Genomic DNA, 72,089 nt, shown 5'->3' on the forward strand with positions numbered 1-72,089 from the left:
TTTAGGGTGTCGGATTATTTTGGAGGGTTGTTATATCCTCCCGACCTTGTTTTAGAGCTCGTCCTCGAGATCTACAGGAATAGGTGCGGGTATTTCCTTTGCATTTCTGATTCAAGCTCCCAAGTGTACTTTGGTCCTCTCTTAGAATCCTATTTCACTTTGACCAGAACTAATCTTTTGTGTTTGAGATTCTCGACTTTCCTGTCTTCATTCTGTAGAGGTCTTTCCACAAACTTGAGTTTTTCATTTACCTCTATATCCTTAAGAGGTATTACCAGTGATTCATCAGCTAAACACTTCTTGATATTAGATACATGAAACATATCATGTATTCCTGCCATATCCTTTGGCAGTTGTAGCTGGTAAACTACAGGTCCTATTCTTCTAATAATCTTATAAGGTCCAACATACCTGGGGCTTATCTTTCCCCTTATTATGAATCTTACCACTCCTTTCCAAGGAGAAACTTTCAATAATACCTTGTCTCCTACCTGAAATTCCAATGGCTTTCGTCTGTTATCGGCATAACTCTTTTGTCGGTCACGTGCTGCTTTCAGTCGTTCCTTAACTTGGATAATCTTGTCGGTTGTTTCTTGTACCATCTCTGGTCTAGATAGCTGCTTCTCTCCAATTTCTGCCCAACAGACTGGCGTTCGGCACTTTCGTCCATAAAGTGCTTCGAATGGTGTAGCATTGATACTGGTATGATAGTTGTTATTGTAAGAAAATTCTATTAATGGTAGATGATCGTCCCAATTACCTCCGAAATCAATTACACAAGCTCTAAGCATATCTTCCATTGTCTGAATTGTCCTTTCGCTTTTCCCGTCCGTTTGAGGATGATAAGCGGTGCTTAGATTCAGCTTGGTTCCCATTGCCTTTTGGAAACTTCCCAAAAATGAGAGGTAAAACGACTATCTCTATCAGAAACAATTGATAAAGGAATTCCATGTAATGAAACTATTTCATTTACATACAACTTAGCTAACTGTTCCATACTGAAAGTTTCCTTCATTGGTAGGAAATGAGCTGACTTAGTTAGCCTATCTACAATCATCCAGATTATATCATTACCTTTTCTTGTCTTGGGTAATTTACTAACAAAATCCATTGTTATCAATTCCCATTTCCATACGGGCATTTCTAACTGTTGCAACAAACCTGAGGGTTTCTGATGTTCAACTTTGACTTGTGAACAGGTTAAACACTTAGAAACATAAGCTGCTATATCCTTTTTCATTCCTATCCACCAAAAATTCTTTCTTAAATCCTGATACATCTTATCACTTCCAGGATGCATCGTGTATTTAGGCTTATGGGCTTCTTCTAATATACGGTGGTGTAGGTTTCCTAATTTAGGTATCCACATTCTTTTCTTATGGAATCTCCAAATTCCATCGGTTCCTTGCTCTAATTCCTTAATCATTCCTTTCAACTTCTTAGTATCATCCTTGATTACTGATTCTTGTGCTCCTTTAATTTGTTCATTTAAATCTACTTGCAGGTTTAACTTAAGAGAACGTACTCTTTTTGGCTTTTCATGATACTTTCGACTTAAAGCATCAGCTACCACATTTGCCTTTCCTGCATGATACTGGATATTACAGTCATAATCACTAAGAATTTCCATCCAGCGTCTCTGTCTCATGTTCAACTCTTTTTTCCCGAAGACATACCTTAAACTCTTATGACCGGTAAAAATGGTAAACTTACTACCGTAAAGGTAATATCTCCAAATCTTAAGGGCAAAAATTATGGCTCCTAGTTCCGAATCATGGGTTGAATAATTCTCTTCATGATTCTTAAGTTGTCTAGAGGCATAGGCTATAACCTTTTGACGTTGCATCAATACACATCCATAACCTAACTTAGAAGCGTCATAATAGACTACAAAGTCTTCAGTTCCTTCTGGTAACGCTAGTATTGGTGCATGAGTTAGTCTTTGCTTAAGAATTCTAAAGGCTTCTTCTTGTTTTGGTCCCCATTCAGACTTAACAGATTTGCAGGTTAGCTTAGTTAAGGGAATGGCTATTCTAGAAAAATCTCGAATAAATCTTCTATAGTAACCGGCCAATCCTAAGAAACTTCTAACCTCAGTTGGTGATTCAGGGGTTTTCCATTTGGTAATCGCCTCGATCTTGGTGGGATCCACATGAATTCCTTCATGATTGACTAAATGTCTAAGAAACTGCACTTCTTCTAACCAAAACTCGCACTTTGAAAACTTTGCATAAATCTTTTCCTTTCTCAATAAACTTAGAAGTGCATGTAAATGCTTTGCATGCTCCTCTTTACTCTTAGAGTAAATGAGAATATCATATATAAAGACAATTATAAATTTATCCAAATATGGCTTACATATTCGGTTCATCATGTCCATAAATGCGGCTGGGGCATTGGTTAGACCAAATGGCATGACAGTAAATTCATAATGACCATACCTTGTTTTGAAAGCGGTATTAAGAATGTCCTCTTCCTGTACCTTTAATTGATGATACCCTGATCGTAAATCAATTTTCGAGAAAAATCGAGCTCCTTGCAACTGATCAAACAAATCATTGATCCTCGGTAATGGGTACCGATTCTTAATCGTGACTTTGTTCAATTCATGGTAATCAATGCACATTCGCATTGACCCGTCTTTCTTTTTGACGAACAGTATCGGTGCTCCTCATGGTGATGAACTCGGCTGTATGAATCCTTTCTCCAATAATTCGTCTAACTGCTTCTTTAACTCTTGCATCTCTGCGGGTGCTAGACGGTAGGGTGCTTTGGCAATAGGTGTTGTTCCTGGTAGCAGATGGATTCTGAATTCAACTTCTCTGTCTAGCGGTAGTCTTGATAGTTCTTCTGGAAACACATCTGGAAACTGGGATACTACTGGAATATCTTTCAGTTCTTTTCCTTTAGTGTTAGTGATTATAGATATCAGATACACTAATGATCCTTTTTTTTATATAACTAGCTGTTTTCATCATAGAGATGAATTTCGTGGATCTAGATGGATTGTCTCCTTTAATTGTGATCTTTTCACCCTTGGGTGAATTTACTTGGATTGACTTTTGATCACATAAAATACTGGCTTTATTGGCTATTAACCAATCCATTCCTAATACAACATCAAATCCTACCAGATTCATTGGGTAAAGGTTTGCAACAAACTTTTGGTTTAAAAATTCTATTCTTGCTCCCTGCAAGATTTTGGAAATCTTAATGGTTTCCCCATTTGCTGTCTCTACTAGACATTCTTGTGGAAGTTTAGTTAATGGTTGGTTGAGAAGTTTGCAAAATGAAGTATTAATAAAACTTTGGTTTGCACCAGAGTCAAATAATACTTTAGCAAAAACATCATTAACTAAAAACGTACCGGCAATCACGTCCGGAATCATCTTGGCTTCTTCTGCAGTTAGAACAAATGCTCTAGCATTTTTAGTAGCCTTGTTGTTCATGGTTGGAGCTAGTTTCGGACAGTTCGGCTTGATATGACCCTTTTCTCCATAGTTGAAGCACATTCCATTATTAGGTTTCTTTCTACAGTCTTCTTCCTTATGTCCTGGTATCTTGCAGAAATTGCAGTAGGTGGAGCATCTTCCTGAATGCTTCTTCTTGCAGGCCTTGCAGTAAGGTGCAGAGGTAGAACCTACGTTTTTCCCACGGTTGGAATTACCGTAGCGGAATTCCTGGGGTAAGCCTTTGAGCTAGGTTTCTCCTCTGGTCTTCTTCTCGTGTACGCACTAATTCATCAGTCAAGGTATTTGCTAGTTCTACAGCTTCCTCTATGGTTTGGGGTCTAGCTGCCTTGACTACATGCCTAATCTCACCGATTAATCCCCAAATGTAACGGGAGATTAATACGGGTTCTGGTGATGCAAGGGTTGGCACTATTCTAGCATATTCAAAGCATGTAGTAGTGTACCTTTTACTATCCACTCTAGTCATACTAAGGTTTAGGAACTTATTTGCTATCTGTTCTTTTTCATTGGGAGGGCAGAATTTTCGTTCCACCATATTCTTAAATTCCTCCAATTCCATATTGTAAACCCTATCACTTCCCCTAGACTGGAGGATAGTGTTCCACCATTCTAAGGCTGAGTTCTTAAATAGACTGGAAGCAAACATTATCTTATCCTCTTCCGCGCAACTGCTTATTTTTAAGACTGCCTCAGTCTTTTCTATCCAGCGTAAAGTTGCAATGGGTCCTTCATTGCCCGAGAATTCTATTGGTTTGCAGGACCAGAATTCTTTATAAGAACAACCATAAGACATGGTTCTTCTTCTTTTTGGAATGGGCACTTGAAGTATTGGTCCATTGTTTACGCTGTGATCTGGTTCAATAGGTCGCTTACTACCATTATTACTTTTATTATCAGCTTCCTTAACCGTTTGGATAATATATGGCATTGCGTCTATAATCCCTTGTGCCACTATGTGTTGGATGACACTATTATCCACTTGATTTCCATTGTTATTGTTGTCCAGGTTATCATTATTCTGGTTTTCCTGGTTTACTTCGTTGTCCATCTGGATTTTAAACATTTGCCAATTATTAATATCACAAAATAATATTTAATGCAAACAATCACATAACACACATATTGATCAAAATCGTCGAACATTGCGACATACTCTTTCTTATATAGTATGCATCCATATCTATTGTCTAGATTATATTTTTTTCAAACATACACACATATTATATATATATATATATATATATATATTATTACTATTATTATTAGGGGTAGGGGTTCATCCAAAAGTCCATATTACGCTCGTCATATTTCCAAACGAATCGTTCTCATATTTGCCTCATCCTTTCACTACCTTCTAAAATCTCCTTACCGAAGGTTCGGAGTTCTTGCACATTTTCTGCACTCATTGGGGGTGCAGGTGCTGGTACTGGGTTTGGGAACTGGGGCATGGGTTCTTGGTAAGGGTAAAGGTTTTCTAGAATTTCCCTGATTAATTGATCATTATCATAATAAGGGTCTAGAGGGTCTAGATTTGGGTAAGCTGCTAGGTTGGGCATAGGTTCTTCGGGTATTGGGTAATGTTGCTGGTAATCCCTATGGTCGTCAAACCACGGGTCGTAGTTTGGGTATAAAGGATTGGGTGCTGGCACTCTAGGTATCTCTGCTGGGTCAAAATCATGCATTTGGATTTGGTTTTCTGGGTTGGCTTCAATCTCCATTGGTTGTGTGGGAAACAAAGGTAATGGTTGGGGTGCTATGAGTTGCTCCAGGTTAGGGTCTGCGGCTGTAGTTGCTAATATATGAAAGTTTGCTAGACTTCTATTAAGCATATCCTGGGCATGAGCATCTGTTTCTCTCTTAGCGGCTGCTAAAACACATTGTTGTTGTAACTTTCTCATTCTTTTCCTACGTTCATGCGCTCCTCTACTGAACCATCCTCTCTTCTTAGGAGGGAATGGCTCTTCAGACTGAGCCTTAAACACGAATATCCCATCTTCATTGTCAGCTGAATACCCTGAGAGGGTAGGCTGTGAAGAGGTGCCTTCGCTCCTAGGTGAGCTGGACAACTGACGGTAAGCGTCTGAAGGTCCTTGATCGCTCATACTGTAAACTAACAAATAGTCAAATAACACACAATAATAAAATACAGATACGTAGTTCCGTAAATAATTTCCTAACATTTTGAATAATATCTTGGTGTCAGCAGAACACTTCTGTGGCTGAATCAGTGTCTTAGCTCTGATACCACCTTCTGTCGCAACCCCCGTCCCCTAATTACCCGGGAACGGGCGGCCGCGGCCAGTTTCAGTGGTATCGGTGTTTATCATTTTGGCTGCGGAAATTACATCAGGACCGTAGTTAGGAAATATTTTATCAGAGTAAAATACCACACTTTTATAATATTAAACACATGGGAAAATCCCAAGTTTCTAGTACACATATTTTCATAGGGATAACCCTATTTTATTTAATAAAAACATCTCTTTATTTTAGGTAACTTTATAGCCACTTTTCCAAGCCTTCAGTGCTGTCCAGCTGGCTTCTATTTGGCTTTCACATTTTGTTACCTGAAACGCGTTTAAAAACATTTTGTCAGTGGGAAATACTGGTGAGTGAATCTCAGTTTAATCAAGTTAAGTAAAACCATTCTACAGTATTGAGGGCGGTCGCGCAATTACATTTGTTTCCATCTACTTTAATTACCACCCACGGTACTGTCAACCCGACTTGTGGTCATGTTACTACTCACAATGTAGTAACAAATTTTGTATACAAAACCTCAACATACCGACGATAATTGTAGAATACAAATACTCAATCACTGTTTAATATAATATTAATTAATTGAGGTTTTGTAAAAAAGTTTGCAAAAAGGAGATTACTCACATTGCTGTCTTAGGTTTTCCTTTAGGGTTTCCTGGTGATTATCTATTAAATACCCTCCCCGAGACGACATTCCAACGACTACGTCGGGCAGAACCTCGACAGCCATTACGGAACCATGGATCAATCGAGCAGCGTATCTAATACGTAACCGGGGTTATGATACTTACAACGAGACAGAACTTCGTTATTTAGGGGGGTATTATACCCGAGAATAGTGTCTACACTATAGAAGTTCGAGAGAGAAAGAAATTGTGAACGAATTCGAATGAACGGCAGATGCTATCTATTTATAGTGTCTACCTGACACTTCGTCGCGCCCCGCGAAGGTGGTAGCCAAGGGCTACGCGGCCCGCGAGGGTGGCTAGGGTAGGCCCTAGCTGATCCGACTCATACCCTAGCTTCGACACAACACCCGACACGTGGCGGCACCGGGTGAGCTCTGGTGGCTAGCTGTCGCGCCCCGCGTAAGACCCTTAAGGGTTCTTCGCGGCCCGCGAGCGACAATTAAAACTGATTTTTATTTATTATTTAATTATATAAGGTATTTTGGGTCCGGTTTTTGTATACAGAGTGTATTTTAAGACATATCGGGACACTTTAAATATTTTTAGGGTGTCGGATTATTTTGGATGGTTGTTATACAAATTAAGAAAACAAGTCAAGATTCCAATACTGAGTAACTGATAGGTCATAATGCAGTTGATAAATTAACATAACATAAAGTTAAAATATGCCATTGTTGGTTCAGTTCTGTTTGTGCATGAAGGAAAACAGTAAACATACCTGTTATGGCCGATAGTGCAGTGGAGAATCCAGTGAGAGAAGACGACATGGAGTTCGACATCTTTGTCAGGGTGATCTGGTTCCTCCTTAGGGTGCTAACTGATGATGGGGACTTAGGAAAACCGAAAAGGGATATCGGTTAGGAGAGGAGGTCGACGTGATGATGTTATGGCTAATGGGGTGTGTGAATTGTGTAACTGAGTAACCCCTAAACCTCCACATAATTCTCCTTATATAAGCACCCAGGAGGAAACCTAATTAGTTAATAAGGATAATATAGTCCATCAACAATTACCAACTAATTATTTAATAGGTTCTAATATATTTTGATCTCTATAATGTAAATGATTATGATGGCTATAGATTAAATATTAATACGTAATATATTTAATCTTACATTCTCCCACTTAGCCGAGTAATCATTTACTATGAGTATTAGATAAGCCTGATCAGGAGTTAACACTCATTTTAGCCTTAAACAAGTACTATAGCAGAAAAATACAGCCGTTGAATCATTATGCGACTCAGGACCCCCATTAATCATACTATGGCCTTAATTTAAAACCTAATCGTCATGATCAAAATACGCGTAAGCCCTTTGTTTGACTTGTAACTTTATTTGTCTATATGCCATTATACCGGTTGAACATATTCTAACAGACATACAAAATCAAACTTGAGGAAATTTCATTAATCATAAAACATAAGCTAGTACAATATGCTCAAATAAGGTCTTTACTAAATCCCATATTCCGAACATGTTCTTCGTAAACCTTAGGAGGGAGACCTTTAGTCATCGGATCCGCAAGCATATCCTTAGTACTAATATACTCGATACAAAGATTATTTTCCTCAACTCGTTCACGTACAAATAGATATTTCGTATCGAGATATAAACCAGCTCCAGTCGAACTGTTACTGTTCGAGAAACTAACGGCAGCTGAATTATCACAGTAAAGCTTCAATGGTTTAGAAATGGAATTAACGATTTTGAGTCCAGTGACCAGGTTTCTAAGCAACATTCCATGACAGGTTGCGTTATAAACAGCAATGTACTCTGCCATCATTGTGGAAGTTGTGGTCAACTGTTGTTTATGACTCTTCCAAGAGATAGGGCCGCCTGCTAACATAAAGATATAGCCCGAAGTGGATTTCTTGTCATCTTTGCATTTGGAAAAGTCAGAATCAGAATAGCCCACCACTTCTAAATGATCACTTCTTCTATAAGTCAGTTTATAGTCTTTCGTCCCTTGCAGATATCGAAGTACCTTCTTAGCTGCTTTCCAGTGATCTAAGCCAGGATTAGTCTGATAACGGCCTAGCATTCCAGCAATATAAGCGATATCTGGACGAGTACAGACCTGAGCATACATCAAGCTCCCGACTACTGACGCGTAAGGTATCTGGCTCATTTGCTCCTTCTCAACCTCTGTTGTCGGACACTGAAACGAACCGAAAACATCTCCCTTAACTACTGGAGCGACGGAGGGTTTGCACTGTTGCATGTTGTATCGTGTAAGGACACGATCTATGTAGGCCCTTTGGGACAATCCTAAGATCCCTTTGTTTCTATCTCGGTGAATTTCGATGCCAATGACGTAAGAAGCATCTCCGAGATCCTTCATGTCGAAGTTATGCAAAAGTAAACGCTTCGACTCATGCAACATGTCTAAACTATTACTTGCCAATAGAATATCATCTACATAAAGGAAAAGTATAGTAAAGTTACTCCCACTCATCTTAAGGTAGGTGCATTGATCCACTTGATTCTTCATAAAACCTTGCTTCTTCATGACTTCATCAAACTTGAGGTACCACTGACGTGATGCTTGTTTTAACCCGTAAATGGATTTCTTCAACTTACAGACTAGATGCTCCTGACCTTCAGGTTTAAAGCCTTCAGGTTGTTTCATGTAAACATCTTCGTCCAAATCTCCGTTAAGGAAAGCGGTTTTATCGTCCATCTGATGCAGCTCTAAATCAAAATGAGCTACTAGGGCCACGACGATCCTTAATGAATCTTTACGAGAGACAGGTGAAAACGTCTCTTGATAATCAATTCCCTCTTTCTGAGTGTAGCCCTTTGCAACCAATCTCGCTTTGTAGCGTTCAACGTTCCCATTCGGATCCAGTTTTGTTTTGAATACCCATTTGCATCCTACGAGTTTGACTCCGTTGGGTAATTCTACCAAATCCCAAACGTCATTTTTCTTTATTCCATTCAGAAGACTGATCACTGCTAATGGCTTCATTGTAAGAGATAGGATCATTGAGCTTTCCGGGATCCATTTCAGTCAGGTAGGTAACATAATCATCCCAATTAGGAGGCCTTCTTTGCCTGGATGACCTCCTGAGTGGATTATCGGGTTCAGCGTTGTCTTGGTTTTGAGCGTTTGATGTGCCTTCGTCATGAGGTATAATGGGTTCTGATTGTGGAGGTGAATTTGGAGTTGGTGCAGTAGCTACAGGTGTAATAATTGCATTGGGTACAAGAGGAGTAATCGGAGTAATAGTAAGCGACGAGTCTCTCCCCCCCCCCCCCCCGCGTCTTGTACTTCTTGCAATTCTTCGTAAGGGTTGGTACTGCTCCCACTGACCTTGAAATCCTCCAGGAACGCGGCACGCTTGGTTTCAACAATACGGGTGACATGGGAAGGACAATAGAAACGATAACCCTTAGAGTTCTCAGGATACCCGATAAAGAAACAGGTAACTGTTTTAGGGTCAAGTTTCCTTAGGAAAGGATTGTAAAGTTTTGCTTCAGCAATGCAGCCCCATACTTTCATATATTTAAGACTCGGTTTCCTTCCTGTCCAAAGTTCATAAGGAGTTTTAGGGACAGACTTAGAAGGATATTGAGTATATGAACAGCTGCTTTTAACGCTTCAGTCCAGAGGAATAATGGTAAATTAGTGTTGGCTAACATACTGCGCACCATGTTCATAAGGGTACGGTTTCTTCTTTCAGCGACTCCGTTCTGCTGAGGTGTACCAGGCATGGTGTATTGGTTCACAATCCCCTGGCCCTTACAAAACTCATAAAATGGACCAGGAGCTTGACCCACATCAGTATGTCTTCCATAATATTCACCACCTCTATCTGATCTCACAACTTTAATCTAACGATCTAATTGCTTTTCAACTTCAGCCTTATAATCTTTAAAAGTTGTAAGAGATTCAGATTTCTCCTTAATAAGATACAAGTACATGTAACGAGAATAATCGTCAATAAAAGTGATAAATGAAGTATGTCCTGTTATGCCAGCGATTTGGTAGGGACCACTAATGTTAGTGTGAATGAGTTCTAATAAATTAGAACTCCTAGTGGCACCTTTCTTATTCGCTAATGTCATTTTACCTTTAAGACATTTGACACATGTTCCAAAATCAGAGAAATCGAGAGGAGGTAAGACTTCATCCTTTACGAGATGATTTAATCGTTCTTTTGAAATGTGGCCTAAACGCTGATGCCACAACATGGATGAAGTCTCTAAGTCTCGTTTCTCTTCCATCTTTGTGAGTGATTCATTAATGTTATATGACAACAAAGATTTGGAAAAGTTATCTTCTAGTTCTAATCTATAGAGACCACCATCCAGAACACCAGTACCATAAAGAACAGAATCATAGAGGATAGAGAGTTTGCGATGACCATGGGAAACAATAAAACCGTCCATGTCTAACTTTGGTCCTGATACAAGGTTCCGAGTTACCTCAGGAACATATAAGGTATCATAAAGTTTAATACATAAACCAGTTTTCATAACTAATTGTAATGTTCCAATGGCCTTCACTTCTAATTCTCGATCATCCCCAACCTTAAGCGTTCTTTGGTTTCTTTCCAGCTTCCGGATTGAAAGGAATCCCTGAGTAGAATTGGTAACATGAACCATAGAACCAGAATCAAACCACCAAGAATTAGCAGGAACACTTAAATTATAGGACTCAAGTATCATAAAATAATCGTTACCTTTCTTAGCCAGCCACTCCTTAAAGTCAGGGCATTCCTTCTGCATGTGTCCTGTCTTTTTACAGAACTTGCAGCGGATACTGCCTAAGGAGTTCTTAGAGCTGGAAGGTGCACTTGTATTAGAATTAGGATTAGGCCTTTGGACTTTTGAAGCATCCTTTCTCTGATAATTGTTCTTCCTTTTCTTAGAATGGGAGGTAGTGAAGTTTGCAACATCAGTATGGCGATCCATCCTCATACGCTCTTCCTCCTGTACGCACATGGCGACTAGCTCACTCATCGTCCATTTTTCCTTCTAAGTGTTGTAGTTGATCTTAAATGCTTCAAAAGACGAAGGAAGCGAAGTGATGATAAAATGAACAAGGAAACCATCACTGATTTCCATTTCCAGCCCCTTCAGCTTATTGGCCATGTCATTCATCATCATGATGTGTTCGCGAATGCCGCTCCTCCCATCATACTTAGTTGTCACCAGCTTGAGAATAAGGGTACTAGCGTGTGCTTTAGACGTCCCCTTGAACTGCGCCTCCACAGAAGCCAAGTAGGTTTTAGCATCTTCAGAATCAGGAATAGCTCCTCTGATAGCATTGCTTATGGACTGCTTCATAAACATGAGACACATGCGGTTGCACCTAGTCCACTTTTCATGAAGTATCTGCTCAGCGGCAGTACTCTGAGTGGTAAGGTCCGCTGGCTTATTCTCCCTTAGAGCATAATCGAAATCCAGCAGCCCAAGTGTAAGCATGAGAGCATCCTTCCATGCAGCAAAGTTATCACCAGTCAAAGATGGAATTCCCTGATTGGGCGCTGATAGTGGAAATAAGATGAGCAAGTTATGATACTAAGGAAGAAGTCCTAATGTGATCTATGGGCACGTTAAACTAAGGCAGGCAAAATAATGACCATTTTACATAATGAAGCTGTGATAATGTCTATTACTAACATCAAAATAATAGACTTAGTTAAAATTCTACTTAAATGAAGACAAAACAGCTTTGGCCAGAAGTGTAATCATTTAAGCATATGTGCAAAGTGGTTGTAACAAATCAGCTTTGGCCAGAAATTGAAACAATCACTTTAGTTATGCACTTGTTAAGTATGCCATCTATGAAAGGATTAAATCAGCTTTGGCCAGATATTAAAACATTCATGCTTATGATGCACACTTAACATAGCTTTCGTAATACTTGAATGATAAATAGATGTATCAAGTCAGCTTTGGCCAGAAATGATACATTAAAAAAACTCATTCAAGTTAAGCTATTTTGGTTTTGTAAAACATTACATTATCTGATTCTGATTATTTAACTAAAATAATGAGGTTTCGAGTCGCAACCACTGTCTCGAGTTGTCACGTTATGGTCTCGAGTCGAGACCTTTGTCTCGAGTTGTCACGTTATGGTCTCGAGTCGAGACCTTTGTCTCGAGTTATCACGTTATGGTCTCGAGTCGAGACCTTTGTCTCGAGTTATCACGTTATGGTCTCGAGTCGAGACCTTTTTGAGCCCTTATGATTTCGAGTCGAGACCTTATGGTCTCGAGTCGAGACTGATGGTCTCTAGTCACAATCTAATGATCTCGAAACTTCCTGTTACAGCTGTTTATTGTGATAACATAATTGAAAATTCGAAATCTAAGGGATTATGAGATATTATTTCCTGTTTTAAGGTGATCTAATTTTATCAACATATCTTGAAAAATAGTAACTGTTTATCTAATAACAATTTTTCGAAAATCTATTGAGGACAAAACAGATCAAAACAGGAAAAACACTTCATAATCCGAATCATATTCCTAATCATAACAGAATTTTCGAATTTTCGAAGAACATGCGATGAACCCTAATCATAAAAATAAAATTCTGGAACCCGAAACCTGAAACTTAAGGTTTTTTTTTTAAACAGATTTCGGTCATAAAAACATAACCCATTAGATTTCGAGTAAACATATGATTAATATTTTCCGAAAACAATGATCTCGAGTCGATATTCATGACCCGAAAACGGCTGTGATAGTTTTAAAGGTACAAAAATCCGTTTTCCAAGTTTGAATCCCAGAATTATGGATACGAAAACAGAACTGACTAATCAACATATGCTCTGATACCACATGTTGGTTCAGTTCTGTTTGTGCATGAAGGAAAACAGTAAACATACCTGTTATGGCCGATAGTGCAGTGGAGAATCCAGTGAGAGAAGACGACATGGAGTTCGACATCTTTGTCAGGGTGATCTGGTTCCTCCTTAGGGTGCTAACAGATGATGGGGACTTAGGAAAACCGAAAAGGGATATCGGTTAGGAGAAGAGGTCGACGTGATGATGTTATGGCTAATGGGGTGTGTGAATTGTGTAACTGAGTAACCCCTAAACCTCCACATAATTCTCCTTATATAAGCACCCAGGAGGAAACCTAATTAGTTAATAAGGGTAATATAGTCCATCAACAATTACCAACTAATTATTTAATAGGTTCTAATATATTTTGATCTCTATAATGTAAATGATTATGATAGCTATAGATTAAATATTAATACGTAATATATTTAATCTTACAGCCATTTGAAATGAACATCATGAAACTAGTCACTATTCCATAAACAGGATGAGTAGTTGCTACAACACTGAATCCAACATTTCATGATGCATGAATACATCCAACTAAAGGTATAATAACCATGTCAAACCCAGAAGGTTTTTAATTTTAAGTTTTAACGAACGGTTATTAGATCATAACAAAACCAATTAGGCTTAACTTTTATCTAAATGCCACCGCGTTTTTTTTTTTTTTTTACTTTTCCACATTTTTCGAACGTTTTTTTACGATAAGCATATTTGATTTGATCTTTTGTCTACTTTTCTATGCTTTATCATGTTTGTTTTAATTATAAAGTAAAATTTGGCATTTTTAATATATAACTCGAATATGCTATTGCTATATTTGTTTAATTATTTTTAAAGTGTTTATCGACTAACGCGTACAGCGGTGCATCAAGGACCATTTACATGATGCGTCTAACAATGGTGCACGTGCAACCCTATACACGGTACGCATCCAACGTTTCGTCAACTTTGTGTAACTCGAAACACATTTTTTTTTCTACAAGACACGCATAAAGTCCGATGGCTTCTGAAGTAACCAACCATATATATGCGAAGGCCCACCAAATGTGTGTACCCTTTCTAAAGGCTGCCACTAGTATTAGTATAAGTTTCAATTACAAATAAAACACTAAAACGTATATCAGTTTCTATAAATTAATAAATTGAAGTGTAAACAATACATGGTACAAGGCTTCAAAATGACTACTAATCTTTGTTATTTTTTTTTATTTTGAGTTGTTCTTTTTGGACTACTAATCTTATTAATTTTATTTTATTTTATTTTATTTTGGTATGTTCTTTTTAGAAAAAAGCAACGCGTTTTATTTTGAGTATTTATATGATATTATTTAAATTTTAAACAGTTATAATTTGCTTTTCTGAGTTTTTATGATTGTTTTTTCTTATTTAAAACATTTTATTACACACACGCTTATCTAATACTATATTTTATTATTATAATATATATAAGAAAGACAAAAAATAGAATTTTAAGATTTTAAGTAATGTCTTTTAAAACTTATTTAATATAGTGTTGACTTTTAAATAACTATCCCCGTAACTTTCAAACCGTCATAGTTTTTTTCATACACAAATAGATTCTAAAAAAGTTTATATTATAGGAACTAATATTTTATTCTCTTTGTTTGAGTATAATATTTTGATATTTCTTTTTAGTTAATTTTTTTACATATTACATGATTAACAATGTCCATATTCACATCTGTATGATAAGGACACCCCTCTAGTTATTATTAAACACTCATCAATTTTTTCGTTAAAAACTCACTTCTCATACGATAAATCACATTTTATGGATTGTAAAACATTGTTTACTACACTTTTTTATAACATGAGATTTTTTTTTAAATAACAATTTACAAAAATTAAAGTGTTTGGGATTATAATATATTATTTCAAAATTTTCAGTTGTACCATTGAAAAACAACAAAAGATGCTTGATTGAAACTTTGGATGCACAAATAAAATTTTGGTTTTCTTGAGATCAAAGAAAATATAACCTTTTTTTCTTTCCTTTTTTTAAATGAAAACGTTACTCATTCTGTATTACACAAAATACTCGTCTTGCCCGCCTCAAAAGCTAAATGCCTCTACTAAATAGGCTAGTTCCATGTTGACAAGGGTTACAACACGAGGACTTCTCGGAGAGTCACCCATCCTAGTACTGCTCTCGCCCAAACACGCTTAACTGCGAAGTTCTAATGAGATCTGGTGCATTAGTGTTGATACAATTGCAACCTCCCTCAAAACTTTTTGTGTCTTTATTTAGCTTGATCTTCGCTACATATTAACTCTTTGTGAACACACGTTCATTGATTAATTTATAGATAAGATAACTCCCTCACACACACATGAAAGGGGTGCTTGCGTGATGCGCAAAGGAGAGAAAATAGAAATATTATTATTCGTATAATATGTTTTTAAATTTAAAAAAAATATATATATATATATACAATACCATACTCCGATAAAAGAAAATAAAACAATCGTTTTTATGGTGTATTTGTTTTTATGAAAAAAGTTATCGCTGATTAAAAATCGTAGAAGTAATTACTTTAAACGTCAACAAATGGTGTTTTTGTTTTTATAATACTAATGTATAAAAGTTATCATTGTTTAAAATCGCAGAGCTAAATAGTTTAAAAGTCAACAATATGTTTTAGGGGAATGTAGCATGTGTTTTAAAAGCTGCATTACTTAAAAGCTTAAAATCTTGTAGTTTAGTTTTTAATAAAGTTTTAACCCAGAATTTTTTAGTTTTTCCAATTTAACCTCACAACCTTTTTACTTTCAACTTTGATCCCCTATGTTTTTCATATTTTTGCAAAAATTTTCATTTTCATTTTACATTTACAATGTGTGTGTGTGGTTCAATGATTTTACGTTTCGTTATACGCTTTGTTCTAAATTTTGCAAGCTAACATGGGCCAACGTACGCGTGTGGTTCAGTGTGTTTACGTCGTCTATTTTTTCCCGTTTAATAAGTTCGTCACAACGCGAGTCCTAAATCGAGTTAGTTATTATTTTCTATGTTTTATATGTCGGTCTAATTTTTCAACGTTAAGACGCCGCAACTTCAACTTTGGTGGTCGTTGGCTATAGTGTGGCATTGGTGCTATTTGTCACGGTGTTACGCCCTCGCCGCAACGCAGGGAGCTTAATACGATAGGTTATTTATATGGATACAAGTCTTGTAATGTAGTAATTACGATACCATTAATTATATTTAGCTTATTTGGTGAATTACTTATTTGTATAGAGCTAAATGCCATTTTAGTCCCTGTGATTTGGGCCATTTTGTCAGTTTAGTCCAAAGGTTTCATTTTGCGCATATGGGTCCAAAAAGGTTTCACCGTTGTCATTTTAGTCAACTGGGTTAACTTCATCCATTTTTTCTGTTATTTTATATGTAATTTTGTTAACTAGAAGGGCAATTCGGCCATATAAAATGACCGAATTGTCCTTCTGGTTGACAGAAATAATGGATGAAGTTAATCTGGTGGACTAAAATGGCAACCAAGGGTGAAACCTTTTTGGACCCACGAGTGAAAAATGAAACCTTTGGACTAAACTAGCAAAATGGCCCAAACCACAGGGACTAAAATGGTATTTAACTTCTCTTCTACCTCTTCCATTTGGGTGTGTAAAGCTACATATTAAAGAGTTTTGCTTGAAGACAAGCAAAGATTCAAGTGTGGAGGTATTTGATGTGTGCAAAATGTAACATATAAATTACATCAAATGAGGCATAAAACTAACCCTTTTTAGTACTAATGTTGGAAAAAGTGTGTTTTTTTCTTCCTTTTGAATTTATAGGACCAAGAGCCTAAACTAGCAAAAGGAACAAATATACAGCAAAAACCAACATACATACAAAGAAATGGAATATACGTGACATGCCCGACCCCTCGGCAGCATCCCCAAAGCAAAAACAAGACAACAGAGGACTGACCACGGGGTCGTGCCCACGGGACACGGGGGCGTGGTCAGGTGCCTGCAGAAAATACAAACCTATAGAAGCTGTGACACCCCGAGACTCCAAGACCTTTCCTTTACGCGTCATCTGTTTTATGTGTCATCTGTTTACAATCCGGTGTTTACATTTCGTTGTACGTTATGTTTGATTTTTTTTTATAGATTGAATTGGTAAATGCTATTCCAATTTATTTAATTAGTAAATTCTAAGGTTGTTATACATCAGATTATCCTACATCATACAACAAGCAATATTTATATAATAATATGTTTAAATATATTGGTGTCCATGTAACTTAAGCTAATGATTGGGTTTCATGTGATGTACTGACACAAACTTTGAATTGATTAGTAACTCATGCAATTCCTTAACTCCAATCCCATTAAGCCGACAATATCAATACATTTCAAATCCAATTGGACCAAAAAGATCACTACTCTAAATTAAATATGAACACTTCATGTGAGGTCTTCTGACACAAACCACAACTCGAAGCAAAACAATCAGCTTTTGACTAAACTTGATTTCATTGGACCTCTGATACTATCTCACATGGGCCGATATCAACAAATCGCCTCTTTTAATATTGTGGCGGCCCAATTAGAGGCTTAAACCCATTATCTCGGCTAATAACATAAACCGCCCCAAATCTTAGCTATTTGTATACGTATTATACTTCTATTAGATGCTGGATTAGCCTAAAACTAAAACAAACCCCTACCATCCTCCATCTTCTTCGTGCGGCTCCACCTGACTTGTTCGGCAGCAAGAAACCCCCCCCCCCCCCGAGGCATTCTCCTGGTGGATCGAGTGATCTGGTTAGTAAACCCACATTCATATTGATTCCTAATTGATGATTTCGTTTATGTGTAATCTGGACTTAACAAATTATATATGTATGTTGATGTGGTATAGACCTGAATCTGTTATGTGAATCATATGGAATAGGATCTTGTGAATTAGTTGTTGTCTGTTGTTACTCGATGATACGTGAATACTTATGTGGGAGTCTAAGAATTATAACAATATGCATGGATTCGAGGGTTAGATTAGTAAAGTCGGTGGTAATCTAATAATGATAATAGGGTATCGGTTGATCATCATGATAAATCATTGGTTGAATGTGCTATCTGATATGTACGTCGATGTATGATGATGATGTGATTAAATAAATGTGCGTGAGAATCGGTGCATCACGTTGTGTTCATGTGTGATCATAATGAATAGATTATATAGTTCTAGCTCTTTGATCGATGCATGAAAATTGGACTGGAATGATGATGAATATTATCGTGAAGATGCTGATGATAATTGTCAATAATTTGATTTTGAATGATGATGCCGTAATGGTAGAATAATTGAGATAGTAATTCAGTAGGCTGGTTAATTAATATGGCTTGGTTTGGGAGCGATTTTCCGTAATGGGCCTCACACACCATTCAGTGGATCACAACACACTCATACTCATACATGGGCTACGTGATGTTCTGGACAGCCACGTAATGTTATGGGCTGGGCTCCGATGACACACACACACTCACACTTTGTTGATAGTTATTGTAATGGGCCGAACACTGGTATGTAAATTAGAGGGAATGCCGAATTATTAAAGGGTGGCGTTTGGGCGGTTGGGCCGGACATGAGGGGAACAAACCATAAGCTGGGTAGAGGGTTTGGACTTAACACATGATAGGTTAGATTGGCAAATTATTGGGCGGCACTGTTGGTATTAAACGTAAGTGGTTAACTAATGGGCAGCGTAGGGACGGATTGAATATTGGGCCGAATGCTGGCTGGGCTGGAACCGGTTGGGTCGAACAGTGGGCGTTAACTTGCTATGTGTCAGGTGTGGTATGAATTTGTGATGTGAGCGTATACGTGAACCAACTATGTGTATGTAAATGGTAATTGAGTTGTTAATATGTGGCATTATGGTATATGGGTTTGTGAAGTAAAGGTGTATATAACTTGAATACTCGTTATAGCTCGTGTAATAGTAAGTGTTGTTCATTACTTGCATAACAAGAATATGTGATTTATGTGTGTAAGTAACTGACTGGTACTGAAACCATACTAGGATTGGGTTGATCAAACTGTGAACACATACTTAATTCTAACCGAGCAAACCAAAGGTGAGTTCACTGCACTTTTCTCAAGCATGCGTCCCGGTGGTTTGGGACAACTGGTAAACATTTGGAAGGGAAACATTGGGTAAATAACTTAATCGGTTTTGGTCATTGCCTGGAGGGCAATGGGGGTGATTAGTTGATAGCGCTATTAGGTGGGAAACCTCACACCGAGCCGTAAGGACGGGCGTGAACTAATTATCTGGGTATGGCTATGGTTGTTAGAGGCACACTCCTCGGATACATATGGGCACTCTCCCTAGGGTATCTAACGAAGGCAACATAGCAAACGGTCGTTAAGGGGTACCCACTCCCCGGATACTTATGGGCACACTCCCTAGGGTATCTAACATGAGCAACATCAACACGACAACATCATAACAACAAACAACATATCATTTTGTAAACTGTTTTACTCACTTGATCGGTAACACAACTTGGTAAACAAACACAAACCTTGAACTCACCAGCGTAGTCTGACACACTTGTTTACATGCTTGTAGGTAATTACTGAAGGAACTTGGGAACTTGCTGTCTGATGCTGCTGGAGTGGTTATGGTCATGATAAACATTTATATTGATTGGGTTTCGACACATTTATACATTTACACTTTTATGCTTCCGCTCAGTATTTTGGTTTTGGTTTAACTTTTCAAACGATACATTTCTTTTGTTTGGGTATTTTAACACATTATGTCTTGTGTTTGATGTGATTGGTGGCTCGTTGTTGAATCGTTACACCTCCATTAGGGACACGCCCTAGGTGGTAATTTGGGGGTGTGACAGTTTGGTATCAGAGCCACTGGTTATAGAGAACTCGGTTTTAAAAACGTTTTCATAAAACCAGACTATAACCGAATTGATCCAAACGATGACCATGACACTCAGCTTCAGACTGCAAGGTTCGTTCCTCCTTAGCTTATACTTATAGGTCTAGTAAACGTAACTACATATATAGCATGCACGATACGACATGGTAGACATCATGACACATTGTTAGTGCAACATAACACTTGTATCTAGTAAATTTTAATCTTGTTGGTAGTGCTTGTTTTGTGTTGATTGGAGTGGAAGAAACTTCAAACATAAGTTAAGAAGCATCGAGAGGAGTATGCAAACCGCCTTATTATCATGGGTGCACACATAATAATAACGCGTGGTGCATGCAAATCCCAATGAGGCTTAACGAGTGTAAGAGGGGTTCTTCCCTGTTTGTGTATGAACCTGGTAGTTAATCGTTCTCAACGTGATAAACCTGAACACTTTCTTGTACTGAGTCGTCACCTTACCTCTTTTTACCCTTGCACCACAAGAGTCACATCTTTGACTCTACGACAGTTACCTTAATTATGGTAAACCTCTCGCTGGCCTTTGTACTATCCGGTGCCTATGGGTTGATGCAATGCCTCTATCGGTTGATGCAACACTCTTGTAAGTTTTGACATGGTCGTTGACATGGACTTGGTTATCTAGGTGTCAAGCGGAAAATTCTCTGCAACCGGAAAATCGTGCGTCCCCTCTCCCCAGTGGGGAATCCTTATCAGTTTAAGATCGAGTGTCTTCCACTTATCCATGAATGGCATCGCTAGATGAAACTTCCGAACGAACACGGGATTAGGAGAACTATACCCACGCATCCCTGTAGACGAACCTTATCACTTTCACTTGTCATCGCCGCTGGAAGGGAAGCAGTCACAGTTACACGTGTATGTCGTTTTGCAACACTAACCTTTACCCACCAAACTCTGTTCTGAACAAATTATACACTCACGCGACCGCAATTTAACGAACCTCCCTGTTGTGCCATGCCGCTATGCACCACTACTGGAAATTACTTTTTGACAACAAATTTGCTGGCCAAATCCTTCGGATGTTTAATGGACCCCTGTTTCGCTCGATTCTTTGTACGAACCTCATTAATTCCCTGTTTCTTTGATTGGCAACTGATATAACAAAACGCTAACCACCATACCATGATTTCCACTGATCACAAGATTAGCCCCCCAGGTGTTGTAAAGTATCTATAGATCGAGTTCGTCGGAACTTACTTCAAACCATTGTTTTAGATCAATTTTTTTCGGGACGAAAATTCTTTCAAGTTGGGGATGATGTGATACCCCGCGAAAACGCTTAACAAAACTAGCTTCCTCAGTGACTGTTTGCTAAATTTCGGGGCGAGATTCCTCTTCAAGTTGGGGATGATGCCACAACTGAGCAAAACCCGCAACAACTCTGATTTCTCACACTTGACGCTTGCCAATTTCGGGACGAAATTTCTTTCAAGTTGGGGATGATGTGACACCCCGAGACTCCAAGACCTTTCCTTTACGCGTCATCTGTTTTATGTGTCATCTGTTTACAATCCGGTGTTTACATTTCGTTGTACGTTATGTTTGATTTTTTTTTATAGATTGAATTGGTAAATGCTATTCCAATTTATTTAATTAGTAAATTCTAAGGTTGTTATACATCAGATTATCCTACATCATACAACAAGCAATATTTATATAATAATATGTTTAAATATATTGGTGTCCATGTAACTTAAGCTAATGATTGGGTTTCATGTGATGTACTGACACAAACTTTGAATTGATTAGTAACTCATGCAATTCCTTAACTCCAATCCCATTAAGCCGACAATATCAATACATTTCAAATCCAATTGGACCAAAAAGATCACTACTCTAAATTAAATATGAACACTTCATGTGAGGTCTTCTGACACAAACCACAACTCGAAGCAAAACAATCAGCTTTTGACTAAACTTGATTTCATTGGACCTCTGATACTATCTCACATGGGCCGATATCAACAAATCGCCTCTTTTAATATTGTGGCGGCCCAATTAGAGGCTTAAACCCATTATCTCGGCTAATAACATAAACCGCCCCAAATCTTAGCTATTTGTATACGTATTATACTTCTATTAGATGCTGGATTAGCCTAAAACTAAAACAAACCCCTACCATCCTCCATCTTCTTCGTGCGGCTCCACCTGACTTGTTCGGCAGCAAGAAACCCCCCCCCCCGAGGCATTCTCCTGGTGGATCGAGTGATCTGGTTAGTAAACCCACATTCATATTGATTCCTAATTGATGATTTCGTTTATGTGTAATCTGGACTTAACAAATTATATATGTATGTTGATGTGGTATAGACCTGAATCTGTTATGTGAATCATATGGAATAGGATCTTGTGAATTAGTTGTTGTCTGTTGTTACTCGATGATACGTGAATACTTATGTGGGAGTCTAAGAATTATAACAATATGCATGGATTCGAGGGTTAGATTAGTAAAGTCGGTGGTAATCTAATAATGATAATAGGGTATCGGTTGATCATCATGATAAATCATTGGTTGAATGTGCTATCTGATATGTACGTCGATGTATGATGATGATGTGATTAAATAAATGTGCGTGAGAATCGGTGCATCACGTTGTGTTCATGTGTGATCATAATGAATAGATTATATAGTTCTAGCTCTTTGATCGATGCATGAAAATTGGACTGGAATGATGATGAATATTATCGTGAAGATGCTGATGATAATTGTCAATAATTTGATTTTGAATGATGATGCCGTAATGGTAGAATAATTGAGATAGTAATTCAGTAGGCTGGTTAATTAATATGGCTTGGTTTGGGAGCGATTTTCCGTAATGGGCCTCACACACCATTCAGTGGATCACAACACACTCATACTCATACATGGGCTACGTGATGTTCTGGACAGCCACGTAATGTTATGGGCTGGGCTCCGATGACACACACACACTCACACTTTGTTGATAGTTATTGTAATGGGCCGAACACTGGTATGTAAATTAGAGGGAATGCCGAATTATTAAAGGGTGGCGTTTGGGCGGTTGGGCCGGACATGAGGGGAACAAACCATAAGCTGGGTAGAGGGTTTGGACTTAACACATGATAGGTTAGATTGGCAAATTATTGGGCGGCACTGTTGGTATTAAACGTAAGTGGTTAACTAATGGGCAGCGTAGGGACGGATTGAATATTGGGCCGAATGCTGGCTGGGCTGGAACCGGTTGGGTCGAACAGTGGGCGTTAACTTGCTATGTGTCAGGTGTGGTATGAATTTGTGATGTGAGCGTATACGTGAACCAACTATGTGTATGTAAATGGTAATTGAGTTGTTAATATGTGGCATTATGGTATATGGGTTTGTGAAGTAAAGGTGTATATAACTTGAATACTCGTTATAGCTCGTGTAATAGTAAGTGTTGTTCATTACTTGCATAACAAGAATATGTGATTTATGTGTGTAAGTAACTGACTGGTACTGAAACCATACTAGGATTGGGTTGATCAAACTGTGAACACATACTTAATTCTAACCGAGCAAACCAAAGGTGAGTTCACTGCACTTTTCTCAAGCATGCGTCCCGGTGGTTTGGGACAACTGGTAAACATTTGGAAGGGAAACATTGGGTAAATAACTTAATCGGTTTTGGTCATTGCCTGGAGGGCAATGGGGGTGATTAGTTGATAGCGCTATTAGGTGGGAAACCTCACACCGGGCCGTAAGGACGGGCGTGAACTAATTATCTGGGTATGGCTATGGTTGTTAGAGGCACACTCCTCGGATACATATGGGCACTCTCCCTAGGGTATCTAACGAAGGCAACATAGCAAACGGTCGTTAAGGGGTACCCACTCCCCGGATACTTATGGGCACACTCCCTAGGGTATCTAACATGAGCAACATCAACACGACAACATCATAACAACAAACAACATATCATTTTGTAAACTGTTTTACTCACTTGATCGGTAACACAACTTGGTAAACAAACACAAACCTTGAACTCACCAGCGTAGTCTGACACACTTGTTTACATGCTTGTAGGTAATTACTGAAGGAACTTGGGAACTTGCTGTCTGATGCTGCTGGAGTGGTTATGGTCATGATAAACATTTATATTGATTGGGTTTCGACACATTTATACATTTACACTTTTATGCTTCCGCTCAGTATTTTGGTTTTGGTTTAACTTTTCAAACGATACATTTCTTTTGTTTGGGTATTTTAACACATTATGTCTTGTGTTTGATGTGATTGGTGGCTCGTTGTTGAATCGTTACACCTCCATTAGGGACACGCCCTAGGTGGTAATTTGGGGGTGTGACAGAAGCTTCTACGCCCACCATGGGGGCGTGCCCAGCTCAACACGGGGGTGTGGTTAACGCTAAGATACACAGAATCTTGCAAAATCTTGATAGTACAGATACGATTCTGACCACGGGGTCGTGCCCATTGGACACGGAGCCGTGTGGGACCCTTTACTGACAACTGCATTTAATGAATGAAGAGGAAAGGCTGGCCACGGGGGCGTGCCCACTGGACACGAGGCCGTGGCCAGAGCTCTGTGCAGGATATAAATAGGGGTGCTTGGTTTACTTCAAAGGCATCCTTTGGCAAACCACTACTCTCCCATTTTGCCACCACTACAACACCAACACCCACCACCATCATCCATCTTTAGAGTGTGTAGTAGTCTCGGGATCCAAGATTGATCGTAAGGGTTCTTACCAATCAAAAGCCATGTTTGGTTAAGCCTCTTACATCACTTGGTGACGACAAGTCTTTTATGTATTACTTTTGATTTTTAATCTTTCGGTACTTTTTATTTAGTTTTGTATTAATGACTTTAATAACTAGTTTCTTATGTTGAAGGTGAATTTTCTTTATCATTTGTCTGTGGTGTCTTGGCATTACTTTACTGTCTATATAAAGTAAAAGATTGCATCATTCATGTCTCTACGGTCTATATCGAGGCATGTTGGCTACCTGGTCGGGGGTTAAGGGAATGGTTTAGTAAGGTTCTTGCCTTGTTTAGCGTATAGATCCTACAAGGACCTGGTTCAAGCTTACTAGGACCTCATTCAATACCCACTGGTATTGGATGGCGGGGGTGTGAATAGCTTGAACATCTCATATGGAAACTACTATTAATACATTAAACCGGCTACTTGGGATTGTATCCCTTCAAACCACTTAGCCGAGGGTAACGTCACCTTCAAAAGAGGGGCCTACCACTTTTCGCATTAATAACTTAATTAATTATGTTTCAATATTCCGATCCTTTGGGATTGTATCCTTGTTGACTCAAACCACTGGGTTGAGAGTAATCTCTTAAAAAGTCCGAAAGTGCGAAAATCATCAAAGGATACATTAAAGGCGAGTCAGATCCAAGTAATTCATCTTGTCTATCTGTTTTTATTTTATTTTATTTCACAATTTTTAGTTTTTATTTTCATGTTTCAAATATTTTCTCAAAAATTTTAGATTGATTAGACGTTGAGGATAAACCGGTACTAAAAGCTCCTGTGTCCTTGGACAACCTCGGTATCTTACCAACGCTATACTACGCTCACGATGGGTGCCACTTTATAACAACCCTCCAAATTTATTTCCGACACCCCTAATATATTTAGAATGTCCCCAGACGTCCTAAAATATGCCCCGAATACGAAAAATGGCCCTAAATACCTTTAATTTTATAAAAATAAAAAAAACAATAAAAATAAGTCTGTCGCGGGCCGCGACATACTACTTGTGATCCTACGCGGGCCGCGAGCGCCTGGACACCAGGCCGCACCCTAAGCCGCCACGTGTCATATACGCGGCAAACCTATACGTATGACCCGCCATAGCTACGCCGTAGACACCCTATGTCGCGGGGCGCGTAAGCCCCTTGAGTGGTTTTCGCAGGGCGCAACAAACCCGTCGACCAGCCCTGAAAAAGGGGCCATCGGCTTTCAATTTCAAATCGTTCATTCTCTCGATCTCTCTCTCAATATTCTGCATAGCAAAAATAATATCGGGCATAATACCCCCCTAAATAACGAAGTTCTGCCTCGTTGTAAGTATCATAACCCCCGGTTACGTATTAGATACGCTGCCCGATTGATCTAGTGCTCCGTAACGGCTGTTGAGGCTCTGCCCGACGTAGTCGTTGGAGTTCTGTCTCGGGGTGGGTATAACTAATGTAAATATTGGGTTATTATACTAACGCGTGTGCATTGTGTAATTAATAGATAATCACCAGGAAATCATAAAGGAAAACCCTAAGATAACAATGTGAGTAATCCTTCTTTTTGTAAACTGTTTTTACAAAACTTCAATTTTTTTAATTTATATTTAACAGTGATTGAGTATTTGTGTTCTACAATTATCGTCGGTATGTTGGGGTTTTGTATACAAAATTTGTTACTACACTGTGAGTAGTAACACGACCACAAGTCGGGTTGACAGTACCGTGGGTGGTAATTAAAGTAGAAAATAAACAAATGTAATTGCGCGGCCACGGTTCCTATCATTGCCGCCACACCACCTTTCCTGTCATCATCGCTACTGCCATCACCGTCTCTCAACTGGGACCAAAGATATTTTTTATATAAAGTCAAACAATTAATAAACAAAGTATTTAAATTATACTCTTACGTCATCATCACTGCCAGCAATAACGTCGCCACTATTCTTATCATTGCCGCCATCACAGCCTTTCCCATCATCATTGTCTCCGCCGCCGTCTTTTTACTTAACAATGCACGAATCAGACACAATCTTTACGTAACGTAAAACAATTAAGTAAATAAAATACGCCCTTCCGTTACCACCATTGCTACCACTATCGTTACCGTTGCCGCCGCCACCACGAAATCTTCTATATATAGAGAGTAGTAGACTAGACTCTAGAGTACCCTGTGTATTACACGGGTTGAATAAAGATAATTATATATTTTAAACAGTAAAATAATATATTTATAAAAATATTATTTATTATACGGGTTGAATAAATGTAATTTTATACATTAGATAATAAGAAGTTATATCTTTAAAAACCCAATGTATTGTACCGATTGAATAAATGTAATTTTATATAACAAATAATAAAAAAATATATCTTTAAAAACCTTGTGTATTACACGGGTTGAATAAATGTAATTTTGTATACTAAATAATAAAAAATTTATATTTTAAAAAACCTTGTGGGTTGAATAAATGTAATTTTGTATGTAAAATAATAAAAAAAAGTTATATGTTAAAAAACCTCGTGTATTGCACGAGCTGAATAAATCTAATTTTCTATACTAAATGATAAAAAATATATTTTTAAAACCCAAATAAATGTATTTTGTATAGTAAATAATAAAAAAAATTATGTCTTTAAAATTTGTATAGTAAATAATAAAAAATTTATGTCTTTAAAAACCCCGTGTATTACACAAAGAAATCTAATTTTATATATCAAATAATAAAAAAATTCTATCTTAAAAAAACTAACAGGTATACTCGATTCTTCTTGAAGCATTACAAATTAATATCTATATATGATAAAAGTCCATATTTATCTAAACTTGACCCTAACAAATGAAATTATAATTAGCTTTGATTAGTATTGATTCTCTCTTAAAAAAATAATTAATGAAGTGTACGTAAATTCTATAAAGCTAACTTAATTCACAATTTCAAATACAAAATTAAACTCAAATTATACGTCCCAAATTGATGAACACTATTAAAATTTAATATTTTAGTCATTATTATATGATGAAGATATCAAAATATTGTATTATCTCCTATTTAAATTTATATTAAATTCATTTGTAATTGAATATAGATATAGATAATATTTCAAATAAATTATTTCCAATAAAATTGTATATTTATTTTTTAATTAAAATTAACAAAAAAATAATATTTCACTCAACGATTTCTTTTAGAGTTAATTACATAGTTAGTCCCTGTGGTTTGCACAAAATGACATACTTAGTTACTAATAGTTTAAAATCACCTTCTAGGGTATTAACTTCTAGGGTATTAACATAGTTAGTCCATGTGGTTTGCACAAAATAACATACTTAGGTACTAATAGAATGTGATTTTAAACCTACAAATAACGTTAATACCTCCAAACGTTACAAAATAAAAAGTTAATACCCTAGAATGTGATTTTAAACTATTAGTACCTAAGTATGTTACTTTGTGCAAACCACAAAGACTAACTATGTAATTAACTCATTTCTTTTATTATACAGTATAGATATTTTTATATATAAAAAGTAAAAAAGAATTAATAAATTAATAATTAATAAAGTAGTAGTAAAACAAGGTTTAGAAGTCCAAAAAGGAACCTGAGAGTACGCGAAGCTGGTACACTCCATCCCTCCTCTTTCTCTCTCTATACATACACACACATACATGTATATCTCTCTCTCTCTCTCACACACAGCATACCTTTACGCCTCTCTCTCTCTCTCTCTCTCTCTCTAAAATGTCGATGAAATCTCTCTGTATCTTCTTCAACTCCAACCCTTGAAAAAACTCTATGATTGGTTCCTCCGTCTTTTTCCTCACTGATCACGGCTAAATATCGAATCAAATCATTCAATCGTGTTTCACTTTCCTCAATTTCTCCACTTCACATCCATTCTTCATCTTTAATCTTCCTTTTTCTGTTAAATGAAACTAGATCTAGGTCTTTTTCTACTCGTTTTACCTACTATTTGATTCAATTCATCAATAATCTCCTCGGTTTTAGGTTTCTGTGTGTGTTCGCATCGATAATTGTGGTCAGGTGATCAGGAATTGATGATTGTTCAGCAAATCTCGGTGAGGTAAAAGCTGAATTTGTGGTTTCTGTGTGTGTTTATCTACTTTTAGTATGCTAGTTTTGTTTTTTCATTTATGAAATTTTTTACTTGATTTGACTGTATAAGTGTTTGCGTGAGGGTTGAAGAGGCTTTAGATGTTAGGTTTATTTCTAATTGTAGGGTTTATAATTGGGTTAATTGATGTCAACAGTCTGATATGTGAATTTTGTCATTTAATTTTTCTTACTTGCTTAGATAGCATAGGTTGTTGATATTAATGCTTCATAATGAATATCTCATCAGTATTTATTTAATCATCTGTTACAAAGTAGTAAAAAGTTATTTTAGCCTTGTTTTATCAGTTGATCAGATATTTCTGTACATTGAATGCCATTAAATTTGTTTACATATTTAAGTAGGCATGAGTACATTTATATAATATAATACTATTGTTTTGTTATAGCTGATTATTTGATTCTTGTTATTCGATATCACTTTCAAAGCACACGTCCAAATATGCAAGTCGTGATGCATCGTTGAATAGTTACTGATAGTTGATAGATAATTGTTTTTGTGTTATGAAGATGAGCAACATGACAAGTGAAAGCGAGGACATGATAATGTCCCGGGATTGCATCAATTCACCCGGGATGGATGAGGTTAGCATTGAAAGAAACATGGTAGGAAATGGAACTCTCAAGAAAGGTCCATGGACATCTGCTGAAGATGCAATATTGCTGGATTATGTGAACAAACATGGAGAAGGAAACTGGAATGCGGTTCAGAAGAATTCTGGGCTTTACCGTTGTGGTAAAAGCTGTCGGTTACGGTGGGCGAATCACTTAAGACCTGATCTAAAAAAAGGTTCATTTACGCCTGAGGAGGAGCAACGAATCGTTGAACTCCATGCTAAGATGGGTAACAAATGGGCCCGCATGGCTATTGAGGTACGTGCCTGTTTTACTTCACGGGGTTTCTAATTTTACTATTTATCACATTTACATGTTGATTTGTGTATGAATTGTCGCACCTTACGATTTCTTTAAATGAATCGAGTTTCTTAGGTGTCGTAGTTGCATATTAAGCATGACTGCAATGATATCTTGGATGCAAATTTACATTCATGCATATGAATATGTATCTATGTGTGCATGTCTCTGTGTGTGTATATTCCATTTCATATTTTCTCTGTTCCATACTAAGTTCACCATATATTAATGGTTCCAAAAGTCAAAATTTGTAATAAACTAAATCAGAAAATCCCGAACTTCATTTACGACTTCAATCCAAACTTATTCTTTTTATGAGTTGAAACCTAATGCTCCCACTTAGTTCTCTTGAATCTTTTTGCTAGCCGGTTATAACGTACTATCAGTTTTCTAGGTCTTGTTTTCTTTTGTATTGCCTATTGAGGTCTTGCCGTCTTGGTTTTAAAAAGTGTGTTGTTATGTACCACTTTTGGGTCAAAAGATTAGGAGAGAAAATAGAAGATATTTAGGAGATTAGAGAGGCTAATTCATCATTTCATTCCTAACCAATTATGTCACTACTTTGGCTTTATAAAAGCAATTAGTGTTTTAGTTGTAGTATTTTGTTTCTTGGGTTGTACATAGAGATTAAAAAAAATCTTACAAATAGGATAGTTAATGCAGTGTATGTTATTATGCTGTACTACCTTTTATTATCTTATTTTTGGGTGTTCAAGGATTAAAATGGTAGTAAATATTATCTACGTATAATTTATAAGCATCTATGAATGTTGGTTGTGTTGCGCATGCGGAGCTAGTGCCTTCGCCTCACATCTCGGCTTCCTGGACCAAGGTTGAGGTTAACTTCTAACTGAAACATAGGTTAACCACTAGTTAAGGTTAACCGTTATATGAGGTTAGTGTAGGTTTGGATTTTGGCCTGACCACTTATGAGGTTTGGTTTGAGGTTTCTAAAAATATGAGGTTAATCATACAACGTATGCCTACTGCTAAATATTAGTAGCAACTCTGGCATCTGTTTCTGTATTTAATATTCCACATTTATATATGTCCATACATAGTGTTGATTCAAGATTCCCCCTTATGTTGGGTTGATTATATGTACGTATAAGTCAAGGTCAATGGGAAATAGATTTTGGGGCTGTTTGGCAACTTCTGAATGGTTAAGTGCTGAACCAGTACGAGGTCTGAACCATTAAGTGTTGAACCAGTAAGAGGTCTGAACCATTAAGAGCCAGTATAATGCTTAACCGTTCAGAGGCAAATGTCTGACCAATTCAGATTAGAGGTCTTAATCATTCAGACTCAGCATAATGCTAAACCATTCAGAGGCAAATGTCTGAACCATTCAGACACCTGCTCGCAAAACAAACAGTCTGAACCATTAAGTGCTGAACCAGTAAGAGGTCTGAACCATTAAGAACCCCATTATGAGCTAAACAAACAACCCCTATATTAGATTACAAAGCTTGTGCACCCAACTCCTCTTACGTGCATGACAACAAAAGTATTTACTGAAAAGGATTCACATTTGGTTCTGGTGATAAATAAACCCCAATATGTATACTATGAGTTACTTTAAAATCTTGTTTAATTTTTGGGAACCATAGCTTGAGATGTAACATACGTCTCAGAAGTAAAACCATGCTCAGTTAAGCGCACTTGAGCATGAGGTGCGAGAGGATGGGAACTGTGTCGATCTCATGATGGGGTGGTACCGCTTCAAGTGCTTTTTGTACAGGTGGGGCATGCGAGAGAGAGAGAGAGAGATGGAAGGAGGGAGGGAGGGAGAGAGTCAAATTCTTTGTGCCCGTATGTTCATTTACACTCACGAGGGGCCACCTGAATGGCTTCCTCCTCGTTTTGGGCCACCTGAATCGCCTCTTTGAGCATTGTGTCAAACTTGGCACCATTGATTTGGATTATATGCCACCTGTTCATGATCTCGTATACCTTGCGTGTTTTGTTACCCATTTTTTCATGATATACTTCAAGCATTTTATCCCATATCTCACAAGAGCCTCGAACCTTGTTTTCGGCGAGACGAAGCCAAGCCTTCGCCAATGTTATTTCTTCGTGTTCGACCATTTGATTGAAAGGAGATTGAGTAGTGTTTGTGAAAGAAAGAAGATTGTGAAGTGTGAAATGTGAAAATGGTTTGATTAAATAGGATAAAAGGATTTTTTTTTTTTAATTTTAAAAGAGCCAACGGCTCTTTTCAATGATCACAAGGGTTTGTGGTCATTGTGGAAGACTCCACAACCCTCACGTTCATGACACCCCGGGCGGTGTACAAATCGTGGCCACGAGGCCACGTCACTCCACGACCCACCCTCACAAAGCCACACCGTTGGGTTTATACACTTTACAAATTTATCAGGGATTCCAAATTTTCATTTGAAAATGGGTCTAAAAGGATTTAAAGAGAATAAGTGATCAGGAATTACAAATTTGAAGAAATGAGGGATTTCAAATTTTCAACTTACAAATTTATCCCCTATATTTTGGTTAGTTTCATAAACATCCTATTTACACATATATCTTAGGAAATTAGAAAATAAATGGAAGAATTTAGAAGTGAATTGTTGTTTTCTGTGAAGAAGTAGGTTTCTAGCTATGAACGGTAATAAAACAAATATTGGTTGTCATTTTATGCATTTTACCCTTGGTATTGCTATGTCAGAGTTCTGGATGGCTGGTAAACAGAACTATCAAATCAAGGGAATATTCAGTTCATTTTTTAAGTTAATAACTATTTTTTGAAGTGCGAGGGGAACTAGATCTCGTATGCAAGTTCCACTGGTGACATCATTTTTCTTGAGTTCTTAATAACATGCAGACTTTTTGAAAATGTTGATGTTCTGTTGTATGAGATTTTGTTTGGACATCTGAGGCTGTGTTGGTTATGTTATTATATATGGCTATAACTATGATATAAAGTTTGTTATGAGTTATGACTGGAATATAAATTATCTTTGTGGAAAGTGTTCTTCATTTTTTTATTTTTGTATCTTCTCTTGTTGGTACTTTGGTAGATTTTGGATGATAATTTAACAATGTGATTTGTTTTGTTTATCTGAATCGGTTTTCTTTTGATATGATGGTGCATTTATCAATATATTGGTCGTTTTAATAAATTTCAAAAAATGAAACCAGTTTTGACCCGCTACCCAACTTGACCATTTTTCCACCTCTAGTTATAATGGGTTTGAAAAATACACATTTTACTTATTATTTACTGAACTCGTCGTAACTTTTCTTTTTCAGTTACCGGGACGTACAGATAACGAAATCAAGAATTTCTGGAACACGAGAACCAAAAGAAGACAGCGTGCTGGATTACCGATTTACCCTCCTGACATCTGTTTGCAAACACTAAACGACAATACCCAAACCCAAAACATGGTCACATTCGATGCATCACACGCTGAAATCCTACCAAATAACGCCTTCCACATTCCAGATTGCGAGTTCAAGAATTTGGAATTAAATCACGAGTTGTATGGATCAAGCATTTTTGATTTACCCGAAGGCAATTTTCTTGATTTTCCACATGGGCTGGGATCCAGTGCCTGTAATAATAATAATAATATTCTGTTCCCAATGCTGAAACGGGTCAGGAGACCCGATACATATATGGTTTTTGATGGTGGTCCCAGTGAATATGAATATTTCCCGACAGGTGATCAGTTATATAATCAAGACATGAACAGTGGGGACGTACCATCATCATTGTGCTTATTTTCAGGCAGCCATGCCTATATTAATGGCAACACTTCTTCTTCAGGGCCCACTTTGTGGGCCCAGAAGATGGAGCTCCCTTCACTCCAATATTCTACCCAAATGGGTAGCTTTAACGCTGCACCTTCTTCCCCGTTGCCGTCCCTTGAATCTGTTGATACTATAATCGAACAGTCAACGTTGGTTGACCAAACAAAGTCAGATAGGGACAGCGGGTTGTTAGAGGCAGTGTTATTACAATCCCAAAATCTGAAAACGTCGAAGAGCGGTTATAATGATTTGAATGCTACAGTTGTGCAACGTGATGTTGCCACTGACAGCTCGTCTCAACAGGATGACGATTGGGATTCTATGTCGCCTTTGGGCCATTCTGCTGCTTCGGTTTTGAGTGAATATACTCCTCATCTAAGTGGAAGCTCATTGGATGAACATCAATCTATTGAAGCTGTTTCAGGTGACAAAACTGTTTTTTTTTTTTTATATCTGTTTTGTTTAAACTAATATAAAAAAGAAAATAACTATTCAATCATAAGTGGGTCGAAATTGCCATCTGATTGGCCCAAGTCTATTTCTATTCTTGTGATTAATTTCTTTTTGTGTTTAGTTAAACAAGAAGCAGAGGAACCTGATGCCAAGCAATCTGAGAACAACGCGAACCACATAAACTACTCATGGCCCGATCGTCTGTTGGACTTAAGCTGGTTTAGTTCGGGTTCAAATGCAGACCGTAGTAAGTATGATCATTGTGTGGTGAGTGACCCGATTCGTGGCCTTGGCGAGGACTGTTGCATCGATTCCAACAAACACATTTCGGCGTTTCACGGATCTACCAGCAAATGGGATGATCTTTCGGAAATCTGCAGAAACTGTTAAATGCTGCCTGCCTGCCTCCGTCTTTTAAGTTTCGGTTTTAAGATGACTATATTTGTTGTTTTTCTTTTCTTTGCAACTGTTCATCTTCAACTGCGCCTTTGTTGATGTTAAAGACCAATTTGGATAATATTTCCATCACATATTTGATGAATAATGTGTAACTGTGATAACGAATAGCGACTTTAAACACATGTTTAGACGACGTCGTATATGTGATTTGCTTGTAAAATTAATATCAGTTGTATTAAAATATGATAAATTATTCTTATAATATTATTATCCATTCGCTCCATAACGTAGGGTGCTAAACGGGTCAAGTCTGCAGGTTGAACTCTGCGCTAAAATCGTCATGCATGAACAACCAAGACATGACATGCGTATATAACATTATTTTGATATTTATAATTTATTATGACTTGCATGTTTAACATGAAAATAGAAGTAATTAAGTTTTTTATATAATTAAGAAAATACAAATGTATTTAAAGTAGTTTTGTTCAAATTATTAAACACGATACGGTTCGTTCTCTGTATTCTGTAACCATTTACTGTGTGGCATAATTCATAAATTATTTAAACTATAACAGATTATATTATTTGAAGCATATCCTAACTAGTTCATATGTGAAGTTGAAGGGCTAAAACATAAGAAGTTTGAAAGATAGGATTACTTTATTAATTTAGTATGTTTATCCGTTTCCTAATTTGAGTCTAGGGACGAGTAAATAGTACCCGATACTGGTACCGAACCGTACTGTACCGGGTCATTTTCGGTACCCTATTTTTTGTCATTTTCGGGATTGGTACTTTCGGTTGAGTGTGATACCGGTATTTTGAATTGATTTACCTTCAAATGTCATAGGGTACCGTACCAAGCACTTTTGGTACGGCTGCCAGTGTACATTCGGTACTAGTACGCTACCGAGTTCATTCCTATTTGAGTCTAATTAGGTGCATTGATGAGTAAGTTACAATTGTTAGGGTCTATGTAATTTGTGTGCGGAGGTTATTCAATAAAGAAAGTTGTGATGAATTCGTGTGAGAAATTCACACCCTTGAATTTTATAAAAATAAACATTTTACTTATAAATGTCCACTCTTGTTCCTTGAAGAGTTAAATTCTCATGATCCCATCAGAAAGTTATTACCTAACCTTGTGCATTTGGTTAATTGGTAAACACTTACAGACAATTTCTAATCCCTGTTTTTTGTAACATGATTAGCCTACAATATCAAAAAGCAAATTTTGTTTGGTCAAATGGGTCATGATGTTGCTTGTAAAACAACTTGTACTATTAATCATCACATTGTTTTCTTATGATTATCGAGCCGAGGGTCTCACTGGAAGCAGCCTCTCTATTCCTACGGGGTAGAGGTAAAGTTGTGTATATCTTACCCTCCTCAGACCCTACCTTAGCTTTGCTATTGGTGGGATTTAATGAGTATGATGATGATTGTTTTCTTATGATTACAAATTTGCCCTTGTTATTACACTACCATTGAAATAAAAACCATTAAACGAATTCACCTTTACCAAACCAATTTCTATGTGTTCCAAAGTGGTATAAGTTTAAATCTTTGTAAGTGCGAGGTAAGATAGTATTTGAGTGTAAAAAATGTTAGTTTTAAAACATGAAAATCCTTGTTTTATGAAATTACACTCCTGTTTCCAACCAAAGGTGTAATTTTTGAAGAATAAAAACTAGAATAATTACCACGAAGACTATCCATGTTGGGGATGAGCAAATGATACCTGGTACCAAACCATTTTCAGTACCAATTCGGTACCCACTTGTTGCGTTATTCGGGATTGGTACTTTCGTATCGGTACCGTAACATACCATTTCGTATCGGTACCGTAACATACCAGACCGGACAGTACCAGACACTTTTTGGTACCGATAACCATACTTGCGATTTTCAAGAACAGTACTTTTTGGTGCCATTATGGTACCAAGCTTGTCCAATCTGTGTGATTAGGGTTTTTATGTCCACCCTAACATAAAAATGAAAATAAATATACAATAAAATGGCAGAGTTCATGTAAAGCTTAATGATATTCATCAGCAGCAGCAGCATCCATACACCTTAAAATATAATTCCCAAAAATACAAAACAATAATTTAAAAGAAAAAAATTGCTCTTCATATTTTTTTTTATAAAATTAATCTATAAAAATGACAAAATGATTTGCTAAAGATAAACCAATACTTGGTGATCGCTCGACTTGCAAAGGCGTACAAAAAACAACAGGGCAGGAAACTAATATTTCACAATCTCCACGAACTGAACTTGCCCGAGTGGTTCCATTAGTAGCCGGAAACTAATAATCCCAACCATATTCTCGTTGTTTTCCATAATTAGTCGAGTTTCCAAATCTCGATGCAGAAAACCTCTGTTGATATCCATTAGATACTACTGGACTGTCGTAATGATATCTTCCCTGATTGCTATGGTAGCCTGTGTTATTATAACCACTACCGCCATGGTATCTATCATTAGAAGATTTATAACCACTGCCATGAAATCTATCGTTAGATTTATACCTAACCGGGGTCTTTGGAGATCCCCAACCATGGTTATTGTGGTTATAGTCACCAGGATCTTCGGTTATCCAACCACCCCTACTACCCCTTGGTTTCGGTTGAGATGAACTTGGTTCACCATACTGTGTTTTATTTCTTTTACGCGCATTAGGCACAGATCTGACTCCTAAATGGCTTCCATGTTTACCCCTCGAGTGGTTCTTCTTAAAGCTCGGAGATTCGCCTTTCTTCTTTTCCTTCTAGTATATCAGAGAAACAAACCACTTAAAAACTTGTTATAAAGATAGTAAGTTATCGAGGTGACAAATATGTAAACGAGCTGAGTCGCTCCTGAGTTTCTAAAGATAGGATCGCTAAAAGCTTAAATCGAGCCGAGCTTAAACGAGTAGCTCGAGCTCGTGTTGACTCTCTTTTAATAATCGAACTCTAACTTCACATTTCGAGCTCGACTAGGCTCGCCGTCGAGTCTATTATTTGCACTTTTTAATTTAGTAAGAGTAAATTACGATTTTGTCCCCTGTGGTTATATCACTTTTACCCTTTTAGCCCAAAAAGGAATCTTTTAACGTCGCCCCCAAGGTCTTTTTTTCTAACCCTTTTGGCCCCTAACGCTAACCCCACCCATTTACTTTCAGGGGCCAAAAGGGTTAGAAAAAAAGATATTGGGGGCCAAAAGGGTTAGAAAAAAATTTTGGGGACTCAGATGTTAAAAGATTCCTTTTTGAGTTAAAAGGGTAAAAGTGATATAACCACAGGGGCCAAAATCGTAATTTACTCATTTAGTAAATTAAACATATACTTATTTATAACTAATATCAGAGTTGTCAAAAGCGAGCGCTTTTGGCGCCTAGGCGCTTTTTCTGGGCGACTCGCATTAAATGCGCTTATGGTTCCTAGGTAATTATAGCGCAGACATTTCATCCCATGCGTATTTATTGTTTCATGCTTTTTATTTTTTTTAATTGGTAATTTCCACTTTTTCTGCAGTATTTATAGGGCTGTAAGTTTAAGTTCGTATATCACATTATCACCAAGATTATTCAGTCCTTAATATCAGGACTGTTCAGTTCGTGTTGCCTAAACTCTTCATAGGCAATTATTGTTTTCTTTTTGAACGACCCACATTCTTGTTGAAAGCAAATTAGGAGACACACATAATGTTTTTTTATCAAGTAAATTCTTAATAGGCAAATTTTATTTTATTTTTATTGTTATTTTATTTTTATATTCTTTTTTTTGGAGTTACATTCAAGTTTTGCTTAATTTATTTGAAGAAAATATTATTTTTCATTACAAAATATATTTTTAATTTTTTTCTTTTAAGTGCGCTTTTTTTTCTCGGGCCCACGCTTTTTTTGCACCTATCGCCTAGGCCCTAATCGGTGCCTATGCGTCTAGAGTGCGCTTCGCGCCTTTGATAACTATGACTAATATAATATGTAAAATCATGATAAAAATAGACAAGTAACATACAATACGTTTTATATAGAAATTAAATATATAAACATGCATACAAATGATGACAAGTATAGATAACAAAAGATAATTAATGAATAATAAACGAGTCAAGCACGAGCCCAACTCGAGCTTTAGAAATGAACTCAAAACGAGCCGAGCTTGAGATCTCTTAAATTAAACAAGCCAAGCTCAACTTTAGCGAGCTCCGGCTCGGCTCATGTACACCCCTAGTCCATGTAGGTCATGCAAAAAGTTTGGCTGAAAGCCAAATGGGTTGAAAATCTCTCAAAAGTCAAAACATCGATTTTAATGCATACAACCTCCTAGCTCATTTTAAACTAGGGAAATTGGCCTGTAATAATCCCACCTAGACCTTATTGGCCATTAATAATCCCACCTCAGAATATTCCCCCCACCAGTCCCACCTTTCACATATTTTTCCTACAATGGTCCCCCGTTAAAAAAACTTAACGAGGTTAAGTTTTTTTCCAAATTACAAACAGATTTTTTAGGGCTTTTGATTAGAACAACGATACGAGTCCATTGATGTAAAACTTGCCTCGAAACGATGCTCCAAACGATGAAAACGGTGCTTCAATTCGGGTGTTTAAATTTCCAATTAACCAAAATCAAGTCACTTGGAGCACCATTTCGAAGTAAGTTTTACATCAATGGACTCGTATCATCGTTCTAATCAAAAGCCCTAAAAAATCTGTTTGTAATTTGAAAAAAAACTTAACTCCGTTAGTTTTTTTAACGGGGGACCATTGTAGGAAAAATAGGTGAAAGGTGGGACTGGTGGAAGGAATATTCTGAGGTGGGATTATTACAAGCCAATTCCCCTTTAAACTATATTATTATTGAAATATGATACTTCTGTGATCATTTTTGGCACACTCATGTATAAAAAAATTCAAAAACACCAAAAAAAACATGTTTAAGATCAATCCGACCCAGCCCAAAGCAAAAAGTAGCAAAAACCTGTTACCTTAGCAGAAGTAGTGCATTTACGTGCCATGTGACCTTCCTGCCCACACTTGTAGCAAGAACTAGGAGTTCCATTACTGGTTGTTTCTGCATGCACTCTCGCACATTCCTGTTAATAAAACTGGCATATAAGACTAAATAAAACATGCAATATGTAAACACATAATATCGATCAAATTGTATGTGTAAATGGGTACGATTTAAAAAGCAGTTCGAAGAAATTACCCAACCAGAATGGCCCAACTGACCACATCTGTAACATGAAACCTCTTTTGGGCCTTCACCAGCAAAATTTGCACAGCAAAGATGGCCAAAACACTTGCAAACATAACATTGTATTTCCTGAAAAAGATGAAAAATGTAAGAAGTTGATCTATGGTTGACAAATATATATATATATATATATAAATTTCGTTAAAAAAGAAGCTTACATGAAACACATATGTAGATATATGAAACAGAAATAGATACATACAACATAACGGTACTGACCTTGAGGTCATCTGGAGAATATTTGCCCTTACATGAGAACATTTCATGTCCAGAATCGCCACATTTCAAACAAACTTTGGAACTGTGAGATGCAAAATTGGATTTCTCGGGGCAATCTTTTGCACGATGACCACCTTTCTTGCAGATAAAGCAATCTTTCCCCTACCATGAAGTAAAACTAACAATTATTAATGAGTTTCAGATGAACTGAAAGTCTGAAACGTAACCGGCCCGACTCATGTTTACCCGTATCCACATGTGTAACAAATAACATAAACTTTATTTACTAATCCTAACCTTGTTGCACTGCTTCACATTATGCTCCAAACTCCCACAAACGAAACAAGGCTTCTTGCGCTTTGCTGACGTACAGTTTGCAGCTGTATGGCCGCCTTCACCACAATTATAGCAATTTCCCCAGCTGTTGTCCGGAGGATCAAAATACCTTGGACCCCGCTGAAGATTAGTAACTCGTTAACATAGAACAGAGGTCATATTCATTTGTATAATCACAACAAGTCGAGTCAACTCACAAGAAGCTTTCGCAGAACGATATTATCAGATTTCTCTGATGGGTCTGTCTCCATTGTTGCATCAGCGTCTACTGGTGCGACATCATCCTCCTTTGCCTCCACATCCTCACCCTAAAAGAACAAATAAACCTATAGAGTTAGCACTTAGCAGTTAGCACCACCACCATATCCTTGTTCAGTTGCTGCTAAGGCTGTAAACAAACCTAACGAACACAAACAAGACTTGTTCGTGTCCGTTCATTTAACTCGTCCGACCAAACACAAACATATTTCTTGTCCGTTTCCGTGACTCCGTTCGTTAAAACAATGAATGTGTTCGTGTCCGTTCGTTAATATTCTAAACAAATGTAAACAAACCTATAAAGTTAGCACCATAACCACATCCATGTTGAGTTAAACCCTATGTTGTCAAAAGCGCAAAAAGCGCGCGCCTAGGCGCTCGGGCGCGGCGAGGCGCACCTATAGCGCCCGGTGGTAGCCTAGGCGCAAAAATGGGTTTTTTTTGAAAAAACGCCGCTGGGGTGCAAAAAGGCGTGCGCCTAGGCGCAAAAACAGTGCTGAGGCGCAGTGGATAAGTGGAAAAACTGGGAAAAAAACGAAACCAAGCGCGTGCAAAAACTGCCTCACGCGGGCCCGGGTTTTCGGAGCTGCATTCGTGCCGCACGAGTTCAACCAAATTTCAGCTCAGAAACTCACCTGCGCTTTTAATTTTATATGTGGAATCTTATTTATTTTCAAAGCATAACATATTTTTTATATTTTTTTCTCTATGTGCGCTTTTCTTAAAAAAGCCCACGCTTTTTTTGCGCCTTGCACCTAGGCTCCGGGCGAGGCTGGTGCGCCTCGCCTGCGCCTTGCGTCTTTGACAACATAGGTTAAACCAACAAACACAAACTATGCTTGTTCGTGTTCATTAATTTAAACACAAACACTCAACAAACGGACTTTCTTGTTCATGTCCGTTTGTTCGTTAAAACAAAAGTGTTCTTGTCCATCCATTAATATTCTAAAAAAAAACATAAATAACCTTTCATTCGTCTACTAAACAAACAAAAATAAACAAACTTCCCGCCAAACGCTTCACTAAAATTCAATTCCTTTACAAACCAACTTGCACAGAGTAGCCATTACTTCACAACAAGTTGTTTATACCATCATTTAAAACATCAAATTCATAAACTACTTATTAACTTAAATAAACAAAGCTATAAAAACCCAAACTTTCAAGTCCTAAATGGAAACAAAAATAAACCCAATTCCTAAACAATTAAACTCAATAACCTCCTGCATTAAATCTACACACAACATAACATAACTCAACTCAATCCAATCCAATTCAAACTACTTACCACATTAACGTGTACTCCAATCTTCTCCTCCTTTTCCTTCATCTTCTTTCTCTTTTTCTTCACTTCTGCAACAGATGATGAGGGATTGGTGCTTGGTTCGTTGCCACAGGCTCGTAGCATTGCTTTTTGAACGATTTTCAAGCTTAGGTCATCGTCGGCTTCATCGTCGCTGCTGAGGATGATTGGGGGTGGGTCAGATGTTGGGTCTTGTTCAGATTTAGGGTTTGATTTTGGGAGTCGGGGCTTCTTTCTTGCCGATTTGCCCATTGGATTGGATGGGTGGAGAGAAACCCTAATTCTTGTTGCCCGGTTCGCCGCCGTTTGTTGCTTTTCAACGTTCCTTGTGTTTCTACTTTGTATGTATAAATGATTTTTTGATTTTACCTATTTTACCTGGTTATGACTTTTTGATTTTTTGAAAAAATGATTTTTTTTTGTAAAATCGTGTTTGGGTAATAAGGTGAAAAAGAGTTTTTTAGCCATTGAAAACGAGAAATGAAAAAGCCACTTTGTTGTTACTTTTCTAAAAAGGAGACGAGGAGGTTAAAAAGTCAATAAGAAGAAATGGAAAAGCTCATCCAAACATGCCCTACGACCGGGGGGTATGGTGGGCGTGGAATATGGGGTATGGTGGGGTTTGGTGTGTCCACGTGGATTATGGGCACCCAATACCGAAACCCAATTTCATAGGGCGTGGCTGGGGTGGCGTGACCAAGCCACATCATTATATTTTTTTTTTTAAATTCATGCCCAACGGCTAGCCCAAACGGCTAGTAGTCTTGGCCAACGAGGTTCTGCCATGTCATGTTCGTAGCCCTGCCCTACGCCCCGGCTGAAACCCCCGCCCAAGGGGTCACGCAGAAACCCAAGCCCACCCGGGATGGTGACATGGGCGTTTGTACCAACCCCCGCCCCATACCCCATAGTCTAACAACCTATTTAATATGTTATATTTCACACCCCAACCGATGGAGGAAACACCAGGGTGCGAGTGTGAAAACTGTCAAATTTGCATGCATCCGTACAATTAATTAACTATGATTAGTGCCTAATGTCACAGCCCCAGATCCCTAGTTCCCGGGAACGGGCGGCCGTGAGCCAGTTTTGGTGGTATCATGTTAATTATTTATTTGGCAGCGGAAATTTTCATCAGGACCGTAGTTAGGAAATATTAAATCAGAGTAAACCACCATATTTTATAATATTAAACAAATAGGTAAAACCCAAGTTTTTATTACAAACTGATTTACAGGGATAAATCCCACTTTATTGAAATAAACGCTTTCTTTTATTTAGGTAACTTTTATAGCCACTTTTCCAAGCCTTCAGTGCTGTCCAGCTGGCTTCTAATTGGCTTTCACATTGTGTTACCTGAAACGCGTTTTAAAAAGGTTTTGTCAGTGGGAAATACTGGTGAGTGAATCCCAGTTTAATCAAGAAATATTAATTTAATTTAAACAGTATTGAGGGCAATTACAATGTTTATATCTACCCAATTACTCATTCAGTACTGCCAATCCTGACTTGTGGGTCATATTACACATTGGCTAACTCTTCGTCCAATGGTAACGTTACTCACATTTTGTATACAAACCCCCAACATACCGGCAGTAATTGTAGAATTACAAAGACTCAATCACTGCTAAATTGCATTGTAAAAAGGTTAAGGTTTTGTAAAAACTGTTAACAAAAAGAGGATTACTCACATTGCTGTCTTAGGTTATTCTTTAGGGTTTCCTGGTGAATATCTATAATTTACACAAATGCACGTGTGTTAGTATAATAACCCTTTTTAACATTAGTAATACCCTCCCCGAGACGGTATTCCAACGACTACGTCGAGCAGAACCACGACAGCCGTTACAGAACTCTAGATCAATCGGGCAGCGTATCTAATACGTCTCCAGGGGTTATAATACTTACATCGTAGCAGAACCTCGCTATTTTAGGGGGTATAATGCCTGGGTATAGTAACGCCACTATAGAAATTTAAGAAAGAAAGAAAGGAAATGAACGACAGACTGAAGGCCCGTTGCCTTCTATTTATAGTGCTGAATTCGGACTTCCCGGCGGCCCGCGTGGGATATGGGCAGGGCTTACGCGGCCCGCATTGACTCCGGTCAACTGCGTAGCTTGGCCCGGTCATCGTATAGCTCCGCCGTGTGTTGGGCCACGTGGCGGCCCAGGGCTGCGCCACAATTCAGGACACTCGCGGCCCGCATGGACTTAAGCGAGATCATACGCGGCCCGCATGAACTTAAGGTTTTGGCGAAGTCTGGTTATATCCTGATGTGGCCCGCATGAGCTTGAGGTGAGATCCTACGCGGCCCGCCTCAGCTTATCTTTTAGGGTTTTTAATTTATTTTATATGTTATTTTGTATTTTGGGTTCGGTTTTCACATACGGGGTACATACAAAAACATATTAGGGTATTTTAAGATATATTAGGGTGTCAGAAATATTATGAGGGTGTCGGTTTTACCGAGGGTTGTTATATCCTCCCCACCTTGTTTCAGAGCTCGTCCTCGAGATCTATTGGAACAAGTGTGGATATTTCTTTTGCATTTCTGATTCAAGTTCCCATGTATATTCAGGTCCTCTTTTGGAGTCCCACTTCACTTTGACTAGAACTAATCTCTTATGCTTGAGATTCTTAATTTTCCTATCTTCAATCTGTAGAGGTCTCTCTACAAATTTGAGTTGTTCATTTACCTCTATATCCTTGAGAGGTACTATGAGTGATTCATCAGCTAGGCACTTTTTGAGATTAGATACATGAAATACATCATGTATTCCTGCCATTTCCTCTGGCAGTTGTAGCTGATATGCTACAGGTCCTATTCGTTTAATAATCTTAAAAGGTCCAATATACCTGGGACTTAGCTTTCCTCTTTTGATGAATCTTACTACTCCTTTCCAAGGAGAGACTTTTAATAATACTTTATCTCCTACTTGAAATTCTAATGGTTTGCGTCTGTTATCAGCGTAGCTCTTTTGTCGATCACGTGCTGCTTTCAGTCGTTCATTGACTTGAATGATTTTGTCAGTTGTCTCTTGTACTATCTCAGGTCCAGATAATTGTTTTTCCCCAATTTCTGCCCAACAGACTGGGGTTCTGCATTTTCGTCCATAAAGTGCTTCGAATGGTGCAGCATTGATACTTGTGTGATAACTGTTATTATAAGAAAATTCTATTAAAGGTAAGTGTTCGTCCCAATTACCTCCGAAATCAATTACACAAGCTCTAAGCATGTCTTCCATTGTCTGGATTGTCCTTTCGCTTTGGCCGTCCGTTTGAGGATGATAAGCTATGCTTAGATTTAACCTGGTTCCCATTGCTTTTTGGAAACTTGACCAAAAATGAGAGGTAAATCGGCTATCTCTATCAGAAACAATTGATAAAGGAATTCCATGTAATGAAAAAATTTCATTTACATACAATTTAGCTAATTGTTCCATACTAAAGGTTTCCTTCATTGGTAAGAAATGAGCTGACTTGGTTAGCCTATCTACAATCACCCAGATTGTATCATTACCTTTTCTTGTTTTGGGTAATTTGGTAACAAAATCCATTGTTATTAATTCCCATTTCCAGACTGGCATTTCTAATTGTTGTAACAATCCTGAGGGTTTCTGATGTTCAGCTTTAACTTGTGAGCAAGTTAAACATTTAGAAACATAAGCTGCTATGTCCTTTTTCATTCCTATCCACCAGAAATTTTTCCTTAAATCCTGGTACATTTTATCACTTCCTGGATGCATCGTATATTTAGACTTATGGGCTTCTTCTAATATACGGTGACGTAAATTTCCTAATTTAGGTATCCATATTCTCTTTTTATGGAACCTCCAAATTCCATCTGTTCCTTGTTCTAATTCTTTAATCATTCCTTTTAATTTTTCAGTATCTTCCTTGATTACTGATTCTTGAACTTTCCCAATCTGATCATTTAAATCTACTTGAAGATTTAATTTAAGAGAACGTACCCTTTTTGGCTTTTCATGATACTTTCGACTTAAAGCATCTGCCACTACATTTGTTTTTCCTGCATGATACTGGATATCACAATCATAATCATTAAGTAATTCCATCCAGCGTCTTTGTCTCATATTCAACTCTTTTTGCCCAAAAACATACCTTAAACTCTTATGATCTGTGAATATGGTAAACTTACTACCATAAAGATAATGTCTCCAAATTTTAAGGGCAAAAATTATAGCTCCTAATTCCAAATCATGGGTTGAATAATTTTCTTCATGACTCTTAAGTTGTCTAGAGGCATAAGCTATAAATTTTTGACGTTGCATTAATACACATCCATAACCTAACTTTGAAGCGTCACAAAAGACTACAAAGTCTTCAGTTCCTTCTGGTAACGCTAGTATGGGTGTATGGGTTAATCTTTGCTTAAGAATTCTAAAGGCTTCTTCTTGTTTTGGTCCCCATTCAAACTTAACAGATTTACAGGTTAACTTTGTTAAAGGGATGGCTATTCTAGAAAAATCTCGGATAAATCTTCTATAATAACCGGCCAATCCTAAGAAACTTCTAACCTCAGTTGGTGACTCTGGGGTTTTCCATTTGGTAATTGCCTCGATCTTTGTTGGATCTACATGAATTCCTTCATGGTTAACTAAATGTCCGAGAAATTGTACCTGTTCTAGCCAAAACTCGCACTTTGAAAACTTAGCATAAAGTTTTTCCTTTCTCAATAAACTTAAAAGTAAGTGCAAGTGCTTTGCATGCTCTTCTTTACTTTTAGAGTAAATTAGAATATCATCTATGAAGACAATTATGAATTTATCCAAATATGGTTTACATATTCGGTTCATCATGTCCATAAATGCGGCTGGGGCATTGGTTAGACCAAATGGCATGACAGTAAATTCATAATGACCATACCTTGTTCTGAATGCGGTTTTAGGAATGTCCTCTTCCTGTACCTTTAATTGATGATATCCTGATCTTAAATCGATTTTAGAGAAAAATCGAGCTCCCTGAAGTTGATCGAACAAATCATCGATCCTCGGTAATGGATACCGATTCTTAATCGTGACTTTGTTCAATTCACGGTAGTCAATGCACATACGCATTGATCCATCCTTCTTTTTAACGAATAAAATCGGCGCTCCCCATGGCGATGAGCTTGGCTGTATGAATCCTTTCTCCAACAATTCGTCTAGTTGTTTCTTCAGTTCTTGTATTTCTACGGGTGCCAAACGGTAAGGTGCTTTGGCAATCGGTGCTGTCCCTGGTAACAGGTGAATTCTGAATTCAACTTCCCTGTCTGGCGGTAGTCCTGGCAATTCTTCTGGAAAGACATCTGAAAATTGGAACACTACTGGAATATCTTTTAACTCTTTTCCTTTAGTGTTAGTGATTATAGAAATCAAATACACTATTAATCCTTTCCTTATATAACTTGCAGTTTTCATCACAGAGATGAATTTAGTGGATCTAGATGGCTTATCTCCTTTAATTGTGATCTTTTCACCTCTTGGTGATTTTACCTGAATTGACTTTTGATCACATAAGATATTGGCTTTATTGGCTATTAACCAATCCATTCCTAACACGACGTCAAATCCTACCAGATTCATTGGGTAAAGGTTTGCAATAAACTTTTGATTAAAAATTTCTATTTTTGCTCCTTGCAAGATTTCAGAAATCTTAACGGTTTCTCCATTTGCTGTCTCTACTAGACATTCTTGTGGTAGTTTAGTTAATGATTGATTTAGGAGTTTGCAAAATGAAGTATTAATAAAACTTTGGTTGGCACCAGAGTCAAATAATACTTTAGCAAAAATATCATTAACTAAAAACGTACCAGCAATGACGTCCGGAATTAGTCTAGCTTCGTCTGCGGTTAGAACGAATGCTCTAGCATTTTTAGTGTTCTTGTTGTTTGCAACTGGAGCTAACTTCGGACAGTTTGGCTTGATATGACCTTTTTCTCCACAGTTTAAGCATATTCGGTTGTTGGCTTTCTTTCTGCAGTCTTCTTCCTTGTGACCTGACATTTTGCAAAAATTGCAATATATGGAGCATTTTCCAGAATGCTTCCTTTTGCAATACTTGCAATAAGGTGCAGATGTAGACCCTACATTCCTACGGTTGGAATTCCCAGAACGGAATTCTTGAGTAAGCCTCTGAGTTAAGTTTCTCCTTTGATCTTCTTCCCTAGTACGGATTAACTCATCTGTCAAGGTATTGGCTAGTTCTACAGCTTCTTCTATAGTTTGAGGTCTAGCTGCCTTGACTACATGTCTAATCTCTCCAATTAATCCCCAGATATAACGGGAGATTAACACTGGTTCTGGTGATGCAAGGGTTGGTACTATCCTAGCATATTCAAAGAATGTGGTAGTGTAACCCTTACTGTCTACCCCGGTCATTTTAAGATTCAGGAACTTATTTGCTATCTGTTCCTTTTCATTGGGAGGGCAGAATTTCCTTTCTACCATGTTTTTAAATTCCTCCCATTCCATGTTATAAACCCTATCACTTCCTCTTGACTGGAGGATAGTGTTCCACCATTCTAAAGCTGCGTTTTTAAACAGATTTGAAGCAAACATTATCTTATCTTCTTCAGCACATTTGCTTATTTTTAGAACAGCCTCAATTTTCTCAATCCAGCGTAAGGCTGCAATGGGTCCTTCATTGCCCGAGAATTCTATTGGTTTACAGGACCAGAATTCTTTATAAGAACAACCATATGGCATGGTTCTTCTTCTTTTGGGAATGGGCGCTTGAAGTACGGGTCCATTGTTCACGCTGTTTTCCAGTTCACTGGGTCGTTTACTGCTATGCTTACTTTTATTGTTCGCTTCTTGAACTGTTTGAATAATAAATGGCATTGCATCTATAATTCCTTGTGCCACTATGTGTTGAACGACACTATTATCCATTTGGTTTCCATTGTTGTTTGGATTCTCATTAACCACGTTATTGTTACTCTGGTTATCGTTATTCAGATTATCTTGATTTTCCTCGTCGGCCATTTGAATTTTACACAATTACCAAATATTAATATCACAAATAATATTTGAATATAGCCAATCACATGACACGCACTTTTAGCCAAAAGCGTCGAGCATTGCGACTTTTACTCTATTTATATAGTATGCATCATTACACACTAGTACTGAAATTTAAAGTACAATACCGACTGAAATATAAAGCTACAATACTTAGTAGTAGGCATCCGTAGTTTTTTTTTCTAACACATCCACACATATATTATTTTATTATTATTATTACTACTACCGTTCCTGTCATCACATTCACTGATATGGATTCATCCAAAAATCCATATTACGCTCATCGTATTTCCATACGAGGCGTTCTCCCACCTGTCGCATTCTCTCACTGCTTTCTAAAATTTCCTCCCCAAAAGTCCTAAGTTCTTGGACATTTTCTGCACTCATTGGGGGTGCAGGTTCTAGGACTGGGTTTGGAATTTGTGGTACGGGTTCCTGATACGGAGGCATAGGGGCCTGGTACGGGTATGGATTCTCTAAAATTTCCCTAACATATGCATCACTAATGTTGTAGGGATCTTGAGGATCTAACCCTGGGTAAGCTCCTAAGTTGGGTATTGGCACATTTTCCTGTATTGGGTTCTGTTGCACGTAGTCCCTAACATCGTCCCACCAGGGGTCGTAGTTGTTTGGGTCTAGGGGATCTGGTGCAGGTACCCTAGGTATCTCCTCCGGGTTGTAATCAGGCATTTCTATCTGGTTTTCTACTTCCATGGATTGGTCAGGATTTTGTGGTTGGGGTGCTAGCATTTGTTCCAGGTTTGGGTCAGCAGCAGTGGTTGCTAAAATATGGATATTAGCGATACCCCTATTGAGCATATCCTGATTATAAGCATCAGTCTCTCTTTTTGCTGCGGCTAACACTCGCTGCTCCTGCAACTTTTTTATTCTTTTCCTACGTTCATGCACTCCCCTACTGAGCCATCCCCTCTTTTTCTGAGGAAATGGCTCTTCAGATTGAGCCTTAAACACAAAGATTCCTTCTTCTATGTCAGTAGAATACCCTGAAAGGGCAGACTGAGAAGAGGAGGTGCCTTCGCTCCTAGGCGAACCAGACAGTTGACGATAGGCGTCAGAAGGTCCTTGGTCGCTCATACTGTAAACTAACAAATCGTCAGATAACACATAGCAAGAAATACAATTATACACGTATTTCCATAATTTATTTCCTAACACTTTGAATTTTGATGTCAGCAGAACACTTCTGTGGCTGAATCAGTGGCATAGCTCTGATACCACCTTCTGTCACAGCCCCAGATCCCTAGTTCCCGAGAACGGGCGGCCATGAGCCAGTTTCGGTGGTATCATGTTAATTACTTATTTGGCAGCGGAAATTTTCATCAGGACCGTAGTTAGGAAATATTAAATCAGAGTAAACCACCATATTTTATAATATTAAACAAATGGGTAAAACCCAAGTTTTTATTACAAACTGATTTACAGGGATAAATCCCACTTTATTGAAATAAACGCTTTCTTTTATTTAGGTAACTTTTATAGCCACTTTTCCAAGCCTTCAGTGCTGTCCAGCTGGCTTCTAATTGGCTTTCACATTGTGTTACCTGAAACGCGTTTTAAAAAGGTTTTGTCAGTGGGAAATACTGGTGAGTGAATCCCAGTTTAATCAAGAAATGTTGATTTAATTTAAACAGTATTGAGGGCGATTACAATGTTTATATCTACCCAATTACTCATTCAGTACTGTCAATCCTGACTTGTGGGTCATATTACACATTGGCTAACTCTTCGTCCAATGGTAACGTTACTCACATTTTGTATACAAAACCCCAACATACCGGCAGTAATTGTAGAATTACAAAGACTCAATCACTGCTAAATTGCATTGTAAAAAGGTTAAGGTTTTGTAAAAACTGTTAACAAAAAGAGGATTACTCACATTGCTGTCTTAGGTTATTCTTTAGGGTTTCCTGGTGAATATCTATAATTTACACAAATGCACGTGTGTTAGTATAATAACCCTTTTTAACATTAGTAATACCCTCCCCGAGACGGTATTCCAACGACTACGTCGGGCAGAACCACGACAGCCGTTACAGAACCCTAGATCAATCGGGCAGCGTATCTAATACGTCTCCAGGGGTTATAATACTTACATCGTAGCAGAACCTCGCTATTTTAGGGGGTATAATGCCCGGGTATAGTAACGCCACTATAGAAATTTAAGAAAGAAAGAAAGGAAATGAACGACAGACTGAAGGCCCGTTGCCTTCTATTTATAGTGTTGAATTCGGACTTCCAGGCGGCCCGCGTGGGATATGGGCAGGGCTTACGCGGCCCGCATTGACTCCGGTCAACTGCGTAGCTTGGCCCGGTCATCGTATAGCTCCGCCTTGTGTTGGGCCACGTGGCGGCCCAGGGCTGCGCCACAATTCAGGACACTCGCGGCCCGCATGGACTTAAGCGAGATCATACGCGGCCCGCATGAACTTAAGGTTTTGGCGAAGTCTGGTTATATCCTGATGCGGCCCGCATGAGCTTGAGGTGAGGTCCTACGCGGCCCGCCTCAGCTTATCTTTTAGGGTTTTTAATTTATTTTATATGTTATTTTGTATTTTGGGTTCGGTTTTCACATACGGGGTACATACAAAAACATATTAGGGTATTTTAAGATATATTAGGGTGTCAGAAATATTATGAGGGTGTCGGTTTTACCGAGGGTTGTTATACCTAATGACTATGCTGATTTACAATTTATAACTTGAATTGCTTTCTGATTTCTGCATTATACTTACATGTGCATCACATATTGCATACTGTCACATCATTTATCACATACAAACTTTAGTAACATAAACGATGCACAAAGCACAGTTAGCACAATTAGCGGATAACTCAGAAAAATGCTGACGATGTCAGTACATAGACAAACAGTGTTTTGAGATCCCGTATGGGCCAGAGACAAGGTTTTACACTAGTATAGTGTGTAGGGAAGTAAGGACCGCAAAACTGCTTTTCTAAGGGATAGTTTGAGTGTCGTAAAGTGCCTAAAACTCACATTAAGTGCAGAATTCTGCATGTTTCAGCAAAATTCAGCATTTTAACAAGCTAGTTACATGCAAAAATATGACTAAATGGTCCTGAATGCTTTCCTAAGTGTCGGGAATTAAAAGTGTCACAAAAGGTAACATAAAGAACACTAAATGGTATAGTTTGACACTTTAACGAACCAGTATCTAACCGAACAACCGGACACTACCCGAAACACCAAAATTATACTAGAAGCATTGTTTTATTATTTCTGAGCTAGTTATGATCCCCGAACACCCTAACACACTATATAACACATGATATGCATAACACCTAAACTATTACACTTGAAATCTCCCTAATTATCTAACTTATGATTTAAACTTACACAAGACCCCCCCCCCCTTCATATTGGCGGTCACAAGGTGTGGCCCCACCTTTGATCTTATGAAATCTTACTTGATCTCCTTAAATCTTCCTTAGATTACCCAAAGATTTTGTTGTGTACTATGAGAACATATGGACCATTGGCTAAAAGCTTAAGTTGGCTTATAAATAAATCATGATCATCAACACCCTTCACATTTCACCAACACAAAATCTCTCCCTCCTCTTGTCTTGCTCACGGCCACAACCCACAACCCCAATCCCACCATTTTCAAGCTTTGTTCTTCTATTCCAAGGTGCTACAAAGGTGTAAGGAACTAAGTTAGGAAGCTTGGAGCTTTCGGAAGTTGAAGGACCTTCACCGATTGTTTTTATCCACTTCATTTATCTTCTTGATCATCCCTAGCCTTGAGCTAGTAGTAAGATCTTCTACTCTTCATTTTACATCTTATTTAAGTGGTTAAAAGTTGATTCATGATGTAAAATTTAAAGAACACTAAGAAACTTGAAGAAGAAACATGAACATGAGCATAAGACTATAAGAAATCTTAGAGAAATCATAATGTTTAGTGTTGTTTTGCTTCTTGATGATTGACTATTTGTGTTTAGGATATTAGACATCATATGGAACCTACTAGATTGTGATTAAACACATGATCTAATAAGATGAGGTGATAATCTTGTGAAAGACCAAGATGATCATACCTTGTGTATACATGAACTTGAATAATAAAAATTGTTTTCATATGTGATGATGATCTAAACACAATAAGTCTTGTAAATGGATGACTTCAAGAAATATTTCCTCAAGAAACTAAAGTTATATACAAGCTTTACATAATCAAGGATTTTAAAGAAAGTAACCATGTTTTTAGTGGTGAATCAAGTATAGAAATACATTGTTAACAAGAAAAATACGAGAAGATTGATTTTTGGAAAAGCATCATACAAGTTGTAAAAGACTAAATTTTACAAGAATGAGATTTACTAACAAATAACCATATTTTTAAGGGTAACAAGGCTTACTTAACAACATAGTAAGCTACTACAAGTTTTTATAAAGGTTCAAGTTCATGATGTTGCATAAATTACATGGTTTAGGTACTCGGTAAGTGTAGATTAAATGTTGATTGTTTGTGATGACTTTTGAAAATAAAATGATATGCTTCGATAGCATGGACACCTCCATTTTTAGGGGAAACTATGGTAAAATTTCCTAAAAATACAAACACTTAGAAGAAAATTTTCTAACTAATATTTATAAGTGTATTTTAACTATGGTTTTTCAATATAAACTTTGCCATAATTTTTGTTACAAAAATACAAGTATTGGAGGTTGGTTTTTGTAAATGAAAATGGATAAATATGTATTTAGAATATATATTTACGTTAAAGACATGATGTGTGTGAATATTTGTACGCTTTGTTTAGTAGTTATATTATTTTAGGGTTAAAATAATATAACTTGACAAATACCAAGAAATTGCAATCCAAAATATTACCAAAAATCTCATGGAATAAATATACAAGTTACACACATAATATTGTGAAACCGAACAAGAAATGTAAGTTACCAAATATTTCGGAAAATACATTTATGAGTATATTTTTGGGTAAATATTATTTTGGATACAAAAGAAATGAGAATATGATTTTTATTACAAAAGCATATCATATTTTCGACAAGGAGAAAATATACTATTCTTGAGAAGTAAAAATATATTTTCCTAGAGTTTTTAGAAGGCGTTTGATTTTTGGGGAAAATATATGTTTTCTTGGATAGACTTGAAATACATTTGGGATAAAATAAGTTTATATATATTTTCTAAGTAAGACTTGAAAATATTTTGTTTTGGAGATATATATTGGATATTTATTAAGAAAATACGTACACACCGGAATACGACGCCAATACATGGCAAGATACAAATACAAGAATACGGATATACATGTATGAGATACCCCCATCCTTGGGAAGGAAATACGAGTATAAATACTTGAGAAGTATTATTACGAAATATTGTTTAACAATTATTCCGAAACTAAATAAATATAATTTAAGTTAAAATAATTATTATTCAAACAAATAATTATATGCTTGGAATAATAACGAAGACGCTTTAAAAAGTAACTCAAAGGCACTAATTAATACCAAGTCAAGGCACGACCCGCTCGTCTAATAGACCGTAGTACGCATGTAGGTAATCGTGCTTTCTAGAGGAAGCTTTGAGTTACATCGGATACAAGGAACGCAAAACTGTGAGTTCATGTCCCCCTTTTCTTTAAAATGTTTTGTTTATTAACTTCGGGGGTGAAATACATGTTACAAAAGGATTATATACGAATACTATTGGTATGATTAGCCTAGGAAAGAACCATAGATCAAGTGATTGGGTAGGCGGATACTTGAGACCGTTAATCCTTGTATAAGAACCGAGGGGCATGAGTGATAGATCTATTTGGGTGTTGCGAGCCCCATCCATGAGTCCGCCGAATGGGCCATGAGGTGACTATGTCTTACAGCCGGAAGCCCGGTACAAAGTCTGCTAGGTTTGAGTCTTCCTGCACCATGTCATGTATATTAATGTATTAGCTACTGATGCGTGTGTAGTGTAATATAATTTAGGTGTGTATTTTAAGCCCTTTTTACACTTTTTAGCCAAATTTTAAATTTATAAAACACGATATTTACTAACACTAAACACACATATAGGAAAGTGCATCCATCGTGGACGTAGTATAGTGTTAGTAAGATACTGAGGTCGTCCAAGGACACAATAGCTTTTAGTACCGGTTTATCCTCAACGGCTAATCAAATAAAAAAGTTAGAAAAAAAAGGTTTTAAACTAGAAAAATAAAACTAACTAAAATGCTGAAAAATAAAATAAAAGTAAAAACATATAGACAAGATGAATCACTTGGATCCGACTCGTGTGTAGTGTAACCTTTGATTATTTCCGCACTTTTGCACATTTTAAGAGATTATCTTAGTTATTGTAGTAGGCCCCTCTTTTGAAGGTGACGTTACCCTCAACCCAGTAGTTTGAGTCTGCAAGGATACAATCCTAAATGGTCGGATTATTGAAAGATAATTAATTAAGTTATTAATGCATAATGTGGTAGGCCCCTCTTTTGAAGGCGACGTTACCCTCGGCTAAGTAGTCTGAGTCAGCAAGGATACAGTCCTAAGTAGCCGGGTTAAAGTTTTAATAGTAGTTTAACTTATGAGGGGGTCAAAGAGTTTGGACCCCCGCTATCCAATACCGGTGGGTATTGAAGGAGGTCCTACTAAATTTGACTCAGGTCCTTTGCAGGATCTATACACTGAACAATGGCAAGACTCTTACCAAACCGTTCCCTTAACCCTCGACCAGGTAGCCAACATATCTCCATATAGACCGTGGAGATATGAATGGTGAAAATCTTTTATTTTATATAGACAGTAAAATAATGCCAAGACACCACAGACAAACGATAAGGAAGAATCACCTTCAACATAAGAAACTAGTTATTAAAGTCATTAATACATAACCAAATAAAAAGTGCGAAAAGATTAAAAATAAAAAGTATTACACTAAACACTTGTCTTCACCAAGTGATGTAAGAGACTTAGGCAAACATGACCTTTGATTGTCAAGAACTCTTACGATCAATCTTGGATCCCGAGACGACTCACACACTCTACGATGGACAATGGATGATGGTGGTGGATGATGGTGTTGTGATGGTGGTGGGTGGTGGGTGAAGTGTGAGAGAGGTGGTGTGCCAAGGGATGAGTTGCAAGTGATCCAAGCACTCTTATTTATAGGCTGAACAGAAGCTCGGGCACGGCCCCGTGTCCGTTGGGCACGACCCCGTGTCCATCCTTCTCTCTTTCTTCATTAATTGCAGTTTGTCTGCATTAGTTGACCACACCCCATGTCCGCTGAGCACGACCCCATGTGCAGAAGCATATTTGTACTATCAAGATTTGCGTGGATTCTGCGAATCTTATAGTTGACCACGACCCCGTGTCCGCTGAGCACGTCCCCGTGGTGGGCGATGGAGGCTTCTACAACTTTGTCTTTTCTGCTGACACTTGGGCACGCCCCCGTGCTCACTGAGCACGGGGCGTGTTTAGCCTTCTGTTTTCTTTGTTTTGCTTGGGAAGATGTTGTCGGGGGGTCGGGCATGCCACGTTTGTCCCTTTTCTTGCATTTATGTTAGATTTAGCTGCCTTTTTGCTTCTTTTGTTTATTTGAGCTCATTTAATCCTGAAAATACAAAAGGAAGACAAAAACACGCTTTTTCAAACATTAGTACTAAAAAGGGTTAGTTTTACGCCATAATTGATGTATTTTATATGTTGCATTTTGTGCACATCAGCTACACATTAATTGATCTGTTTCCTTGTTGCTTTCATACCGGGACATATAAACTTATAGACATACTTACAATGATTTCAAAGGTTTACTCATACATGCAAACAAATACATGAACTCGCTGAACTTTTGTTGATGTCTTTCAAACTACATGTGTTTCAGGGAATTAGTAAGTGGATCTGGCGGGCGTTGGAAGTTTTTATGCTGCGTTAGGAATAAAGATGTCATCCATGGTCTTTGAGTTTGGTCAGTATGTCTTATTCCTGGACGAGACACGTCTTCCAAACCTTGGTGTTATTCAATATCTTTTGATGAGTCCTTAATTAACTCATAAGTAATTTGTATGGTTTGTAAAACTTGAATTTGAAGTCAACGTTTCACAACAATGTTGTTATGTTTTAAACTTATTTAATGGATGAGGAATCTATGGTTTTATCATATAGTTGATGTTATGATTGAATGCAATGATATTAAGAAAGTCACACCATAATCACGCTTACGCAAAAGTCAGGGTGTGACAGCTTGGTATCAGAGCTTCGATCGTAGCGAACTAGGATTCCTTCTCGAGTCTAGAATACGATCATTAGGGCTCTCACGAAAATGTTTTCAAACATGTTTACATTGCATACACAAAACGTTCAGATCCAGGGAACAAACATTTTTACAAACAAAAGGCACAAAACACATTTCAAAAGCTTATGTTCATAATTCAGTCTTAGAGACTGGGGAGGTTCAGTCTTAGAGACTGGGGAGGTTCAGTCTTCGAGACTGGGGAGGTTCAGTCTTAGAGACTGGGGAGGTTTAGTCTTAGAGGCTGGGGAGGTTTAGTCTGAGAGACTGCGTAGTTCAGTTTGAGAAACTGGAAAGTTTAGTCTGAGAGACTAGGCAGTTCAGTCTGACAGACTGGGGAGTTTAGTCTGAGAGACTAGGAAGGATAGAAAGTTTCATGAAGAATAATGTGAATACATGGTTACATGATCAATTACCTTTGCTTGCGTACACTAAGTGTTAGTGATTACTGTTGGAACCTGAAGGTTTATACATGTAGGTTTACATAGTTTCAGGGTTGTTTACGTATTTGTTTAGTTTACATGATTGGGCCGATTTTGTAAGGGTTGGGTTAGTTTACTATATGTCGCAATGGGCCTAGGGTTTAGCCCAGTTGTTTTGTATTTAAACAAACCTCAACCTCTTGGTTGAGGTTGTTTGTTGGTTTGTTGGTTGCGACACAAGGGAGCCAATTCTTGTTAAGAGTCTTGTATCAGTCATCGTTTAGCTTTGAATGCAAGATCTCCGGTTTGTGTTTTAATCATATTATTATTACTTATTTGTTCTTGAATCAACTTGTGATTGTATTCCGCACCTTCACAAGTCAAGATCGATATCATTGAAGGATCCTAAACGGGTTTTACAATTGGTATCAGAGCCAAGAAACCATTCTTGGTTCGGTTTTGATATCAATCGAATTCAAGAACATCAGTTGCTACTAATCCGGTTTTGGTGTTTGTTTTGCAGTGAAAATTATCAAACATTCAAACTGTTCTTTCGTGTAAATCATTGAAAGATATCACTGATTTTGGTTTGTGTGATTTCAGAATATTGTTAGCTGATTTCTCGGGAGTTGGTGATCAAAGAAAATTCAAAGATTACGATATCTTTGAATTTTTGAAAAGTGCTGAAAATCAGGGATTACGAGTCAACAGTGTTTATCTCATATCTGTTTTGTAGGTTTCGACTCGCAACCATTGGCAGTCTCGACTTGTACTGTTCCAGTCTCGACTCACAACCGTTAACTGTCTCGACTTGTACTGCTCCAGTCTCGACTCGCAACCATCAACAGTCTCGATTTGTTCTGTTCCAGTCTCGACTCGCAACCATCGTTGTCTCGGCTTGTGTGGATTTAGTCTCGACTCGCAACTAACTTTGGTCTCGAGTTGTCTGATTTTTAGTCTCGACTCGCAGTTGTGGTCTCGACTCGCAACGTCACTTTGCAACGTTACTTGGACTTGGAATTGAACAGTTAACACTTTTAGACTTTTTTTTAAAAAAAAATAATTAATTGATTAATTAATTATGACAACAAATAACGTTGAATTGGCTGCCCTTAACAACCAACAAGAACTGGATTCAAAGCTTGGAACCACAACACGCATTCCAAGGTTGACCGATGCAAATGATTTTCCCGAGTGGAAGTGGCGCTTTGAACAGCACTTGAAGGTCAAAGATTATAAACTGTGGCGAAGCATCTTAAGGGGTCCAAGGGAGATTATGATGGAAAGTTCCACTGAACCAGGTGTTAAGGTAAAGAAACCTAGAGATCAATATACCGAAGATGATCTGCTTATAGTTGAAGAAGATGACAGAGCACTTTCATACTTTACCATGGGTTTGGGTCCTGACATTGCTATTGGATTTCACACCTGCAAATCTGCCAAAGAACTGTGGGAATCAGTGATCGACGTCTATGAAGGAAATGAAGATATGAAGGAGAGTCGAAGAAATCTGCTGCGACAAAATTTCAACAACTTCAATCATATTTATGGTGAAACTGTAGACAATCAAATTCAGAGGTTTGTGAAGTTAGTGACACAAATGCAAATGGAAGAAATTCATACATCAAATGCATCTACCAATAGACAGCTTCTTAATGCATTGCCAAAGAGTTGGGATCATCATGTCGCTATGATCAAGAAAACTAAAGACCTCGCGAGATGCAGCCTGTCAGAGATGATCTCTTACATCAAGGCTTGTGAACTAGACGATAAACAAAGAGAAACCAACTACAAAAACAGCATGTTAGCCGCAGGTTTTTCCGTTGCTCCCACTTCATCAAACAACAATAACACAGCTCTGTTGTCTCAAGGAGGTTTTCAAATGTTTCGCAATGCCACATCTGCTAAGACTGCTCCCACTTCAGCAAATGTTTATTGCTCAGGGTCCTCTAATCAAGCTGCTCCTCCAGTTGCTCCCGCTTCCACTACAAATGCTGGGAATGTTTCTACTGCTGCTTCCGCTTCCACTGCGAATAATGAGATGATAGCTTTCCTCACTAAACAGTCAAAAGAAAATTTGGATATCGCAGCCTCCGTTATAAACTGTTTGAACACCTTCGTTGCAGGAAAACTTGATCCTCCAAAATGGTGTCCCGATGACCTATCACAGATCCATCCTGATGATGTTGAAGAAATGGACATCACCTGGCAGATGGCAATGGCTGCCTTCAGGGCACAAAAGTTTGTTAAAAGAACAGGTAAAAACAGGTGGGGCACTGCTTGGAATGGAGCTGCTAAGGTACCTTTTAACTTGCGCTGTTACAACTGTCATGAGGAAGGGCATTATGCTCGAAATTGCACAAAACCACTGATGAATAGAGAACAAACTCCTGCACAGCCCGTAACACCTAATCGAGAAAGAGCTCTTGTGACCACTGCTTGTATAACAGATGCTGCTGCTACTGGAAGCCCTCAACCGCAAGGATTAGCGCAAGCCCTGGTGGTTCAGCCCAACATCAACTTTGATTGGACTTCTGAAATTGAGCGTCTGAACATCTCAGCTCCAGAAAATCAAGCTGCTTCAAATAACATTGCTTTCTTGACCTCAAGTGATCAAAACTCCAAGCCCGAAGAAGAGACTACAGCTGAAAACTTTGCTTTTATGACTCAAATTCTTTCAGCTCCTGTTAAAGGTCTCACCAAAGAAGAGGTACTTTCTGTTTTCTGTACTCCTGAGTGTAGGGAAAGGGTTGAAGCTTATAGAATACACAACGCTAAGCTCATTCAAGATTATCAAGACATAAAAAATAAAAATTTTACCTTATCAAAAAACGAGAAACTTTATAAAGAAAAGATTGAGGCTCAGCGAAAAGATATCATCAAACTTAAGGATGATGTGAGTGTAAAAACAGCCCATTTCTTAGAAGCTCAAGAAAAAGTATGTATTTGATTCTTCCAGCAAACTAGTTAAAAACCTGTGCGATCAACAGCTTGCGTACAAAGAAAAGAAAGGGCGTGGTTTGGGGTATAATCAGACTCCTCCTCCATATAATGATAATTACACTTATCTGCCAATGACTGAGGAGGAGATGATTAATGAGAGTAAAATGACTTATGGTTCCAAAAACAACAAGTCATCTTCTCATGACAGACAAGCTGAGAAACAGAAGTCTACTCCATTAAATTTTGTTTCCAAAGGCTCAATTGATCCTAACGTCTCGTCTTCATATGCAGATGATAATTCTGAAGTAAAGTGTGGAGATGTTCATGGGAGTGACCAGTCATTATTTCAAATATTTCTGAACCTTATTTTGAACCTTATTCTGAACCAACTGAATCTGACATTGCTTTTAGTCGTTCTTTATTTGCGTCGTTTTCTGCTTATGTTTCGTCTTGTGAGCCTGTTGTTTTGGGCAAAACTGATGATGTTTGTGTTGATAATTTGAACAATAAGTGTGGTGATGATTGTTTTTCAGCTAATGTGTGTGATCCTAACGTTTCTAACATTTCAGTTCATGAAAGTGTTACAGGTGAGGTCCCTCAGGACGCATTCAGTGAAACCACTGAAACGACTTCTCAAGAAAATCAAGAGTATCCTGATTCTTCTTCTGAATCTGTCTCAGTGGGTGTCCCTAATGTTGAATCTAGTGGGACCCCATTGGAAACTGTAGTTGAAATTGAACCTGAATCAGTTTCACATGATAAATGCGTTGAGGAAATGCATATTGATGAGACTTCTACATGTTCAGATAATGAACCTGAATTAGTTTCACATGACAAATGCATTGAGAAAACGCATATTGATGAGACTTCTCCACGTTTAAATACTGAACCGAAATTAAGTAATGAAGAAAAGGGAACTGATATAAGTGAGAAGTCATTAGAAGAAAAACCACCAAAATGCTCAGAACAACCACAAGCTAAACATGTTCAGAAAACCAAAACGTCAAATCATTCAAAATCAAGCAAATCTTGCAAAAACTTTCAAAATACTCACAAATTGAAGCGTCAAACATGTTTTAACTGTGGAATCGCTGGTCACATTGCCAGAAATTGTGTTCAACTCCCAAGGGCATCGTACAATAAAAAGGCAGTGCAAAATTAGAAGGTCATGTCTAACCGATATCGTTGTTCAGAGTCAATGACGACTGAAAGGACTAAGACAATGAAAAACAACTATCGCAAGACTAAACTTTCTGATCAGGATTGGAATGCAGCCAAACGCAAAAATCAAAGTCAACAAAATGATTTTCAAAGACTTCAACATAATGCTTTTGGTAATTACAATTCTAATTGGTCAAGCAAGCATTGGAAACCTAAAGCTAAGGTCATGCAATCCAATTCATCTCATTCATGTTATCGAAATTCTGTCATTAGAAATACTTCGAAGTTTTTGAATAAAGACAATTTAGTGTGGCAGAGAGTGACTTATATTGATGCACAAGGAAAACCCAGATCCTCTATGGGCTGGGTTCCTAAATCTAATTAATCCTGCTACTCGTGCAGGAACAGCTGTGGAGGACTACCGTGCGCCTTTGGTACATGGATAGTGGTTGTTCCAGGCACATGACAGGAGACTTATCCCAACTGGTAAATGTCAAAGAATTTAATAGAGGATATGTCTCATTTGCGGGAGGAGAATCAGGCAGAATCACGTTGAAAGGAACAGTTCGAAACAGTGTCTTAAGCTTCGAAAATGTTAATTATGTTCCAGAACTGAAACACAATCTGTTGAGCATTTCTCAGATTTGTGATCGAGGGAATTCAGTTCATTTTACAAAGAAAGGATGTCATGTTCTTAAACCTGGGATTGTCATTCCAGAAGACTGGTTCTTAATGACAGCAGAGAGAAAAGGAAACGCCTATGTAATTGATATGAACAAGAAACCGTGTGAAGAGATCACTTGCCTATTCTCAAAGATTTCAGAACAGGATGGTCTACTGTGGCATCGTTGCCTTGGGCATGTGAACATGAAGAACTTGAACCGTCTGGCTAAAGGTCAACTAGTACGTGATCTTCCAATAAAAGATTTCATGTTGGTTGAAAAGTGTGTTGCTTGTGCAAAAGGAAAAGCTCATCGAAAACCTCACAAGGTTAAACCAGTACCCTCGACGAAGGCCGTGCTTGAACTACTTCACATTGATCTTTTTGGTCCAGTGAATGTGCTGAGTATTGGCAAGAAAGCTTATTGTCTTGTAATCGTCGATGATTATTCTCGCTACACCTGGGTATATTTTCTCAGTCACAAAAATGAAACTGCAGTCTTGGTGAAACAATTCATCACTCTGGCTGAAAATCAAGCGAGTGCTAAGGTGAAGGTTATTCGATCTGATAATGGGACAGAATTCAAGAACGTTACCTTGGACACATTCTGCACAGAAAAGGGAATTGATCGTCAGTACAGTGCACCACGAACTCCTCAACAAAATGGAGTAGCTGAAAGAAGAAATCGTACTCTTATTGAGGCTGCACGAACTATGCTGGCCGACTCGAAGCTTCCTAGTTTCTTTTGGGCCGAAGCTGTTAGCACGGCTTGTTACATCCAGAATCATGCTTTGGTAAATAAACGTCATATGAAAACTCCTTATGAGATTCTGGAAGGACGTAAACCTTCGGTTTCACACTTTCGTATCTTTGGTTGTCCATGTGTATTATTACTCATGGACTCTAATGGAAAGTTTGAGGTCAAAGGGGACGAATGTTTCTTTGTTGGATATGCTAAAGGCTCTGCCTATAGGGTATACAACAAAGTAACTAAAAAGGTCGTCGAGTCGTGCAACATTGAGTGGCTTGAAGAGAACGCTACGGATGCTAGAGTCGGACCAGATTGGTTATACGACTATTCTGAATTGTTTAAGTCATTTAACATTTTGTCAAGTGATTTTTCAGATGCAGGTGTGTCTATTCCAAAACAACCGTTGTCTTTTGAAGACACTGAAGACGAAGAACAGATAGAAGGAAGCGTAAGACATCATACCATTGATCCGCCAGGAGTGATGTTTACACAGCATCCTACGCTTCCGCAAACGTCCCATTAATCCCCTGAAGGTGCTTCAACTAGTGGTTCTGCATCAAGCGGTTCTGGATCTGCACTATTTCTTGAATCTATACCTGAAGATTGCATTGTCACCACTCCATTCGTTCATAGTACTGCAGCACCTAATGAGGGGGAGACTAGCAACACCACCACTGAAGACGAGACCGTACCTGAAGATTGGTCCTGTAAATGCAGGAATTTTGACCAGGAGCCAATCAGGAACCATCAATACTTGCTTATATTCTTGCTACATTTCTCAAATCGAACCTAAAACTGTTGATATAGCTTTGCAGGAACCAGGCTGGGTAGATGCTATGCATGAAGAGCTGAACCAGTTTGAGAAGCTTGGCGTATGGAAACTTGTCAAGTTGCCTAAGGGAAAGCGTAAACTTGGAACTAGATGGGTGTTTCGAAACAAGCAAGATTCTGCAGGGGTTATTGTTCGAAATAAAGCAAGGATGGTGGTTCAGGGATTTCGACAAATAGAAGGTCTGGATTATGATGAAGTTTATGCTCCGGTTGCCCGACTTGAAGCCATCTGGATCTTCTTAGCTTACGCGTCATATATGGGGTTCATTGTATATCAGATGGACGTCAAGACAGCATTTCTATATGGAGATGTTAAGGAAGAAATCTTTGTTGAGCAGCCACCAGGTTTCGTGCATCCAGACCATCCAGAATATGGCTACAAGCTAGACAAGGCATTGTATGGATTACACGAAGCACCACGGGCATGGTATGCCACATTAACTGAACATCTTTTGGCTCATGGGTACACACGTGGCACGATAGACCAGACTCTGTTTATCAAGAAGGTGGGCAAGGATCAAATCTTAGTTCAGATCTATGTCGATGATATTATTTTCCGGTCTACAAGTGAGGATCTTTGCAAGGAGTTTGAGAGAGTTATGAAGAAGAAATTTGAAATGAGTGCTCTCGGGGAAATGACGCTGTTTTTGGGTCTACAAGTCAAGCAAAATTCTCAAGGGATTCTTATCCATCAAGGGAAGTATATGGATGATGTGCTAGCAAAATTCAAGTTTACAGACGCAAAGCCTGCTGAAACACCAATGGCAGATAGACCGTTATTGACTGAAGATGAAGAAGGATCTCCTGTGGATCAACGTCAGTATAGGTCTATGATCGGGTCGTTGATGTATCTGACAGCTAGCCGTCCGGATATCATGTTTGCTGTCTGCAAATGTGCAAGATATCAGGCTAATCCTAAAACTTCTCATCTTATTGCTGTTAAAAGAATCTTTCGGTACCTTAAAGGCCGACCCTGGTTTGGTCTGTGGTATCCGAGGGATTCCAATTTTGACTTGTTTGCATTCTCTGACAGCAACTTTGGAGGTACTGACAGTGACAGGAAATCTACATCTGCGGGATGTCAATTTTTGGGCGACAGGCTCATTTCTTGGCAATGCAAGAAACAACAAACAGTGGCGATATCTACAGCTGAGGCTGAGTACGTTGCTGCTTCTGCATCTTGCTCTCAAGTGGTGTGGATGCAACATTGATGTGTGTAAAATACAACATATAAATCACATAAATTGAGGCATAAAACTAACCCTTTTTAAGTACTAATGTTGGAAAAAGAGTGTTTTTGTCTTCCTTTTGTATTTTCAGGATGAAATGAGCTCAAATTCACAAAAGAAGCAAAAAGACAGCTAAATCTAACATAAATACAAGAAAAGGAACAAAAGTGGATTGCCCGACCCCTCAACGGCATCCTCCCAAGCAAAAAAGAGAAGTCAGAAGACTGAACACGCCCCGTGCTCAGCCAGCACGGGCCGTGCCCAAGAAGCAGCAAAAAAGACAAATCTAGAGAAGCTTCTATTGCCCACCACGGGGCCGTGTCCAGTGAGCACGGGGGCGTGGTGAAAGTACAGCAGGCGCATTAATTGTAATTGCGAATTACAATTAATGAAGAGAGATAGTGTCAGACGGGCACGGGGGCGTGTCCAGCGGACACGGGGCCGTGCCCAGCCTTCTGTTCAGCCTATAAATAGGAGTGCTTGGCTTCATTTCAACTCATCCCTTGGCACACCACCTCTCTCACACTTCATCCACCACCCACCACCACCACCATAACACCATCATCCACCACCATCATCCATTGTCCATCATAGAGTGTGTGAGTCGTCTCGGGATCCAAGATTGATCGTAAGAGTTCTTGACAATCAAGGCCATGTTTGCCTAAGTCTCTTACATCACTTGGTGAAGACAAGTGTTTAGTATAATACTTTTTATTTTTAATCTTTTGCACTTTTTATTTGGTTTTGTATTAATGACTTTAATAACTAGTTGCTTATGTTGAAGGTGTGATCTTTCCTTATCGTTTGTCCGTGGTGTCTTGGCATTATTTTACTGTCTATATAAAATAAAATATTTCACCATTCATATCTCCACGGTCTATATGGAGGTATGTTGGCTACCTGGTCGGGGGTTAAGGGAACGGTTTGGTAAGGGTCTTGCCCTTGTTCAGCGTTTAGAGGTCCTGCAAGGGACCTGGGTCAAATTTAGTAGGATCTCCTTCAATGCCCATAGGTATTGGATGGCGGGGATCCGAACTCTTTGACCCCCTCATAAGTTAACTACTATTAATACTATAACCCGGCTATTTAGGACTGTATCCCTGCTGACTCAGACTACTTAGCCGAGGGTAACGTCACCGCCAAAAGCGGGGCCTACCATAATTTGCATTAATAACTTAATTCATTATCTTTCAATAATCCAACCCTTTAGGATTGTATCCTTGCTGACTCAAACTACTGGGTTGAGGGTAACGTCGCCTTCAAAAGAGGGGCCTACTACAATAACTAAGATAATCTCTTAAACAAGTGCAAAAGTGCGAAAATAATCAAAGGTTATACTAATACACGAGTCGGATCCAAGTGATTCATCTTGTATATCTGTTTTTATTTTTATTTTATTTTTCAGCATTTAGTTAGTTTTTATTTTCTTAGTTTAAAAACCTTTTCTAATTTTTGATTTGATTAGACGTTGAGGATAAACCGGTATTAAAAGCTCTTTTTTGTCCTTGGACGACTTCTGTATCTTACCAACACTATACTACGTCCACGACGGGTGCACTTGCCCATATGTGTGTTTAGTGTTAGTAAATATCGTGTTTTATAAATTTAAAACTTGGCTAAAAGTGTAAAAAGGGCTTAAATATACATCTAAAATTATATTACACTACACACGTATCAAACATCAATTGCAGGACTATGGTTTGACTTATCTCAACACTACTATTTACTGCGATAATGATGCTGCAATTCAAATTGTTCGAAATCCTGTTTTTCACTCCAAAACCAAGCACATTGACATAAAAGTTCATTTCATTCGAGACTGCTTCGAAGAGGTCTTATTACCCTTGAACAAATCGACACAGATGCAAATTCTGCCGATTTGTTCACCAAACCTATCAGCGGCTCAAAATTCAAAGTGCTTGTTGATTTTCTGAAAATGATCCGTTTCACTGACTGAGCATGTTTGTGTTTCGTAGGTAAATTTGTTCATAAAGTTTTCTATTTTTAGGTAGTTTTTATTTATGCACAAATTTAGGGGGAGAAAAATACAAAAACAATAAAAAATTTGAAAAATACAAAAACAATAAAAATTTGAAAAATACAAAAAGAGGTGTTGCATGACTGGGAAATGAAATGAATTTTCACATTATGGTCAAGGGCTGACTCATGTAAAACCAGTATCGAAATAGTTTGACTCTAGTATTGATGTGTTGGTAGGCTCTATTCTTAAGACTGGAAATATTGGCTGTTTTGTTCAGAACTAAAATAGTACATGACCTCAGGAAAGAAACTCGCTTGGAATTAGCTCATGTCTATTTGAATGTATGTATGTTATCCCGATACACACAATTTTGGTCTGTCTCTGAAATCTTCTCTGAAAAAGTCGTGTACCTCCTCTGCTGCATCCAGATACATGCTGACCTGGAGGTGCTAGGCAACGTCAGCTTCTACTGCATCCAGATATATGCTGACCTAGCTGTACGTTGTCGCGCTGTAGATCTAATACACCCGAAAGAGGCCCTCTAGTGCCCAAAAGAAACCCCAAGAAACCTATATCAAATTGAGAAAAACTCATTTGATTTGTATATTATATCATCTCTGCAAAAGATCTATTCTGTTCTCTTCTCAACCTATTCCCAGTTAAGCTTTCAGAGATCTAGATTGGACTTGTGAAATATGTGGTAGGGAAGCTACATACATGATAGAGTGTGCTGTTTATATTTCCGGGATTTGATTAGTATTTGCTTGGGTGTTCACTGTTAAGAAATTAAAACATGATAAAATTCGTTACAGGCAGTTTTATGGAACAGGTCTAAGGAGATGAGTTTAAGTGGATAAATATACTGGCAATCGTCTAGATCATTCGGTAGTAGATCAGTGTTGATAAGTGAAGTCAAGCCCGAAACCCTGTGATTTGATCCCTGAGTAATCTCCGTTATTTTCCTAATTTATTTTTTGTAAATAATAATTTTTATTATTATTTATTTTTTGTTTTTTTAGGTTTTTGCAAATCATGCTCAGAGAGTTGAATGGGTTATTAATTTGTTAATTGTTTCTTTTAAAAGGAAATTTGGTTATAATTGAATTATTAAAGGAAAATCTTTTGGAAAAAAAGTTATCAGCCCTCGTTTATGAGCCCAAACAGTTGTTCCGGCCCAGGCCCACTCAGTTGGGTTAGGGTATAAAGCAAGGGTCTCGAGTCGAGACCTTATTTCTCACTCGAGACCTTCAGCAATTCTCTCTCAAAGTTCCAGCGAAAATCTGTGTTCTTTGTATTTCCGATTTGATTCCGACGTAAATCTCCGGTTTTGAGTCATCATATTTGGTGTTTCCGGTCTCGATTCATTGTTTATTAAGGTATGATGATGTTTTGCTTAAAGTTTTGCAGATAATTTGCAGATTTGATGATGATCGGATGATGTTTTGAAGATGGCTAAGAACCCTAACTTCATATTATTTTGGTCTTCAAACGGATCAGAGGATGTTTTGGGATTTTGATCCAAATAGTGTAAGGATAAAGTTGTTTGTGGAAGTCTCGACTCAAATTTCATCATGACTCGAGACCAGTGATTGCGAGTCGCAACCTCATGATTGTGACTCGAGATCTTTAGGTCTCGACTCAAGGTCTCGACTCGAGATCTCAGAATCTCGACTCATGGTCTCGACTTGGTGATTCCTGATTGCGACTCGAGAACTCACGGTCTCGACTCATGGTTTCGATTCAACAGTAACTGGTCTCGAGTCAAGATTAGAAAATTCTGAGTTGATGTAGTCAAAAGTGTTGACTTTGAAATCTAAATTTTTGTGAAAACATTACTGTCAATGTTTGTAATGCACTTCTGTTTTGTGCAGACTATGGATTTAAAGTTCATTACAACACACAATCAGGCTGGATACTTAGCACCTCCTCCAGAGAAGCACAGAAGATTGTATACCTCATTGATGAAAGGTCTCAACAGCTGCCGCATCGTTCACGCATTACGAGATAATCCAATTATCTATGAAATTCTTGTTCAAGAGTTCTGGAAGAATGCGAAAATTGAAGTTGTTAAAGGAAAGGGGGTTATTATCTCTGAAGTTCAAAAGAAGGCTGTTACTGTGTCAGAGCAGATAATCCGAGAAGTTTTGCTGTTCAATGATCAAGAAACGGATTCGATCGAGCTTCCAGCTGGCACTGTTGAAGCAATTTTGCCTAGACTGAGTTATAAAGGAAGATATCCACCTCTGGTTAAGAAATTTGTGCATCCTTATTGGCGACTTCTGCTGCACATGTTTCTTTTGTGTATATCCGAGAACAGAGGGGCACAGATCAGCTGAACAGTACACAGGCTGCTGCTTTAGTCTGTATGATAACTAATGAACCGTTCAACTATTCGAAGTATGTTTTGGAAGCTATGAAAAGGAATGTGCTAGGAGTCAGGAAAGACAAATTTCTCATGTATCCAAGGTTTTTACAAATGATTTTTAATGCGCGTTATCCAGAGTTGGAGAAATCTGGAAATACATTGGAGTTGAAGCCTATGGGTCCTGCTTGTTTTGGTGCTCTCACTCCAAAGAAGGGTACTGAAAAGAAGTTTGAAGGATTAATTCCGTTGGAGAAGTTTGGTCAATTTTCAAAGACTGAGGATGTTGCTGCTGATCCTGTGATAGTGCAACCTGTTCAAGAGAATGTTGTGCCTGCAAATGCTATTGTTGCTGAAGAACATGATATTCAGAGGGGTGTTGAAGATGAGCCTGAGACAGAGTTTTTGACAATTGACTCTGACGATGAAGGCATTGAAATTATGTGTGATTCTGGTGAAGATGAAGAGCTTCCACCTGAAGCTGAAGTTGTTACTGCTGTTACTACTGCTCCACCTGTGATTTCTGCTGAGAGTTTGGCTCTGTTATTAAAATCTGTAACTGAAAAGATGGGAAATCCTCCTTCTGATCTTTCAGTTTCTAATGTAGAGTCCAGTGAGAACCCAAAGGATCCTGATTCCCTACCATTGAAGCGGAAAAGGAGGGATCCTCGGCTCGGAATGTATGTTGAGCAAAACAAAGATCAACCCGTGATTACCGATGAAGATGATGAAGGTCTTTATGACTTTGATTTTGAGGCACATGTCACTGATACTACCACTGATGCTGAAGATATTTTTGAGTCTGATGTTGCCACTCAAAGTAATGTTTTGGAGACTACTACTGCTGATATTCAGGTTACAAGTGTTAATGCTGATACTACTGTTGAGACAACGATACCTAGTGTTACGGAATCTGCAGGTCCTTCTAGAGTAGATCTTGATATGCCTAGTAGTTCAAGTTGTAAGAGACCTGAAAAGCCATTTGGGATGCATTTTGATGACTCAAGTGATGATGATGAGTTCATTAGTATGAAAGAGATGAAGAAAAGGCTAATTGTGGTTGAGCAAGATTCGATTCATAAAGAAGCAAAGATTATCCAACTTGAAGATATCATAGTGCAAAAGAATCAACAAATTGAACAACTTCAAGGAGATGTCAGTTTGTTGTTTACTATGGTCTATGATTTACGTGGAAAGCTGGAGAAGAGATTCGGGCAAGAATTTTCTGATCCGACTGATGTTGAGAACAGAAGAAAAGCTTTCGAAAAGGATGAATCTGAGAAAAATGCTGCTATGGAACAATATTTCAAAAGAGTTACTGATCCAGTGGCAGACAAAGAGAAGGCTGAAAGAATTAAGAAGAAAAGAGAGTTGGTGATTTTGAAGAACAAAAATCTGAATCCTGATGATGATGATGCTCATGCGACTCACCATTTGATGGATGTTGGTGAAACTCTCTACGATCAAGTTGGAAATCGTTCTGGAGTGGTTAGCTGGGGTTTTGACCATGATCGAAAGAGATGGTGGATTAAGAGGAAAGTGGGTCCTGTAGAATGGTATAAACACGCAGGTCAGTTTCAGTCTTTCACAAAGGTTGATCTGACAGAGTTGTCCAAGGCACCGTATGTAGATGACAAACCTGGAGGTCCTGGACATATGTTTTTCGAGAGATTGAAGAGGGAAGTTCTACATAACTTTCCCTCAATGCGTACTGCAGAATCGTTTATTAAGCCAGTTAAAGGAGTTAGAGATTCGTTCACTAAGAAGCGAATGAAGATTGTGCATTGGCCTGTGACTGATAAGGAAAAGACGATTCCATTGGTGAAAAAGATTCCAATAGGTGCTTTGAAGTCCTTACATTTCTGGGCTTATGATGAGCGTCTTGGTCAGGCTGTGTTTGTTTGTGACGGTGATGTAAGCTTTCGCTTAGTGGATCAAGTGGATTTGCTCAATCTTGCTCTTGAGGATTTGGAAGTGTTGGCACAAAATCAGATTAGAGCTACTGAGAAGTATGAAGAAATTGCCAAGGGATGGACTGCAGCTATTGCTTCAGCCATTCATATTCGCAAAAAGGGCTTCGGTGGTCTTAAAGATCGTTTGGGTGGTGATCGTGATAGTTGAAGCATCAAGAACCTGTATGCATAAACCTAGGGGGAGATTGTTGGAACCTGAAGGTTTATACATGTAGGTTTACATAGTTTCAGGGTTGTTTACGTATTTGTTTAGTTTACATGATTGGGCCGATTTTGTAAGGGTTGGGTTAGTTTACTATATGTCGCAATGGGCCTAGGGTTTAGCCCAGTTGTTTTGTATTTAAACAAACCTCAACCTCTTGGTTGAGGTTGTTCGTTGGTTTGTTGGTTGCGACACAAGGGAGCCGATTCTTGTTAAGAGTCTTGTATCAGTCATCGTTTAGCTTTGAATGCAAGATCTCTGGTTGGTGTTTTAATCATATTATTATTACTTATTTGTT

At 38.0% G+C, this 72,089-nt stretch overlaps 2 protein-coding genes and 1 pseudogene across 3 annotated transcripts; 1 reads left to right on the forward strand and 2 right to left on the reverse strand.

The window, feature by feature from the left end:
• Positions 1–15,352: 15,352 nt before the first annotated feature.
• On the reverse strand, positions 15,353–15,471 carry LOC118487109 (annotated as a pseudogene).
• Positions 15,472–28,577: 13,106 nt separating this feature from the next.
• LOC110940207 (transcription factor GAMYB) lies at positions 28,578–34,813 on the forward strand. Its single transcript, XM_022181761.2, has 4 exons — positions 28,578–28,984; positions 29,545–29,907; positions 33,217–34,144; positions 34,295–34,813. Exons 2-4 carry the CDS (start codon positions 29,545–29,547, stop codon positions 34,561–34,563), a joined length of 1,560 nt encoding a protein of 519 aa, XP_022037453.1. The 5' UTR covers positions 28,578–28,984; the 3' UTR covers positions 34,564–34,813.
• A 1,788-nt stretch (positions 34,814–36,601) lies between these two features.
• Positions 36,602–42,287, reverse strand: LOC110940206 (protein AIR1). Of its 2 annotated transcripts, none has more exons than XM_022181760.2 (7): positions 41,929–42,287; positions 40,580–40,690; positions 40,344–40,502; positions 40,047–40,208; positions 39,780–39,896; positions 39,556–39,663; positions 36,602–37,345 (listed from the first exon to the last, which is right to left on the reverse strand). In XM_022181760.2, the coding sequence occupies exons 1-7, from the start codon at positions 42,193–42,195 to the stop codon at positions 36,887–36,889; spliced, it is 1,383 nt and encodes a 460-aa protein (XP_022037452.1). In that variant the 5' UTR covers positions 42,196–42,287; the 3' UTR covers positions 36,602–36,886. The 2 variants fall into 2 exon arrangements, with proteins under 2 accessions (XP_022037452.1, XP_022037451.1); XM_022181759.2 differs by having other exon boundaries at positions 36,602–37,348.
• Between the last annotated feature and the right edge of the window lie 29,802 nt (positions 42,288–72,089).

This window comes from Helianthus annuus, chromosome 14 (assembly GCF_002127325.2).
Source record: "Helianthus annuus cultivar XRQ/B chromosome 14, HanXRQr2.0-SUNRISE, whole genome shotgun sequence".
Lineage (NCBI taxonomy): Eukaryota > Viridiplantae > Streptophyta > Magnoliopsida > Asterales > Asteraceae > Helianthus > Helianthus annuus.

Excerpts from the sequence above, each read along its gene's own strand:
- LOC110940207 (XM_022181761.2), top strand. The coding sequence starts at position 29,545 with ATGAGCAACATGACAAGTGAAAGCGAGGACATGATAATGTCCCGGGAT. Across the intron at positions 29,908-33,216 it reads GGGCCCGCATGGCTATTGAG|TTACCGGGACGTACAGATAA; the intron begins GTACGTGCCTGT and ends TTTCTTTTTCAG. Across the intron at positions 34,145-34,294 it reads ATCTATTGAAGCTGTTTCAG|TTAAACAAGAAGCAGAGGAA; the intron begins GTGACAAAACTG and ends TTTTGTGTTTAG.
- LOC110940206 (XM_022181759.2), bottom strand. The coding sequence starts at position 42,195 with ATGGGCAAATCGGCAAGAAAGAAGCCCCGACTCCCAAAATCAAACCCT. Across the intron at positions 40,503-40,579 it reads TCGTTCTGCGAAAGCTTCTT|CGGGGTCCAAGGTATTTTGA; the intron begins GTGAGTTGACTC and ends ACTAATCTTCAG. Across the intron at positions 40,209-40,343 it reads ATGTGAAGCAGTGCAACAAG|GGGAAAGATTGCTTTATCTG; the intron begins GTTAGGATTAGT and ends ACTTCATGGTAG.